Source organism: Podarcis melisellensis, assembly GCF_964234715.1.
Source record: "Podarcis melisellensis genome assembly, chromosome: 8".
Classification (NCBI taxonomy): Eukaryota; Metazoa; Chordata; class Lepidosauria; order Squamata; family Lacertidae; genus Podarcis; species Podarcis melisellensis.
In genome coordinates, this window is record NC_138540.1 from 77,464,397 (window position 1) to 77,536,485 (window position 72,089).

Genomic DNA, 72,089 nt, shown 5'->3' on the forward strand with positions numbered 1-72,089 from the left:
GTTCTCTGGATACTTAGATCACAGTGGGGCAATGAGGGAGCCTCAGTTGGCACCCAACCATCATGTGCATCTCCAGCTTTTTTTGCTGCTGGATCACTCTGTTGACTTATGACAGGTTCACTCAAGGTTCAGACACCAAGGAGGGAGTGTTGTTTTCAGATCTTGCTGTGTGGCCGTAGCATGTGACTTTTACTATGCCCAGGAGATTGGGGGGGATAGAATTCCTCCCATTTTATTGCAACTCACCTGCCCACAAGAATTTGATTTGGTTAATCTTATCAATTAGGCCTGTTTTCAAATTATATCTTATAAGTATAACCTGTTTATTAAAAATCTTTGTGTCTTGAGAGTCCTCTGGGTATAATAGCAATTTTAAATTATATCTGATCTAATTTTTTTACCTGAAGTTCTTTTAAAAAGTAACTTATTAAAATTCTCATTCACCATTACAGGAACCATCTCCTAGTCCCTGAGTAAAGGACTAATGTCAACATTTCTCTCTCCCCCCCCCCCAGTTACATTTCAGCCCCATAGTTTCACTTTCCAAGGTTGTGGAACAACAGATTTTTGTGCCATCGAGAAAAATCAAAGAAAAATAATCGGAGCTGGGAGCTTTGTCCTTTCTGTTACCCAAGAAAGTTGTTACAATGCTTCACGAGTCTCACACCAGCCTGAACATGAAGAGTGAATGGGACAGTGTAGACCTCCAAAATCTATGGCAATGAGGGGGAATTGGAGGCCTAGTGTTGAAATTCAGGACTCAGGATCTCTGTTTCTTTCTTTTTTGCTTTTGGTTGAAGTAAAGGGAAGCAAGGGGCAGAGAAAAAGAGGTCAGAATACGGGAATTGTGGATTCTAACTTCAAAGAATGCTGTTGTGTATCATTAAAAACAGTTAGGTTTTCATTATAACAATTACAATGCAAAATAAATGGTTATGGAGAATGAAATGCTGGTTCTCAGATCTGTTTCTTTCAGATACAAATGCAATTATCATTTATTGGTTTAGTCACACTGATTAAGAAAGACGCAATACATAAAACAGAATAAAAACAAAATGAACACATTGCACAACTAAAATTATTATTAGAATCAGATGATTCCTTAGATAAGAGGTTTCTCCTTTGAAAGATTTAAATTAGGGCATATTTTAAGGCAGAGTTCATTGGAGCTCAGCTCAGGCATCTCTCAGGTTAGTGCCATTGTCATTCTAAGAGAACAAGGAACAAGTTCGTGGTGAACTCTGGCACTGGCAAATCTAGAAAAATAGCGCTGATCCTTACAAACCTTTCTCCTTATAATCGTAACTGTAAAGGCAAAACAGATCAATTTTTCAGAGGAGTAAGGGGATTTGTCCCTTAATAAATAGTTCAGCATATAACCAATCCATGTCTCAATTGGGAGATTTAAATATTTGAACAAAGCTTCTCTTAAGTCCTCATTGATTGAATAAACCAGTAAGTAGTTGGGTGAATATTCAGGCCTCTTACCTTTACATAGGCAAACGACATAGGGGATCTGGCGAGAGCAGCTTTCAACTATGACAGAGTTGTAAAAGCTTTTCCCCGTTTGGTATTTGTGATGTGCTTACATGGTGAGGGACCTGAATGGGTACTTTGGCATACGAAGGTGCAGGACTGTCTCCCCCTCCCCCCCATGAGGCAAGGTGAGGCAACCATCTTAGGTGGCTGGGTCCATAGGGGCAGCAGATATGGTCTTGAAGGAATTCCTTCTCCTGCTGCTGGCACAGTGGCAACAACAGCCGCACTGCGCTTCTTAAAGACCAGATTTGCCCCTCCCCCACAATCAGGTTGCCTCTTCAGTGGCCTCTTGGCCAATAGGAGGCACTTATGGTCTCCTCCTATGCTTGTTTCCTGTGGTGATCTTTATTCCTCACCCTTCGCATTGTTCCGGATGTCGATCTGCACTTATCTCTTCTTCTCTGGAATGGCGAGGTACTATTTGTGGTTTGCTTCAGCTGCCAACATGTCTTGGGACAGACTTTCCAAGGAGCACATTTGACCATGAAATTATGCTTCTAAATATGAAATTTCATATGACAAGGTGTCACCTCAATATCTAACACACTCAGAGTATCTCAAGGAAGATCATAACCATCAATAATTTGTAGTATTATCTTATTCCAAGATGGAGGCTCTCTAATGTTAAAAATCTGAATCTCCTTGAAACTTCCATCCCATTTTTAAATTTTATCAATAAATACCTAAGAGAAAGTATATGAATTCTGACCTTCACTGAACAAACACCAGTTTCACCCGCCTGTGATTTCTTGAGGGTCTCCGCCTTCGCCGTGGCGGCCAGACCCGATTTTCACAGAGCAAATTCCTCTTAGTCAGAGGAATTCTGCCATTAACCGATGGCGCCAACCCGGAAGCCTATTTAAAATAAAATTAATAGCAATGTTGATGCTGCTAGGATGTATAAAAGCTAGAATATCATAAAAGTAGGAAAGGAGGTTAAATAAAGAGGGAAGTATGAGAAACAGTAAAAAGAGAAAGACTGAAGGAAGGGAGGGAGGAGAAAGAAAAGAGAAAAAAGAGAGGAGCGTGTATGTGTGTGTGTGTGTTTAAAATGGACATAATAGCTGTTCAGAAGTCAGATCACTAAAAATAGGTTACAAGAGGAGATGTTATCTACAACCCTTTCAGTCATGGAGCTCCACTATGTCCAACCTGTAGATCGCGATTGACTGTTTGATCGTGAAAAGAATTCTGCTGGACCGTTGTTGCTGAGGCCTCACCCTCCCTATCGTGCTCCCTCTGCCAGAAACAAAGCAAGCAGCCTCATCCCAATCTCCTCTCATGGGAGGGGATGTTCTGATGCTGCACGCGCCCACCCTGCGCCCACCCCTGTCCCATCAGGGAAGCAGCCGGTGAACTACTCTCACAAGATGGTTTTTTTAAAACCTGCCCCTTCCCCTTACCGGAGGAAACCTCGCTTGTTGGATGCTGCCCCTGCAAAGGACGTGCCTGCCCCACCCTGAGGGAGGACAAGCCCCCACCCCAGCAAGGTTTCTCTTTGGATGCCATGCTTGCGTTGCTTGCATCATCATCATCGTCATCATCATCATTGACCAATTAATTAAAATTATTACTTGCTATCTTGCCCAAGGCAGCTCAAAGTGACTAACAAACAACACCCCACAGAGAGGGAGGGGGTATTGGTTTGTGAGAAGGGGTCAATCTGGTTTTCATTATGTGCTTTGTGTATTTCTCTTGTAAACTGTCCTGAAATCAACAGCTGAAGGGCAGTATTCAAATGTTTTAAAAATAAAAAATAAACCAAAGTGTGGGCTGGGGGGTGGGAATTACATTATAAAAACCCCACCCACTCCCAGAATATTAGGATGTCAATGCTCTTGCTAACAATTATTCCTTTCAGGTCCAGGAGACACCTGTGGGTACAAAGTATGTCTGGCCAATTCCAGAAAGCAGGAATTAAATGACCCCTCTCTGTTGCCCAATGTTTCCAGCAAAATATATCACCCAGGATGCCAAAAGAGAGCTGAGCTACTGGTTTGGATCAAGACTGTATCCAAATATCCAATAGAAGTACAGAATACCTATTTCAGAAAAAGACAATAACAGTATTTTTAAAAATACTGATAAGCTACAAAACTGACAGTGTAAACTTGAATGGCCCCATGGATACGAGCAGGTTCCAGGTTCACCTGATGTCTTGGAAGAGCATGTGTGTGACATGCTAATTGTTGATTACTTTGTGCCTCATTAGGATTAGTTTGTTTCCAGCTCAGTTTTACCAAAAAGCCTGAGGGAGGAACACATTTATTAAAAGTACCCATTTACTGACAGTGTAGGTGTGGTTGGACTGGAAGGGGCACCTGGCTGAATCCCACAGAGTTCCTTAAAAAGATGGCATCCAATATGACAAAAGAGATTTGTGTTACAATATAAAAATATAGGATTCACTTCCTATTTCCATAATTTCCTGCTCCTCAATGGACCAGTCCTTCCCTCAAGTCAGCTTCTTCTTCCATAGGTTACTTGCTTGGCTTTTGATCACTCTGGCATTATGAGGGCCTCCCTGAGGATATATGAGGATTTTCACAGTTGGTTTTGATTTGTGCCCAGGCTGAACAAGACAGAGGTCTGGGAGCAGTGCAATGGGTGGGGAAACCCCTGATTTCTGGTCTGAAAGGTGCTTCCAGCAAGAGGCGTGAGGACTCTGACAGGGTCCTAGAGTCCAACTGTCTTCTTCCCAAAGCCTTTTAAGGACTAACTAGGCTTTGGGAAAGGAGTCCTCACGTCTCCTTCCTAATGCCGCTGCCACCCCAGGAGTTGCTTCTGTGACCCATCTCTGCTGGCAGGTAGAAATCAGGACACCCTGGAATCAAGGCACAACATGACAGCTTAATGAATTCTCTAGACATTCCGGCCAAATCGGGACTGTTCAAGGGTATTGTCAGTGGTTCAGGAGCAGAGACACAGGAAGGGGAGCAAATGGAGAGCGAGGAGGAGGAATCCGAGGGGGGAGTAGGCAGTGACAGTGGTCAGAGAGATTCCTCGAGTCTCACCAGCGAATCGGAAGACTCGCAGAAGGGAGCGCCCGTGGCCAGGGCGAGGGGGGTGCCAAAGGGGAAGCCCCAGAAGCAAGGGGCCAGCGGGACTCATTGAGCAGCAGCTGGAAATCAGGACCAGCTTCCCCACCAGAGCACAGTAGGGGGGAGGAGTCCCAGGAATCGGGAACAGTGTTCTCGCCACCAGCGAGAGGAGATGAGTCAGGGTTGACCACGCCCACATTGGAGAGCGGGGGAACGGTCAGGAGGAAGGTTACCGGCTGGGCGCGCGCGCCAAGTTCAAATGTACAGGCGAGCGGCACAGCAGGTAGCCCGGATGAGGAGCCAGGTCCTAAAGCCCGCCGGAAGGAAGGGCAAGACTCAGGAGGGTCAGCGTCAGAAGAGTCCAGGAAGGAGGAAACCCCAGGGGGCAGAAGGACCCAGCGAAGAAAGGAACAGTGCAGGAGGTGGAGCCGGGCTAGGATCTTAAACTGGTGCGGAAGGGGTAGTGAGTCAGAGGGGACTTCGCCGGTCTGAAGTCAAGACGTAGGATTGCACGCTCTGGGGTTTGAAATGGAAACTAAGCTTCTTTTTTTTTTTCATGCATAATCTTTATTGTTTACAAAATCAAAGTAAAGAGCAAATTATTACATTTCTTTACATTATCTTTGAAATGGTGACTTCCTTCAGTCTTACCACAAATCGTCCTTGTTCATAATAAACATTATTTCTGCATTCCTTTGTTTGTAATGCCATTAAACTATCTCATTTATGCATTTCCTTTGAACATTACCCTTTATCTTTTACAGAGCATCTTTAAAACCCACCAGAGTTATCTGATCCTCTGTTAGACTTTCCAGATATCTTGTAAAACTTTCCCAATCTTTGATAAACCTCTGATCTTTGATGTATCTAATTTTTCCTGTCAACCTGTCCAATTCCACATAATCTAGAAGTTTTGATCGCCATTCCTCCCGTGTCGGTATAGCCTCTGATTTCCAGTTTTTCGCTATTAGGACCCTTGCTGCCGTTGTTGCATATTGAAACAGCTTGTGATCTTTCTTCTTAATCTCTCTACCTACCAGACCCAGCAGGAACGCCTCCGGTCTTTTACCAAAAGTATATTTTAGCATTTTCTTCATTTCATTGTAAATGCTTTCCCAAAACCCTTTAACCTTTTGGCATTCCCACCACATGTGGTAGAAAGTCCCCTCCTTTTCTCTGCACTTCCAGCATTTGTTATCGGATCCGTACATTTTAGCTAATTTTACAGGGGTTAAATACCAGCGATAAAACATTTTCATTAAGTTCTCCTTTAATAGTACACAGGCCGTAAATTTGATATGTTGGTTCCAGAGTTTCTCCCACTCTTCAAAATAAATATTACGACCCAGATCTCTGGCCCAATGTGTCATTACTGCCTTAACTTCCTCGTCCACTAGATTCCATTCCAGTAATATTTTGTACATTTTGGACAGAATTTTTGTATTGTTCTCCAAAATCTCGGTTTGGAATTTGGAATTCTTATCCGCATATCCTTTCTCTTTTACATCTTTCCTGAACATTCCGTGTATCTGATGGTAATGCAGCCAATCAAACACATGGGACTTAACCTGGTCATACGGCCTCAATTTCCACTTCCCTTCCTCCTTCGTTAATAGTTGTTCATAGGTTGCCCATTTGGTTCTCTTATCGCTCTTTTTAACCGACATGACTTCTAGTGGCGACAGCCATTGTGGTGTTTTAGGTTCTAAGACATCTTTATACCTTTCCCACACTTCCATCAGAGGGCCCCTAAAAATGTGATTCCCAAAATCTTTATGTACTTTCTTCTTCCCATGCCACAGATAAGCGTGCCACCCGAATCGATTGTCATGGCCTTCCAAGTCTAACACTTCTGCCTCTTCTAATTTTATCCAAGCTTTAACCCAGCACAGGCATGATGCCTCAAAGTATATTTTCAAATCTGGCAGGGCAAAGCCTCCCCTTTCTTTAGAATCCGTTAATAGTTTAAATTTTATTCTCGGTTTCCTCCCCTGCCAGATAAATTTGGAAATCTCCCTGTGCCAGGTTTTGAATATCTTTATGCCTTTAATCACCGGGATGGTCTGGAAGTAAAATAGCAGTCTTGGAAGTACCGACATTTTAATCGTGGCTATTCTCCCCCAGAATGACAGTTTGAGTCTACCCCACGTTTCTATATCCTTTTTAACTCCTTTCCATGCTGTTTCGTAGTTGTTTTTAAATAAGTCTATGTTCTTTGACGTTACCCATATGCCCAAATATTTCACTTTCTTAGTCACTTCTATTTCTGTTTCTCTTTGTAGTTCCTCAATTTTATCTGCTAGCATGTTTTTAGTTATTATTTTTGTTTTCTTTTTATTCAATTTGAAGCCTGCTACTTCCCCATATTGATCGAACTCCGTCAGAACTTCTTTTATTGAATCGAGTGGGTCTTCTATTGTTACGACCAAGTCGTCCGCAAAAGCCTTAGTCTTGTATTCGTGTTGGCCAACTCTGATTCCTTTGATTTCTTTGTTGTCTCTAATAGAGTTTAATAATACCTCTAATATCATTACAAATAATAGTGGGGACAGCGGGCACCCCTGTCTTGTACCTTTGCTTACTATCAGTTCCGTCGACTCCACATTGTTTATTATCAGTCTTGCTCTTTGTTCGGTATAAATTGCTTTTATCCCATTGTAAAATTCGGTGCCCACTTCCATGTATTCTAATTGTTTCAACAAGAATTCCCAGTTTACATTGTCAAACGCTTTCTCGGCGTCGACAAATAACAGTAAACCTTCTTTGTCACATCTGTCTGTTAGGTATTCTATTATATTGATAACACTCCTTATATTGTCTTTCATTTGTCTTCCTGGCAAAAAGCCGGATTGATCTTTGTGAATACTTTCTACCAGAATAGTTTTTAGTCTCCTTGCCAGGACTCCTGAAAAGATCTTGTAATCTATATTTAACAAAGAAATCGGTCTGTAATTTTTGATTTGTTCTGGGTCAGAGTCTTGTTTGGGGATTAGTGTAATCAGTGCCTCTTTCCAAGTCTCTGGTATTTCTCTTTCCTTAAGGATATTATTCATCACTTCTTGTAATGGGTTCAACAGGACCGATTCCAACTCTTTATAATATTTGCCAGTGAACCCATCTGGGCCTGGGGCTTTCCCATTTTTTAAATCTGCTATTATTGCTTTAATTTCTACTGTCTTAATTGGGGCGTTCAACTCCTCTTTTGCTGCTGTGGTGATTTTATTGATATTTTTGGATTTTAGGTATCTCTCTATTTTTCTCGTCATATTCCTTCCTGTATTTTTAAAGAGTCCTCCGTAGAAGTCCGTGAAGGCTCTCCTTATTTCTTTTGGCTTGTTTATCTCTTCTCCTTCCACCACTATCCTATTTATTGTGTTCTGTTCCTTTCTTTTTTTCAGTTGCCACGCTAGAAGCTTCCCAGATTTATTGGCATATTCAAAATTCCTCTGTCTCAATCTTTTGACTTTCCATTCTACCTCTCTGTTTATCAACATTGCGTATTGGGATTGTAATACTTTAATGTTTTCTTTTATTTTCTTGTTTTTTGGATTTTGACTTAATTTCTGTTCGTTCTCCTCTAATTGCTTTGCGATTTCTTTTTTCCCCTTTTCCCTTTTTTTATTCTTAATTGCACTCTGTTGAATAAAGAAGCCGCGCATTACCGCCTTACCAGCATCCCAGACCACCTTTATTTTTGTGCCTTTGCCTACGTTTTCTTCGAAATATTCTTTTAGTCTATTTTGGGCCTTTTCTACTATCTCTTGGTCATCCAACAGATAGTCCTTGAGCTTCCATCTGTTTAATCTGCTTTCTTGCCCTTTCAGTTCCATTTTTACTGGGTTATGGTCTGAAATTGTTCTGACCTGTATCTCTACCTTTGTCGTTCTTAAGACTAATGCTTTCGAAATCCAAATCTGATCGAGTCTCGATAGCGACTCATTAGGTTCTGAGAAGAAAGTGTATTGTTTTTCCAGGGGGTATTTGTATCTCCAAATATCTACTAAATTACAGTTTTGTACCAGGGAAAAAAAAGTTCTAGGTAACTTCCCCTCTTTGCTCTTAGTATTCCTTTGCCTATCTCGCTCTAACGACACCACGCCATTCATATCTCCTAGTAATATAATTTTCTGATCTACGTAGTCCAGCAACTTTTCTTCGAGCCTCCCATAAAACTCTGATTTGTTATCGTTGGGGGCATATATTAAAATGGAAACTAAGCTTCAATAAAGACTTTTGTACATCAAATCAACTGGGCGTTGGTCCTCTGTGAGCTGGGACCTGGAGGCAGTCCTGACAGGTATACATTCAAATCAGCTTTAAAATAATTTTATCTCCAAGGTGAATGGGCTCTTGAACTGTAAGGAGTATATGAGAACATTTACAAAGCAAAATGGTCAGAGCTGGAGGCCCATAGGATTGGTGTAAAAGCCCAATGCCTTTTGAATATGACTTTTTGTATGTTGTTTTTTAACAAGACTAACATCATTAGGCCCAGCCAGTCAGCAGTGAAAGCCACAGTTGGATTGACCTAACAGTGGACTAGTCACATTTATGGAAGAGGATATCAGTGGCAATTAATATGATGGATATACCATTTCCAGTTGCTGGGGGTGAACAGGGGGAGTGGGCGACTGCCCTCCTGTCATGATAGTCCTGTACCAATGGACATCTAATCAGCCACTCCAAAAAGGAAGCTGGTAGACTGCAGGATTCTTCTTGTCTTCTGAAAATGGAGGGTGGGATTTGAAGCAGGGATAAACAACTACGTAGCTGGATTCAGTTCAAGACAAGGTGGCTAAGTCTAGTCATCACTAAACAAATCAGCTGGCTCAAAGTATCCTCTGCCTTTCACAACAATCTGACACAATTAGAACAAGGAGGGGCAAAGTTCAGTAAAATGATTTAATCAGCTCTCAGTAATGATCTTGGTGTCATTGTATTCTATTCAGTGACTACCAGGGTGTCCCTGTCACCTTTCAACAGACCTGAGCTATGTCTAGCTTTGCCAGCTGAGCAGTCACCTGAGCAGTACCTTGAGGCTTACATTGTACTTTGATTAGTGGCCTGGAAGAAGAGAAAAATTATATTGCTCCTTCCAACTCAGTAAGAAAAGGCAAAAACTAAGGCAAAGGCAACGGAATTATTTTTTCTACTTTTAAAGATGAGCATAGTCACATGGCCTCAATTGACTTTGCAGCCTTCTTGCTCATTTGGAGCTGATTGTGGTCCTGCAGTAACATTACCTTACAGTGGTATCTCTGGTTAAGAACTTACCGTATTTTTCGCACCATAGGGCGCACCGGACCATAGGGCGCACCCAGTTTTTTGGGGGGGAAATAAAGGGGAAAAAATTATTTCCCCCCCCCCCCAGGTGCGGGGCTGGGGCGGGGGAAGCTCGAGCTTCCCCCGACCCCAGCCCCCAAACAGGCAGCTCTCCGCAAGCAGCGGGAGCGCTCCCGCTGCTTGCGGAGAGGTCCGCGAAGCCTGGACGCGCTGAGCTCAGCGCGCCCAGGCTTCGGCATGCAGGCAACTCTCCACAAGCAGCGGGAGCCCAGCGCTGGTCTCCCGCTGCTTGCGGAGAGGTCCGCGAAGCCTGGACGCGCTGAGCTCAGCGCGCCCAGGCTTCGGCATGCAGGCACCTCTCCGCAAGCAGCGGGAGCGTTCCCGCTGCTTGCGGAGAGGTCCGCGAAGCCTGGACGCGCTGAGCTCAGCGCGCCCAGGCTTCGGCATGCAGGCAACTCTCCGCAAGCAGCGGGAGCCCAGCGCTGGGCTCCCGCTGCTTGCGGAGAGGTCCGCGAAGCCTGGACGCGCTGAGCTCAGCGCGCCCAGGCTTCGGCATGCAGGCAGCTCTCCGCAAGCAGCGGGAGCGTTCCCGCTGCTTGCGGAGAGGTCCGCGAAGCCTGGACGCGGTGAGCTCAGCGCGCCCAGGCTTCGGCATGCAGGCACCTCTCCGCAAGCAGCGGGAGCGTTCCCGCTGCTTGCGGAGAGGTCCGCGAAGCCTGGACGCGCTGAGCTCAGCGCGCCCAGGCTTCGGCATGCAGGCACCTCTCCGCAAGCAGCGGGAGCGTTCCCGCTGCTTGCGGAGAGGTCCGCGAAGCCTGGACGCGCTGAGCTCAGCGCGCCCAGGCTTCGGCATGCAGGCAACTCTCCGCAAGCAGCGGGAGCCCAGCGCTGGGCTCCCGCTGCTTGCGGAGAGGTCCGCGAAGCCTGGACGCGCTGAGCTCAGCGCGCCCAGGCTTCGGCATGCAGGCAGCTCTCCGCAAGCAGCGGGAGCGTTCCCGCTGCTTGCGGAGAGGTCCGCGAAGCCTGGACGCGGTGAGCTCAGCGCGCCCAGGCTTCAGCATGCAGGCACCTCTCCGCAAGCAGCGGGAGCGTTCCCGCTGCTTGCGGAGAGGTCCGCGAAGCCTGGACGCGCTGAGCTCAGCGCGCCCAGGCTTCGGCATGCAGGCACCTCTCCGCAAGCAGCGGGAGCGTTCCTGCTGCTTGCGGAGAGGTCCGCGAAGCCTGGACACGCTGAGCTCAGCGTGCCCAGGCTTCGGCATGCAGGCAACTCTCCGCAAGCAGCGGGAGCCCAGCGCTGGGCTCCCGCTGCTTGCGGAGAGGTCCGTGAAGCCTGGAGAGCTGAGGGGTCGGTGCGCACCGACCCCTCTCACTCTCCAGGCTTCAGCGAAAGCCTGCATTCGCACCATAGGACGCACACACATTTCCCCTTCATTTTTGGAGGGGAAAAAGTGCGTCCTATGGTGCGAAAAATACGGTAATTCGTCCTGGAGGTTCATTCTTAAGCTGAAACCTTTCTTATTCTGAGGCGTGCTTTCACTAATGGGGCCTCCTGCTGTGCGCGATTTCCATTCGCATCCTGGGGCAAAGTTTGCAACTAGGAGCAGCTACTTCCAGGTTAGCGGAGTTCGTAACCCGAAGCATTTGTAGCCAGAAGTGTTTGTATGAAGAGGTATGACTCTGCTTTCTACCCCAGCCTTACTTGCCTGCACCTGAAGTGATTTCTTTGCTGCCACTGAGTCACCCTCCTTTTTTCTGTGTGGATCAGTTTTACTGGTTGAAACCTCCATTGTAGCCACGTGCGCTGCAATATGAAGTCAACATTTTAACCACAGCTCATCCCATCCTTCACAGCCTTGCTGGGATGGATCTAGTATCCAGGCTTTTTTCTTCTTTAGAAGAGGAATCCTTAGGTGGAGACTGTATTGAGGGGGTTTCTTGTAGGTGGCTTCCATACTTTGCCATTGCCTTTTTTTGTTCTCAGCTCCTTCATTGGGTGTGTCAGAATTTAAATTTAAAATTAACTGTATAGAAGAAGAAATTTGAAAAGTGCCTGTTGACAACTCATGAGATTGTGGTGAAATAATTCAGACAATTTCAACAGTGAGCTTTGAATTTCATCATTTTCTCTTTGTCTTTATGCCAAAGGGGAAAGAAACCCTCCTCTTCCCATAATTCACTGAACATTTGTCCTCAAGTGTTGCCTGCAGCACAAACATGTAGCCTATAAATCCCTCCAAGTAAGCCTCTACGGGCATCAGTTCTCTTTCTAGAATGATGAAGGCACTTCTGAGCACATGCCTCCTCTTGCCCCTGCTTTCTTCAGGTACCGTAAATTTCGCTCCATAACACGCAGATTTTTCCTCCTAGAAAGTAAGGGGAAATGTCTGTGCGTGTTATCGAGCGAATGCCTACAGATGGCGAGGGAATCTGCTGCAGTTGTGAGCAGTCCGTGGCTCGCTTTCAAACAGCAAAGCGGGTGTAAACGACTCCTGTCAGCTAGCGGAGCCGGGGAGGAGGGAGAGAAGCAGAGCGGGGTTGGCTGCTTTAAAACAACCCCGTCCTCTATGTTCCTCTCTCCTCCCCACTGAGCTGCTAAGTAGCAGCAAAGTTTTTCAGCCAGCCTAGCTGGGAGGAGGGAGAGAAGCAGAGCGGGGTTGGCTGCTTTAAAACAACTCCGTGCTCTCTGCCCCTGCCTGCAGTTTTTTGCTGTCCGATTTTGGATTAGCCACTGTAGGGACTGTGTGTGTGTGTGCTTGAGCTATCCTTCTCCTCCTCCTGCTTCCCGTTCACTCTCCCTGCGCCCCTGCGCTCTCCCTCCGACTTTAGAATTGACACTCTGTGTGTGTGTCTGTGTGTGTGTGTGAGGGCTCCTTCTCCTTCTCTTGCTTCCGTTCACTCTCCCTGCGCCCCTCCGACTTTAGAATTGACACTCTGTGTCTCTCTGTGTGTGAGGGCTCCTTCTCCTCCTCCTGCTTCCCGTTCACTCCCCCAGCGCCCCTGCGACTTCCAGCGCCCTTCCGACTTTAGGGCCAGTTCTCTCTCTCTCTCTCTCTCTGTGTGTGTTTTGACCTCACTGTGCTTGTTGGGGGAGAGTGTTGGTCGCAATTTTTCTTGATTTGTCTCAGAGTGGTTACTATCATGGTTTCCTTGCTGCGGAGGAGGGAGAGACGCAGAGCCTGCTTGTTCTAAAGGAGCAAAGCCGGAGAGGAGCCTCTCCTGCATCATTAGCAGCATCCTTCTCCACACCCCCCATGCATGCTCCTTGTCCCTTGAGTGCTTTTCCTTCCCTCCCCACTTAAAACGTGGTTACAAAGCACGGATCCACATGGATCCTCAGGATTTTTGCACTAGGTCACCCCAAATTCACCATCAGATCACATAGCATATCCATGGCTACAGCCTGCACCAAAAAACACACGCACCCACTGTTTCATGGGGCCGCAATGGCGCAAAAACATGGTTACAAAGCATGGATCCACATGGATCCTCAGGATTTTTGCCTTGGGCTACCCCCAAACTCACCGTCAGATCACATGTCTGTGGCCACAGCATGAACCACAAAAATCATACATCCATTGTTTCGTTTAGAATATTTTTTTCTTGTTTTCCTCCTCTAAAAACTACGTGCGTGTTATGGTCAGGTGCGTGTTATAGAGCGAAAAATACGGTAAGTAGGAACCAGTAGGATGGGGAACTTTTACAGAAATAATATTTAGAAGGGCAGAGGAATCCAGAGAGCTGAATTTAAGAGAGCTAGTGTGTTGTAGTCATTAGAGGGTCAGTCAGGGATCCAGGAGACCAGGGTTCAAATCCCCACTCAGCCACGAAGCTTGCTGGGGTATCCTGGACCAGTCACTATACCTCAGGTTAACCTACCTCACAGGGTTCTTGTGAGGATAAAATGGGAAGCGGAGAACCATGTACACAGCCTTGAGCTGTTTGGAGGCAAGTGCAGAAAACAATTTTAAAAAAATAGAAACCAAGAGCAATTGAAATGGATAGAGTTTTAAAATGATATTTGAAATATGCTAGTAACTGAAGGTACTATGTTTAGTAGCCACTGGTAGCCTAATTCTGCATCATTTGTGTAAACCTTCTCTGTAGCTATTCAAATTGGTAGCTTTGTCAGTCTTACGAGACAGGAATCAAAATGTTTGTATTTCCACTTTGACCATATCATGCAGAACAGTATGTGCTTCCAGGAAGTCCCCTCTTTCTCCCCTCTTAACTGTCCTACCCCCCCTTTCAAGTCCAACTCTCTTCACCTACATTTAACCCTGTTCATTTAACTCTGCTTAAAACTGGTTGAAATGCAAAATCTTCTCCCCATTACATTAGAAACACCCCTTCCCCTCAGGTCCAGGAGACACCTGTGGGTACAAAGGATGTCTGGGCGATTCCAGAAAGCAGGAATTAAATGACCCCTCTCTGTTGCCCAATATCTCCAGCAGAATATAACACCCAGGATGCCAAAGGGGAGCTGAGCTACTGGTTTGGATCAAGACTGTATCCAAATATCCACCAGAAGTACAGAATACCTATTTCAGAAAAAGACAATAACAGTATTTTTAAAAATAATGATAAGCTACAAAACTGACAGTGTAAACTTGAATGGCCCCATGGATGTGAGCAGGTTCCAGGTTCACCTGATGTCTTGGAAGAGCATGTGTGTGACATGCTAATTGTTGATTACTTTGTGCCTCATTAGGATTAGTTTGTTTCCAGCTCAGTTTTACCAAAAAGCCTGAGGGAGGAACACATTTATTAAAAGTACCCATTTACTGACAGTGTAGGTGTGGTTGGACTGGAAGGGGCACCTGGCTGAAACCCACAGAGTTCCTTAAAAAGATGGCATCCAATATGACAAAAGAGATTTGTGTTACAATATAAAAATATAGGATGCACTTCCTATTTCCATAATTTCCTGCTCCTCAGTGGACCAGTCCTTCCCAGTTGGAATCCTTGGGCACCTATCCTTGGCCCATATTTCCCTCAAGTCAGCTTCTTCTTCCATAGGTTACCTACTTGGCTTTTGATCACTCTGGCATTATGAGGGCCTCCCTGAGGATATATGAGGATTTTCACAGTTGGTTTTGACTAGTGCCCAGGCTGAACAAGACAGAGGTCTAGGAGCAGTGCAATGGTTGGGGAAACCCCTGATTTCTGGTCTGAAAGGTGCTTCCAGCAGGAGGCGTGAGGACTCTGACAGGGTCCTAGAGTCCAACTGTCTTCTTCCCAAAGCCTTTTAAGGACTAACTAGGCTTTGGGAAAGGAGTCCTCACGTCTCCTTCCCAATGCCGCTGCCACCCCAGGAGTTGCTTCTGTGACCCTTCTCTGCTGGCAGGTAGAAATCAGGACACCCTGGAATCAAGGCACAACCCATGACAGCTTAATGAATTCTCTAGACATTCTGGCCAAATTGGAACTGATCAAGGGTATACATTCAAATCAGCTTTAAAATAATTTTATCTCCAAGGTGAATGGACTCTTGAACTGTAAGGAGAATATGAGAACATTTACAAAGCAAAATGGTCAGAGCTGGAGGCCCATAGGATTGGTGTAAAAGCCCAATGCCTTTTGAATATGACTTTTTGTATGTTGTTTTTTAACAAGACTAAGGTACCTGAAGAAACAAAGATCATTAGGCCCAGCCAGTCTCTTTCACCACCTGTTCTAACACTTTTATCATTTCACTTATTTGAGAGATGTGTCGTCTATATTGGGGTTAGATTATATAACCATGCATTGAAAAACTGTCAAATCTCTGCTTGCCTGCAGTTTTACATTAAAAACAAAACTTTGGTGCTTTATATAAGGAAATACCATACTTCTCCATTCCAAACTAATGATTTGAAGGATACACATTATAGAAGCAACTTTTTTCTTTTCCGCAATCATTAATATTTATCACAATAAGTATAATGATACACAATACAGCACTCTTTTCTCTGTGTGCTGCATCCCATTTCCCTCCATCAACAGCAAAAAAAGAAGAGACAGAAATCTTGATTCCAAGCATTGCCATCAGGCATCCAACCCACTCACACAATTGCTGTGAATTCACAAGGAGAAGGTTTATGATGAACCAAAATTACCCATCAGTGTGAGGCGGGTGTGAGATATGTGAAGCATTATAATAGTTATTTCAATTGGAAAACAGTTTGAGGCAGGGGAGATAAAGGGAAGTGCCAGAGAAACCAAAACTCCAAAATATACTTTGAAGAAGATGCAATGCAAAATTATACAGACTTATCTGGGATCAAGAGCTATTGAAATCAGTGGCACTTACATCTAGGTAGACAGATATAGAATTGCATTGTAATCCCTTTGAAATGAATGGTTACTACTTCCACCAACAGTGCATAGGAGTGTGCTGAAATCCCGGGGAGTTTGCTCCAGTCCATCCAGCCAAATATGTATATTGGTGAGGGATGGGGTGGAAAATTGAGAAACATCTTTCGCTATCAAGCAAACTTCCTTTGAAACTGGAGGTGGAACATATTGTGGGTTATTTTGCCCCGCTGTGCTCTGGAGTCTTTGGGTGAATGGACCTTGAACGCACCTTGTTTTAGAGGGGGAGAACAAGATTTTTTTTGGTTTGTTTTCCTGTTCTCCCCCTCCAATGGTTTTGTGCGTCCTATAGAGCGATTACGGGATTATACAGCACATAGCTTCTGAACTGCACTAATCGTGCTTTATCCCTCCTTTCAACTATCTCAGCTAAAATATTTGTGATATTATTGAGTTAATCATACCTTTCTTTCTTCTTTAACTTACTAAACACAAGCAAAATAATTAAGAAACATTAGGTTACCTTCTCCAGGACATCAGAAAGCGAAGCATAATATGCATCAGCAAAATTCTAGCGTAATTGCCACTGATAGCCTCTTCCATAAATGTGACTAGTCCACTATTAGGTCTATCCAACTGTGGCTTTCACTGCTGATGTGGGTTTTCTATAGCTCAGCCAGTAGAGCATGAAACTCTCAATCTCATGGTCGATTCCCATGGGGGGAATTGCAGTAGTTGGACTAGATCACTCTTGAGGTTAATTCGTTCCGGAGGTCCGTACTTAACCTGAAACTGTTCTTAACCTGAAGCACCACTTTAGCTAATGGGGCCTCCTGCTGCTGCCGCGCCGTTGAAGCCTGATTTCTGTTCTCATCCTGAAACAAAGTTCTTAACCTGAAGCACTATTTCTGGGTTAGCGGAGTCTGCAACCTGAAGCATATGTAACCTGAAGCGTATGTAACCTGAGGTACCACTGTATATCCATCAAACTACCGTAATTAGTTTAATGGATATACTATTTCCAGTTGCTGCAGGAGAACAGGGGGAGTGGGCTACTGCCCTCCTGTTATGATAGTCCTGTACCCATGGACATCTGATCAGCCACTCCAAGTAGGATGCTGCTACACTGCAGGGTTCTTCTTGTCTTCTGAAAATGGAGGGTGGGATTTGCAGCAGGTAGAAACAACTAGCTGGATTCACTTCAAGACAATGTGGCCAAGGACAGTCATCACTAAACAGATCAGCTGACTTAAAGTATCCTCTGCCTTTCACAACAATCTGACACAATTAGAACAAGGAGGGGCACAGTTCAGTAAAATGATTTAATCAGCTCTCAGTAATAATCTTAGAGTCATTGTATTCTATTCAGTGCCTACCAGTGCGTCCCTGGCACCTTTCAACCTTCCTGAGCTATTTCCAGCTTTGCCAGCTGAGCAGTCACCTGAGCAGTACCTTGAGGCTTTCACTGCACTTTGATTAGTGGACTGCTAAAAGAGAAAAAGTATATTACTCCTTCTAACTCAGTAAGACCCCAAATCAAGTAAAGGCAAAAACAGAGGCATTGGCTCGGAATTATTTTTTCTACTTTTAATGATGAGCATAGTCAGATGGCCTCAATTGCCACTACAGCCTTCTTGGAACAAGTTGCTCATTTGGAGTTGTTTGTTGTCCTGTGGTAACATTACCTTACTTTCTACATCAGCCTTACTTGCCTGCACCTGAACGGATTGCTTCACTGCCACTGAGCCACCCTCCTTTTTTCTGTGTGGATGCACTAACAGCTTTTGGGGGTAATTTGCAGCTGAACCAACAATGTGTCTTCCTCAAGTGGCATTTGCACATGGCTTGTTGCCTTCTACTTGACTGGTTGAGAGAATGGCCATGTTTGTGTAGCTTCTGAATGGAGGAAGCTCCATGGCCATTGTTGGCTCCAGTAGAGACCTTCCCCATAGTTGTTTGTGTGGCTGATTCATACTTGGCACTCTCTCAGTCATTGGATGAGGTGAGAATCTTCAGGTCTAATTTCATCCTTTTGAGCCTCAAGGAAGGATAAAGGTAAAGGTAAAGGTACCCCTGCCCGTACGGGCCAGTCTTGACAGACTCGGGGGTTGTCCGCCCATCTCACTTAAGAGGCCAGGGGCCAGCGCTGTCCGGAGACACTTCCGGGTCACATGGCCAGTGTGACATCGCTGCTCTGGCGAGCCAGAGCTGCACACGGAAACGCCGTTTACCTTCCCGCTGGTAAGCGGTCCCTATTTATCTACTTGCACCCGGGGGTGCTTTCGAACTGCTAGGTTGGCAGGCGCTGGGACCGAGCAGCGGGAGTGCACCCCGCAGCAGGGATTCGAACCGCCGACCTTTCGATCAGCAAGTCCTAGGCGCTGAGGCTTTAGCCCACAGCGCCACCTGTGTCCCTTTCAAGGAAGGATAATCGTCTGTAAAACAGGAGGATCAGTTTTACTGGTTGAAGCCTCCATTAAATCCATGTGCGCTGCAATATGAAGTCAACATTTTACCCACAGCTCATTCCATACTTCCCAGCCTTGCTGGATTTTAGAAGAGGAATTCTTTGATAGAGACTGTATTGAGGTGATTTCTTGTAGGTGGCTTCTGGGATTAGCCTTTACCTTTTTGCTCTCAGTTCCTTTATTGGGTGCTGTCAGTATTTTAATAGTGAATTAACTGTATAGAGGAAGAAATCTGAAAAGTGCCTATTGGCAACTAATGAGACTGTGGAGAAATAATTCAGACAATTTCAACAGTGAGCTTTGAATTTCATCATTTTCTCTATGTCTTTATGCCAAAGGGGGAGGGGGGGAACTCCTCTTCCTAGAACTCACTGAACATTTGTCCCCAAGTGTTGCCTGCAGCACAAACACATAGCCTGTAGATCCCTCCAAGTAAGCCTCTATGTGCATCAGTTCTCTTTCTAGAATGATGAAGGCATCTACGGGCATCAGTTCTCTTTCTAGAATGATGAAGGCACTTCTGAGCACATGCCTCCTCTTGCCCCTGCTTTCTTCAGGTAAGTGGGAACCAGTAGGATGGGCAACTTTTAATTATATTTAGAGGACAGAGGAATCTGGAGAGCTGAATTTAAGAGAGCTAGTGTGTTGTAGTCATTAGATAAGGATCCAGGAGACCAGGGTTCAAATCCCCACTCAGCCATGAAGCTCGTTGGAGGATCCTGGACCAGTCACTAAAGCTCAGCTTAACCTACCTCACAGGGAGCAGAGAACCATGTACACAGCAATGAGCTTCTTGGATACAAGTGCAGAAAACATATAAATCAAAAAATTAGAAACTAAGAGCAACTGAAATGGATAGAATAGTTCATCCCTAGTCCAGGATCCTGTTCTCACACCCAAAACCTGAGGACTATGGTATGCATAGGATCAGGACCTCACTGCATCATCATCAGCACTTTCCTCTCTTGTAGTTCCAGCAACTGATATTTGAAATATGATAGTAACTCAAGGTACAATGTTTAGTATCCACTGGTAGCCTAATTCTGCATCATTTGTCAAAGCTTTTTGTGAAGTCATTCAATTGGTAGCTTTGTCAGTCTTAAAGGTTCCAACATTTAGCTTCATTGGATTGTCTAAGCTCTAGTATTATGAGAGAGGGATCAAAATGTTTGTATTTCCACTTTGTCCATATCATGCAGAACAGTATGTGCTTCCAGCTAGTCCCCTCTTTCTCCCCTCTTAACTGTACTAAAAAAACCAAAAAGTTGTCAACTTTTTTCTTAGGTGAGTTGCCTCAACATAGCTAGTAGAACCCTTAAAGTTCAACTCTCTTGACCTGGATCTAACTCTGTTCATTTAACTGTGCTTAAAACTGGTTTAAATGCAAAATCTTCTCCCCAAGAGGTCTAATAAGAGATGGTACAGATTATTCCTGCCTAGGGTTCCCAGTTTCCCTGATGCTTTTTTTATGCCTAAATGATGGGATAAGACCAATTTAGATTTAAAAGTGGACCTGCGGGTGAGGGGGAAAGGATTTGCACACTGTCATAATTTGCCTTCCTGCTGCTCATCATCTGGCCATTGCTCCTTTGTCTTAGCTCACATCTACAATTGTAATCAAACTGTAGAAGAAAAAAAGGCATTGAAGTTGATGGGAGGGGAAATGGGCCATGGTAAAGGGAGGGTTTACCTTCAAACCTCTTGGAAAGAATTAAACCAGTGTTCTGGCCAATGGCTTTTACTCATTTAATTTTTAAAAAATATATTATCAACTTGAACCCCATTTTATTTAAAAGATTTAATTCACTCTCACCTCCTTCTCTGTGTCAAATCAAGCAAACCACAAAACCAAATAATAATAATCCATGAAGTAATCTTTTGTTCCTGTCCTCAGCATTTCCTCTACACTGCATATACGTGTCTAACAGGACTGGAGTGACATATGATGGCTATGCAGAAAACACTTGTAACTTGGAAGACGATGCCTGTGCTTCCAGTGTTCTGCGTACAAATCTAGGTAAGATTTATCTGGCTTTTTGTCTTTTGTTGTTGGAATTACTAAATTAGTGGTAAGGAAGCTGTGGCATATAAGCTGTAGATGAATGAGAACTCCCATCTGCCTCATCTATCCTGGCCACCAGTCAAAGATGATGGGAAATGTAGTCCATCAACATCTGGAGTATCACAGCTTCCCAATTCTGCAATATCGTCATGAATGAGCCAGCTCCCAAGGGAAGTTTGCTGCCAGCTTCCAGTGAAGGAAGGCGCCAAGATGAGAGAGGGTTAACTAAAAGACAGGAGGATTATAGCGGAGATCCAACTCTCCTGCCCTTAGGAATGCCGACTGATAGCAGGTTTGGGGGAAGTTAGCCGGCAGCTTCCCATTGTGCTAGTGAAGGACAAAATGCAGGGCCTAGAAATGAAAGCAGCTTAGAGAGCAGGAAAGACCACAGAAGTACACTCTCAGAGAAAGAGGAAGGGGTTGGAGCTGACTCCCTTAGTTCACGTTTTAGGTGTATGGGGGTGGTCTTCAAGACAGAATACGTCACAAGAGGAATCCAGCTGTTTCTGGTCTCACCGGAAACACCCTCCTTAGAAGGGACATCTTTGATTTATGGATGGATGAACTGTGATCGCCACTCTGATGAACTCCGTTTGTTTTGGCAATAAATATTCCTTTTTATTATCTACACTCATTTGTTATCGACTCCCTGACAAGTAAGGAATGGCTTACATTTGAAAATGGGGAATCTAAAATATCCTGATCACAAGCATCAGGTTTCCAGCTTGGCTTGGAGAACCTGTTTTGCATTAACCAGAAATCTCCATTGACCCAAACCAATGACCTCTTAGTATTGGTTATCAAACCACGGCAATAATCCCGCAAAGTAAGTTGATAATTCCCCTTGCCATAAATGACATTAAAGTGGAGAGTCCTTTCACAAACTCCATAAAGTCTATTCAAAAGCCAAGAAATCAATGGATGGGAGATGAAGGTACTTCACACTTTCATGGCTCCTTATCACATCACAAGTAATTTTGAAAAAAATATCACAAATTATTTCATAATTCTCTGATGAAATGATGAGGAAGGAACCAACATAAAGGATATATTGCTCTTCCTTGTTCTTGATGTACATATTCACCCACCCCTTTTTCCCCGGAGTGTGTGGTTGCCATTTTGTGGTTTGTGGCCGTTCAGGGCCTTAAAGGTCAACGGCAACACTTTCAATTGTGCTCGGAAACGTACTGGGAGCCAATGTAGGTCTTTCAGGGCAGGTGTTATATGGTTTCAGCGGCCTCCCCCAGTCACCTGTCTAGCTGCCGCATTCTGGATTAGTTGTAGTTTCCGGTTCACCTTCAAAGGTAGCCCCACGTAGCCCCACTGCAATGCGTTGCAGTAGACCGAGCGGGAGATTACCAGAGCATGCAATACTCTGGCGAGACAGTCCGCGGGCAAGTAGGGTCTCAGCCTGCATACCAGATGGAGCTGGTAGACAGCTGCCCTGGTTACAGAATTGACCTGCGCCTCCATTGACATCTGTGAGTCCAAGATGACTCACAGGCTGTGCACCTGGTCCTTCAGGGGACCCATTCAGGACGAAGGAGTCCTCCACACCAGCCCATCCCCTGTTCCCCAAGAACAGTATTTCTATCTTGTCAGGATTCAACCTCAATCCATTAGCCGCCATCCATCCTCCAATCGCCTCCAGGCACTCACACAGGACCTTCACTACCTTCACTGGTTCCAATTTAAGAGGTAGAGCTGGGCATCATCCGCTTATTGATGGACACCCAGCCCAAACCTCCTGATGATCTTTCCCAGCAGCTTCGTGTAGATGTTAAAAAGCATGAGGGAGAGGACGGAACCATGAGGCACCCCACAAGTGAGGGCGCAGGGGTCTGAACACTCATTCCCCCCCACCACTTTCTGAACACTGCCTAGGAGGAAGGAGCGGAACCACTGTATAACACTGCCCCCAGCTTCCAGCTCCCCTAGACGGTTCAGAAGGATGTTATGGTTGATTGTATCAAAGGCCGCAGAAAGATCCAGCAGAACTAGGAAACAACTCTCACCTTTGTCCCTAGCCCGCCGGAGATCGTTAACCAGCGCAACCAAGGCAGTTTCCGTCCCATGATGAGGCCTGAATCCCGATTGAAAGGGATCCAACTGGTCCGCATCCTCCAGGCGTACCTGGAGTTGTTCAGCAACCACCTACTCAATCATCTTGCCCAAGAAGTGAAGATTTGAGACTGGGCAATAGTTGGCCATACAGGCCAGGTCTAAAGATTTTTTTTTTTAAGAGGTAGTTTAATGACCACCTCTTTCATCGCGTCTGGGAATGCTTGTTTCACAGAGGGAAGTATTCACCACCCCGCAGAGCCCATCGCCCAGCCCTTCCCGGCTTGCTTTTATTAGCCAGTATGGGCAAGGATCAAGGAGACAGGTGGTTGGCTTCACACATCCAAGCAGCCTGTCCACATCCTCGGGGGTAATGGATTGAAATTGTTTTCACGCAACTTGACCAGACAGGGGTCTAGCACTCTCCCGCCCCGCCCCTGCTCCCACTGTGGTGTCTACCTCCTTCTGAATATGAGCGACTTCATCTGCAAAAAACTTTGCAAAATCATTGCAGGAGATCTTGGGGTTTTACAAGGCCCCGATGGTAAAACAGAAATACAGGGAAAGAATTGGGAGGCGGCCATTTTTTAAATTCTAGAGTAGGGTTACTATTTCTTATTAATTCCGAGAGGAAATTAGCCAAGGCTATCTGACTTACATTGGCTTCTCTAGTCTCACTATTATTCAACCCATACTTGGCAAGCATCTTTTAAATGCCTGCAGAAAAATTGTGTATTGCACCAGGCTCATACAAGCCATTCAGAATACATCTTTCTATTGGTTAATTGATATCTGTTTCTTTACTTTTAATACAGTTTGTATTCTATGATTTATGTATTATGGCTGGAATCATTTGATATTTTTCTTTCTATTATATAGTGGTATTAATATATTTTAATTAATAAAGCCCATCACCTTAGATTGCAGAATTTAATAATATTTTGCATGTTGTTTGTTTGAAAAGGTTCTCATTCAGATATTACCGAAAATTGGAACCATTACAATGAATGTGTCTTAGGAGCAATAAACATCCATATCTAGATATTTCTTTCAAATTCTTTTTCATAGCGAAATTCCAAGGGCAACTTTTGAATCAATGCTCGCGATCCAACATTTGTTATCCAGGCCATTACAGCTTCACTGGAGCGAATGGTGAATTCTTTGAGATGAAGATGCAATGCTGCAAGACTGAACTGTGTAATAATGAAATTCTCAGCCGTAAGTTTCTGCATCAGTTTAGAATCTCTGCCAGAGAAGGAATGGGTTGCCTTCCCAACCAGGCCTCTTCTTCTTCTTGCCCCTCGAAGCATCACCAGGCAGGATCAGATCCTCCTTCTGACAGGTGGGAGGATCTGATCTTGCACAGTGCCACTGCCCAACCATATTTTTACTGTATGTTAAGATATTGTTAGGGACGCGGGTGGCGCTGTAGTCTAAACCACAGAGCCTAGGGCTTGCTGATCAGAAGGTCGGCAGTTTGAATCCCCGCAACAGGGTGAGCTCCTGTTGTTCAGTCCAAACTCCTGCCAACCTAGCATTTTGAAAGCATGTCAAAAGTGCAAGTAGATAAACAGGTACCGCTCGGGCCGGAAGGTAAATGGCATTTCCGTGAGCTGCTCTGGTTCACCAGAAGCGGCTTAGTCATGCTGGCCACATGACCTGGAAGCTGTCTGCAGACAAACGCTGGCTCCCTTGGCCTATAGAGCGAGATGAGCGCACAACCTCAGAGTCCGCGACTGGACCTAACAGTCAGGAGTACCTTTACCTTTACCTTTAAGATATTGTTACACACTGTCCCTTTATCCAAGTGATATGAGATTCCAGGGGTACCAGGCATGGTTTAACCTTTGGGACCATAATACACAGCAGACACTGTAGAGTCTATATGATATATCAGTTATGTATAAATATATACAACCTGAAACCTATGATGAAGGCTTCCACAACAAGAGGTTCTGTCCCTCTCATGGCTGCTTGTGTTTTCCTGAGAACGGTCACATCCCGCATATTCTAATAAATCCTAATCCTGGTTTTATTACAACACAGGTAGCAGCCTCCATACCTTTGATGTGCTGCTGTGCTAATCTGCTATTTTAATGACCCACTTCCCCAAAATGGTCACTTCAGAAGTAGATTGCTTTTGAAATAAGTCATGTTAATTTCCTAGGATTTAGAGACACACCATTTAGGAATTTGGCCTAAGCGGATAAGTAAAAAAATAAAAATCTGGGCCAAGAGTACAAACTTCAAGATGCCTATATCACATTCCCTATGCATGATTAGCCTGTGAATGATCTATTTCAAGCAATATAATTGTATACCTAAGGTCATGAACAGTTAACTTTCTTTAAAAATAAAAAATATTGGTTTTTTCATTAACAATATTTTCCTAACAATTTTCCATATTTCCATATTTCCCCCCTACCCTTCCCTCATATTCCCATTTTGTTTTATTTCCATATTACTCACCCTGCGTGTTGTTTCCCAAAATTTCCCCCATTCATATAATCTTACTTTATGTTAAATACAATTGTGTTTGTTTATTCAAACTCTGCCAGTGAGTCCAATTCTTTATGTTGCTTCTTCATATATGCTGTAAATGGTTCCCATTCTCTTTTAAAGTCTTTGCTATCCTTTTCATGTAATTTTTGCCAGTTCTGCATATTCCATAAGTTTCCCTTGTTCTTTCGTTGCTATTTCTTCTGTCTTCCAAGCTTTTGCTAATATAATTCTTGCCGCTGTTGATGCATACATCAATGATTTCCAATTTCCTTTTTCTTAATCATGATCTAAAATTCCTAAGAGGAATGCTTCTGGTTTCTTAACAAAAGACTTTTAAAGCATTTCGCCCCAATTCATTATATATCATTTCCCAATAATTTCAAACCCTTTTGCACTCCCACTACATACGATAAAATGTACCATCTTTTTCTTTACATTTCCAACAGGTTTTATATCCCTTTTTATACATTTTTGTCACTTTCTCTGGCATAATATACCATCTATACATCATTTTCATATAATTCTCTTTCAATAAGATACAGTCTGTAAATTTGAAATTCAGCTTCCACATCTTTCCCCAATCTCCCAGTTGTATATTACTACTTAAATCCTGAGCCCACTTTATTTGTGCTGACTTTACCATTGCATCCAGCGTTTCCCCATATAACAGGAGATTATACATTTTTAAAGTAATTTCGTATCACTCTCCATTATATCTTTTTGAAAGTTTGGTACTGTGTAGCTGAAACTTTTATTGTCTTCCTTAAACTGTTCATTCAATCGTCTATGATGCAGCCAACTTTGCAATGCGGTCTTTAGTTCCTCATATTCTTTCAGCTTTAACCCTTTTTCAGTCTATTAATAATTCTCTGTATGTAAGCCAATTTCCTCTCTTACTAAGAGATTTTAATACTAATGCTTCCACCAGCGAGAGCCACCGTGGAGTTTTTGGTTCTAAAAAAATCTTTATGTTTATTCCATACTTTTATAAGTTTTTCTTATTATATGGTTATGAAAACCTTTGTGTTTTTTATCTTTTCCATACCATAAATATGAAGGCCAAATAAATCTATTATCATGTCCTTCCAAATCTAAAATTTCATCTCTCTCTAATTTAATCCAGTCCTGAATGCACATGATGCAAGCTGCTTCATAATACAATTTTAGGTCTGGAAGGGAGAGGCCTCCTCTATCTTAAGTATCTATAAGTATTTTGTATTTTATACTAGGCTTTCCTCCATTCCAGACAAACTTAGAAATATCTTTTTGCCAGTTTTTCAAGCAGACAAAGTTACTTATTATCGGTACTGACTGAAATAAAAATAACATTCATCTTTATTGCTGCTATCCTTCCCGTCAGAGAAAGATTCATTCTGTTCCAGATTTCCAAATCTTTCTTAATCTCATTCCAAACTTTCTCATAATTACCCTTATTTAAATTTAAATTTTTGTTGGTAAGCCAGATTCCTAAATATTTGACTTTTTAAAATACATTTCTATCTTTGTAATCTCCTGCAATTCCTTTTTCTCTGATTACTTCTTTTTTTGTGTTAATATTTTTGTCTTTTCTTTATTTACGGTAATTTAAATCCTGCTACTCGCCCAAACTTGTATTTTTTCTAAAACTTCAGGGAGACATAATTTTGGTTCCTCAACTGTAATTACCAAGTCATCTGCAAATGCTTTCAACTTAAATTCATTCCCCCCCCCCCATTCTTATTCCCACAATCTGTTAATCTGCTCTTATATTTCTGTTTAAAACCTGTGGGACCAGGATGAATAATAAAGGTGACAGTGGACATCCTTGTCTCGTGCCTTTTTCTATTTTAAATTGATTTGTTAGCACCTGGTTGATAATTAATGTTGCATTCTGTTCTGTATATACAGCTTGTATCACTTTTACAAACTTTTCTCCATATACCATTTCTTCCATCACTTTCTTAATAAAATCCCAAGATATATTATCAAATACTTTTTCCGCATCTATAAACATCACTGCTGCTTTTTTCTCACTTTTTACTTCTAGATATTCTATTACATTTAAGATATTTCTTATATTATCTTTCATCTGTCTACCTGGATGGAATCCCACTTGATCTGGATGTATATAAACATTTAAGACCTTTTTCAATCTATTAGCTAAAATATTAGCAAATATCTTGTAATCATTATTAAAAAATGGGTCTATAGTTTTTGATCAGAGTCAAATCTGTATCTTCTTTTGGAATTAAAGTAATATAGGCTTCCTTTCATGTCTCTGGAATTTCCCCTTTTGTTAATATTTCCTGCATTATGTCTTTCATTGGGTTTGCAAGCTGTTCTTTAAAAGTTCTTCTAATACTTTGCTGATAATCCATCTAGTCCTGGTGATTTACCCACCTTCATTTGACTTACTGCATCAGGAATTTCTTGGTCCGTTATTTGTGTATTTAAGAATACTGTCTCCTCTTGTTTTATCTTTGTCAGATGACTCTTTTTTATATATTCTTGTATGTTGATTATATTTTCATTTCCTCTTTTATACAAATTCTGAAAATATCTATAAAAAGCTTCCCCTATTTCTTTTGTTTTATCCAAAACTTTCCCATTGGAGTTAATTTTACCTATGTAGTTCATCTGTTGATTTTTCCTTAGTTCCCATGCTAGCAACTTTCCTGGTTTATTTGTATGCTCAAAAAAATTCTTTCTTTTTTAAAATTTTTCCATGCTATTTCATCATTAATTATCATTGAATACTGTGACTGTAATAATTTTATTGCCTGTTTTATTGATAGTTTGTTTGGATTTTTTCCTAATTCGTTTTCCTTCTTTGATATGGCATCCAAAATTTCCTTTTTCTTTGTTTCCCTGGCTCTTTTTTTAACAGCATTTTGTTGTATAAAAAAACCTCTCATGACCGCTTTACTAGCGTTCCATACAGTTTGAATTTTTGTTTCTTCATTTAAATTCAATTTGAAATATTCTTCTAATCTTTCTTGTGTGTTGTCTACTAGTTCTTGGTCGTCCAATAAGTCATCATTAAGTCTCCCACCTATTTTATCCAGGTGTCCTCCTAAATGACCCTTGAGCTGCTTCTGGTCAGTCTTTTAATTGACATAATAAGCACTGTCTAAGCTGGCAGTTATTATTTATTATTATTATTTATTGAATTTATATACAGAACTATAACCAGAGGCCAAAGGGCGGTTCACAGAAAATGACAGATGACTCATTGCTGAAGAGCAGAAAACAGAGAGATTCTCTGTACAAAAATAGGACACTAAGAACGTATAATTTCAGAGAGGCTACACCATAATTGATGGCGTGAAAACCTTCAGAGAGAGTGAGAAGGAAAAGAAAGTTCACACTTGCTCATCCCACTTTTGGTAAAGGTCATTCATCTCAGAGACCAATGGTGACTTTGTCACAAGATCAGTCCTGAAGCCAGATTGTGTCTATGTCATATTATATTCAAGATTATTTGCAGTTGCCCCACTAAAACTGTTAAGTTACAGGGTGGATTCCATTAGAGTCATAAGCTTGTGTTGCATTATGTTCATGTTGCATCTTTTCAGCTTGTGAGCGCGGCAAACCAGGAAGTGTATACTTCCGGGTTTTGTTGTGTGCACATGTGCAGAAATGTCCTGTGCACTTTGTGCATGCACGGAAGCGATCTGCGCGCTTCACACATACACAGAAGCGCTCTGTCACACTCTGCGCTTGCACAGAAGTGTTGCTCTAGTTGCAGACTTTTTGGGGTGCAAATGGCACCACAGAATGGATCATGTCTGCAACTAGAGGTGCCACTGTAATATAACACATGGATACAAAAACAGACAACTAACAAGCTCACTATACTTTTGATATTGGCAGTTCCTGATCGCAACATGATGGCTGAAAATGGTCTGCAGTGCCCATCCTGCTTCTCCAAAGGAAGGAAAAAGTGTAAAAGTGAGACCACCATCAACTGCCTTGAGAATGAGACCAAATGTGTTGAGTTCAAAGGATCTCTTAATGGTAACACTGCTACTCAGACAGGAAAAAAGGCCTAGTCATTGGCTGGGTCACACAAACTTCCTCCTGCTCTCCCTCCCTCCCTTTCCCTTAAATGTTGCTGGATAAGAGAAAGGGATCATATCTCTCACTGACCCCAATCTGCACCCTTTCTTTGTGTTTTGTCTTCCTGGGCTGTGTCATTTAACTCTCATAATGCTACTTGCTTGTCCAGAATGAGGATTCAGAGCCCTTCTGAAAAAAGTAAAGTGCATTCATTGCTTCACCCCAGTTGCAGTTGGATCTCTCCACCACTGGGATGCAGTCCAGGACAAAATCTGTCCTTCTTGCTCAAAAAGCATATTTATTATGTAAAAATAATGTAATATTTTTTCTTAAATTCTGTGACAGTGAACAGTATCTGGCTAACTCAGACCATTGGTGCACGGATTTACAGTGTGCAACAGAATATCTGCTCTCTTTCACCTGTTTGTGCTCTGTCTCCTTCCAATATATGCTCCACAGAATTGGGAAAACTCCCAGAATGGATTTAGGGGATAGACAGGAGGAAGGAAAAAGGGAGGAGATGCTCTTTTCCACAAGCATACATCATTTTGCTGATGTCAGGATTTAGCTACATTTGTAAAGATAAAGCACTTTATAAGTGTTATAACACTGTGAAACCAGATTCAGGTAGGCAGCCATGTTGGTCTGACTCAGTAGAAATATATAGAATTTTTCTAAATAAAATTGTCCAGTAGCATCTTAGAGACCAACTAAGTTTGGACAATACTGGAATATCTATATCTATATCTATATCTGTATCTTCCAGTAGCACCTTAAAGACCAACTAAGTTAGTTCTTGGTATGAGCTTTCGTGTGCATGCACACTTCAGATACACTGTATCTGAAGAAGTGTGCATGCACACGAAAGCTCATACCAAGAACTAACTTAGTTGGTCTTTAAGGTGCTATTGGAAGGAATTTTTTTGTTTTGACTATAGCAGACCAACACGGCTACCTATCTGTAACTATATCTATATCATCTATCTATATCTATATCTATATCTATATCTATATCTATATCATCTATATCTATATCATCTATATCTATATCATCTATATCTATATCTATAGGTAAAGGGACCCCTGACCATTAGGTCCAGTCGCGCATGACTCTGGGGTTGCGGCGCTCATCTCGCTTTAATGGCCAAGGGACCTGGCATTTGTCTATAGACAGATTCCAGGTCATGTGGCCAGCATGACTAAGCCGCTTCTGGTGAACCAGAGCAGCACACGGAAGCGCTGTTTACCTTCCCACCGGAATGGTACCTATTTATCTACTTGCACTTGACGTGCTTTCGAACTGCTAGGTGGGCAGGAGCAGGAACCGAGCAACGGGAGCTCACCCCGTCACGGGGATTCGAACCACCAACCTTCTGTGTGCTGGTCCCAGGGGGGATGAGGTATTATTACCGTAGGCCAAGATCAACAGGGAGCCGGGCAGGTCAGCAGGAACGGAGGTAGGGCAGAAGCAGGAGTCCAGGTGGGGAAGCAGGAACACTGGTAAGGCAGAAGCAGGAATCCAGGCGGGGAAGCAGGAACACTGGTAAGGCAGAAGCAGGAATCCAGGCGGGGAAGCAGGAACACTGGTAAGGCAGAAGCAGGAATCCAGGCGAGGAATAGGCACACTGGGAGTGCCAAACAAGGACTGGGTAAAGCAGATACTTCACAACGACGTTGCTCCCGCAACCTGAGACCGGGCTGCCTGACCTTTATCTTCTTCTAAGGCCGGGGGCGGTCCCGGCCCCCAGAAGCCCCGCCTCTCTTGGCCTTAAGGCGAGCACTCCTCCTGGGAGACACCAGTTCCCTTCGCCTCTCTGCTCTAAGCCTCTGCAGATCAGGAGAGGCCGAAGGGTTACTGGGTCCTGGAGGAGGCTCACCTGTAGCCACTGAGTCTTCCAGCACCTCTGGGGCCTGAATGATTTCACCTGGTGCCTGCTCTTGAGTTTCCTCAGCAACTAGGCCTTGCCCCAGTTCAGCCGGCCCTGGAGGCGGGGACTCCTGTGCCGGCTGGGGTTCCTCCGGATCGCTCTCAGACTCGGAATCCCAGGCCATCACATTCTGATTGGCAAGTCCTAGGCTCTGTGGTTTAACCCACAGAGCCACCTGTGTATATGTATATGTATATGTATATGTACACACTGTGAAACCAGATGGCGTTGCGGAGTCCTGTGTTTCGCCAATGGGTTTTACAACACATTTTTTTAATGAATCACTTTTTGATGTGTCTAAATCTTGCCTTTGAGGAATAATGCTGTTTGGAGGAGGGCAAATTTGCCAAATCTTTCCTTCCCAAAAAGAGGTGATTTGGAATGAACAGGGGAGGGGCATGTGGCTGATCTGCCCCAGGAAGGAAGAGGCAGAGTCCAGGCCATTTGAGCTGCCATTGCTCTCATTTCTTCCTGATCATCCATCTCCTGCCCTTTACAGCTTGTGATTTGCTAGTGTCTCTCTTGAGGGCTGAATAAGAATTCTGATGGGAGTTCCTGATTGGCTCTTGGGATTCCCCCTTTTCACCTACTTCATGTTAGATGTAGTTAAGATGAAAATAGAAATGGTAAAATAAAAAGAGTATTCTCTGGATGCTTAGATCACAGTGTGGGGCAATGAGGGAGCCTGAGTTAGCATCCAACTGTTTGAGAGACAATGGAAAAATGAAAGACAACTCCAGCTGTTGTGATCTGCTAATCAGACCTTAATTGTCCCAGGCACTGGTTTTAAAACAGCATCTCCCCCCCCCCATCTCCCCCTTTGTCCCTCCTCTAATTCCTATTGGTTCCTTTTGACACCTAGTTCATACCTTACTCCTTGGCATGTTAATATGGGTGTGCCCAGGGTGTGCTTTGATATCCATGAGGATCTTTAATGAGGCTCCAGAACATGCCCAGAGCTTTTTATAACTATCCTAGTCCTTTTAAGTTACCCAGCCCCTGTACCGCAGAGCCTAGGGCTTGCCGATCAGAAGGACAGTGGTTCAAATCTCCGTGATGGGGTGAGTGCCCGTTGTTCAGTCCCTGCTTGCTCCTGCCAACCTAGCAGTTCGAAAGCACGTCAAGTGCAAGTAGATAAATAGGTACCACTCTGGCGGGAAGGTAAATGGCATTTCCATGCACTCCTCTGGTATGCCAGAAGCGGCTTAGTCATGCTGGTCACATGATCTGGAAGCTGTCTGCAGACAGATGCCGGTTCCCTCGACCTATAGGGTGAGATGAGCGCCACAACCCCAGAGTCGTCCGTGACTGGAACTAATGGTCAGGGGTACCTTTAACTTTATAAAACTCTCACCTTTAGGGTCACTCTAAATCCTTATCAGACACAAAATATCTTGTTCACACTATCCTAACAGAAAACACTTCCCTTTGTTTATTGATCCTTTCATATGCAGGACCTGGGCCATTCATCTCTCAGCAGGCAAAGCAATAGTAAATTCAAAGACAGCACTTAATTGGATTACAAGTTTACACTCCTCTACATGATACAAAGCAGGGACAAACTTTCAAAGATACTACAGTGTTAATACACAGCTATTTCAGAAGCACATTGCAAGTATTAAGTTAAAGGAAACATAGCATTTATAAACATAATTAAATTAACATAACATAATAAAAAGGACACTTTTGCATTACTTTTAGGAATCTCACACAGCTTTTTTAGCTGCTGCATCACACTGTTGACACATGCTAGGTTCACACACTCAAGGCTCACACACCAGAGAGGGAGTGTTGTTTTCAAATTTTGCTGTGTGGCCACAGCATGTGGCTTTTCACATGTCCAGGAGATGGCAGGGATAGAATTCCTCCCATTTTATTGCAACTCACCTGCCCACAAGAATTTGATTTGGTTAATCTAATCTCATTTGGATCCTCTAATCTCATTATATTTTAGAACTATAACCCGTTTATTAATAATCTTGATGTCTTGAGAGTCCTTTGGGTATGATAGCGATTTTAAATTACATTTGAGTTACTTTTTTACCTGAACTTCTAATGTTCAAAATTTTGTATATTCATGTTCTGATGAAATTATGATATTTTTCAAATTTCTTAAATATACACATTTTAAAACTAACTTATTAAAATTCTCATTTACCATCACAGACACAATCTCCTAGTTCCTGGGCAAAGGACTAATGTCAACATTTCTTTCCTTTTATCCAGTTATCCACAAGCTCTACAATGCCAGTTTCCAAGTTTTCCAAGGTTGTGCAACAACAGATTTTTGTGCCATTAAGGGAAAAAGATCTTATATCGGAACTGGGATATATATCCTTAAGGTTGTCAAAAAAAGATGCTATAATGCTTCACGAATCTCACACCAGCTTGAAAATGAAGGGTGAATGGGACAGTGTAAACCTCCTCCTTGTGTATTCCAAAATCCATGGCAATGAGGAGGATTGGAGGCCTAGTGGTGAAATCCAGGACTGAGGATCTCTGTTTCTTCCTTTTTTTGCATTTGGAGGAATAAAGGAAAGCAAGGGGCAGAGAAAAAGGGTTCGTGATGTGGGGATTGTGGATTCTACCTGCAAAGAACCTCGTAGTGTATCATTAAAAAACAGTTAAGTTTTCATTATGATCATTACAATGGAAAATAACATCTCAGATGTTGTAAACAAAATAAGTCTTTTTTTCCTTATGTGGTATCCAAGAGCCCATATAGAGTCCTTACATAGGTTCCCTACTGGTAGGAGAAAATAACAGAGGCCAACCAGCGAATAATGAGAAGCAAAGCAGCTAGTAAGCCTGATCTTTATTGTTCTGTTGCAACAGGGTGCTCCCTCACACGCAGGAAAGGAGGAAGACCCAGAATGCAGGTGTGTCCGTCCTTATATAGACATTTTAAATTGCCCGCCCTGGAGTTTAAGACCACCCCCAGAAACATCATACATACATCACAGAAGGGGCGTAGCTCAAGACCACCCCCCCCCAGGCACATCATACCTACATTACAGAAAGGGCGGTCTACAGCAGAAATCTGAGTGCGTTGTTTATCTCCTGTCATTGTTTATCTCCTGTCTGGCAGGTTACCTGTTTAATGGTCACTTGATTGGATTGCCTGGGGAGCCTGGCCACTCTTTTGTAATGATAAATACTTAGTTCCTGAGCCAGGTCATAGGCTCACACCCTATTCATATCTTAAATGTGCCCTAAAGACAGGATTTGTGAGGAAAGAGACAATGGGGAGGTTTCCCACTTTGACCTTGCAGAGAAAGATCAATTTGTTCGGGACTTTTTTCTGTGGGGTTTCAGACATGTGGTTTATATATTTATGTACCTGTTTGCTTGGTACATTTATGAACATATCTAAGACCTTAAAATTCTTATCACACAGATCTGTTTCTTTCAGATACAAATGCAATTATTATTTATTGGTTTAGCTGAAGAGATCACAAAGGATAAAATACCTTTCAGACATGTTACGGGAAAAATCTGGGTGTGAGGCTGCTCAGCCACCCAGCTCGTCGGGCAGAGCCCGTGGATCCCTGTGAAACAAAGAAGGGGTCCAGCCACCAACCGGAGCAAATAGCTGTAGGTCAAAGTTTATTGCGCAACAGGTTCAAAGAGGAATTGAACCCCGAGAATGGGGTGACAAGGACTTTTAAAAGTTCCTATCTTATCCCAGCATACAGTTCGCTACACATCATCACTACATCATTACTACATCATCACTACATCACCAAAGGGAAGGGTTATATATGATTAGCATAGGAGGAATGTTGGGTTAACATGCAAATACAGGATATGTATTGGGAAGTAAATTCTAAGCACAAGAGAACAATAGAACTTTAGTTTGCATAGTTTGGCACCTGGGCAAGTCCGGAGGAGAGCTTTTGGCCAGCGATTTTCACCTAAGAGTATCTTCCTGTGAGTAGGTGACCTCCCGCTTGAGGGATTATGGTGGGGACTGAGTGGTTTCCAAGCCCTTGACCAATGCATGCATTCTCCATTTCCATAATTTCCTGCTCCTCACTGGACCAGTCCTTCCCAGTTGGAATCCTTGTTCACCCTTCCTTGGCCCATGAATCCCTCCAAGTCAACTTCTTCTTCCAGAGGTCATCTGTTGGTTCATTCCTCATTGGCTTCTAATCACTCTGGCATTATGAGGGCCTTCTTGAGTATATGCTTCTTCCTTGAACAGTTGGTTTTGACTACTGCTCAGGCTAAACAATACAGAGGTGTGGGAGCAGTGCAATGGTTGGGTAAGCCCCTTCCTTCTGGTCTGAAAGAAGCAGCAAAAGGAGGTGCTTCTGGCAGGAGGTGTGAGGACAGGATCCTAGAGTCAAACAGCCTTTTCCCCAAAGCCCTTTAAGCACTAACTAGGCTTTGGGAAGCAGCCCTCCTCTATCTTTCCCAATGCTGCTGCCCCCCCCAGGAGCTACATCTGTGGCCCTTCTCTGCTGGCTGGGAGAAATCAGGACACCCTGGAATCAAGGCACAACCCAGGACAGCTTAAGGAATTCCGTAGCCATTCCGGCCAAATCAGGACTGCTGAGGTGTATGCATTTAAATCAGCTTTAAAATAAATTTGCCTCCAAGGTGAATGGACTCTTGAAGTGTAAGGAGAATATGAGAACATTTACAAAGCAAAATGGTCAGAGTTAGAGGCCCATAGGATTGGCGTAGGATTCATTGTCTTATGAATATGACTTTTTTGTATGTCGTGTTTTAAAAAGGTTAAGGTACCTGAAGAAACAAAAATCATTAGGCCTAGCCATTCTCTTTCACCACCTGTTCTAACTCTTTTATCATTTCACTTATTTGAGAGACCTGTCCTTTTGCATTGGGTTAGATGACATAACCATGCATTCAAAAACTGTCAAATCTCTGCTTGCCTGTAGTTTTACATTAAAAACAAAACTTTGATGCTTTATATCAGGAAATACCATACTTCCCCATTCCAAACTATTGATTTGAAGGATACACATTTTAGAACCAAGTTTTTATTTCCACAATCATTAATATTTATCACAATAAGAATAATGATACACAATACATCACTCTTTTCTCTGTGTGCTGCATCCCAATTCTCTCCAACAACAGCAAAAAAAAGAAAACAAAGGAAGAGACACGGATCCTGATGCCTGACTCTCGCCACTAAGCATCACCCACACATTGCTACGAATTATTAAATTCACAAGGAGGAGATTTATGATGAACCATAATTACCCATCAATGTGAGGTTGGGGTGAGATATGTGAAGCATTTTAATAGTTATTTCAATTGGTAAAGAGTTTGGGGCAGGGGAGATAAAGGGAAGTGCCAGAGAAACCAAAACTCCAAAGTATATTTTGAAGAAGTTGCAATACAAAATTATACAGACTTATCTGGGATCAAGAGCCATTGAAATCAGTGGCACTTACATCTAGGTAGACAGATATAGAATTGCATTGTAATCCCTTTGAAATAAATGGTTACTACTTCCACCAACAGTGCATAGGAGTGTGCTGAAATCCCGGGGAGTTTGCTCCAGTCCATCCAGCCAAATATATTTATTGGTGAGGGATGGGGTGGAAAATTGAGAAACATCTTTCAATATCAAGGAAGGAAGCAAACATCCTTCAAAACTGGAGGTGGAAGATAGACATTGTGGATTATTTTGCCCTGCCTGAATTTGTCTAATCCTCTTTTTAAGTCATCTAAGCTGGTGGCCATCACTGCTTCCTATGGAAGTGAGTTCCATGATTGAACTATGAACTGCATAAAATATTATACAGCATATAGCTTCTGAACGGCACTAATCGTGCTTTACCCCTCCTTTCAACTATCTCAGCTAAGATATTTGTGATATGTAATGGGTGTGAGGGGTTACTTGTGCGTAACCTTACTTCAGTTCAGTTATTTTGCTTGCCCAACCATGCTTAGGGTCGGAGCTCGCCCTCCGTGACCTGTTAGTCACTTGCAGAATCCGAGAGTGGGCATCTCTTGAATCTCTTCCAGCATAGAAGCTGTTTGACCCCGAGTCTCCGCCTATGTTCTCTGCGCGGAACGTGTCTGCGCAAGTAAGGGGAAGGCAGGGGCATCCCAGCGCTCTCTCCACTAGATTCGGGGGAAGGGTCTTGGAGCCCTGTCACCAATTCCTCCATCTCCCTCTCTGCTCTATGGGTGTTACGTTGAAATCCTTCCCCCCTGCTCGTCCCCTCTCCAGCATCGCTCGGAAGCCCTGCCTCCGTTTCTTGCTCTGATGGCAATTCCCTGACATGATATTATGTTAATCATTAAATAGAAAAGAATACTTTTCTTTCTTCTTTAACTTACTAAACACAAGCAAAATAATTAAGAAACATTAGATTACATTCTCCAGGACATCAGAAATTCTGCTGAAGTGAAGCATAATCTGCATCAGCAAAATTCTTCAGTTTAATCATAGAATTGAAGGGTTGGAAGGGACCTCAAGATTGATTCTAGTCCAACCACTGCAATTCCCCCCATGGGACTCGACCATGAAATTGAGAGTTTCGTGATCTACTGACTGAGCTATAGATAACCCACATCAGCAGTGAAAGCCACAGTTGGATAGACCTAATAGTGGACTAGTCACATTTATGGAAGAGGCTATCGGTGGCAATTACGGTAGTTTGATGGATATACAGTGGTACCTCAGGTTACATACGCTTCAGGTTACATACGCTTCAGGTTACAGACTCCGCTAACCCAGAAATAGTGCTTCAGGTTAAGAACTTTGTTTCAGGATGAGAACAGAAATCAGGCTTCTGCGGCGCGGCAGCAGCAGGAGGCCCCTTAGCTAAAGTGGTGCTTCAGGTTAAGAACAGTTTCAGGTTACGTACGGACCTCCGGAACGAATTAAGTACTTAACCTGAGGTAAGGTAAAGGTAAAGGTACCCCCGCCCGTATGGGCCAGTCGTGTCTGACTCTAGGGTTGTGCGCCCATCTCACATAAGAGGCCGGGGGCCAGCGCTGTCCAGAGACACTTCCGGGTCACGTGGCCAGCGTGACGAAGCTGCTTTGGTGAGCACGCAACCAGCGCAGCACACAGAAACACTGTTTACCTTCCCGCTATAAAGCGGTACCTATTTATCTACTTGCACTTAAGGGTGCTTTCGAACTGCTAGGTGGGCAGGAGCTGGGACCGAAAGACGGGAGCTCACCCCGCTGTGGGGATTTGAACTGCCGACCATGCGATTGGCAAGTCCTAGGCATTGAGGTTTTACCCACAGCGCCACCCGCGTCCCTGGTGTTTCTGCCCGGTTGAACCTGAGGTACCACTGTACTATTTCCAGTTGCTGGGGGTGAACAGGGGGAATGCCCTCCTGTTATGATAATCCTGTACCCTGTTATGATAATCCTGTACCCAGGATCAGCCACTCCAAGAAGGATGCTGCTAGCCTGCAGGGTTCTTCTTGTCTTCTGAAAATGGAAGGTGGGATTTGAAGCAGGTATAAGCAACTACGTAGCTGGATTCAGTTCAAGACAATGTGGCTAAGGATAGCCAGATCAGCTGGTTGAAAGTATCCTCTGCCACAATTAGAACAAGGAGGGGCAAAGTTCAGTAAAATGATATAATAAGATCTCAGAGTCACTGTATTCTATTCAGTGCCTACCAGTGTGTCCCTGGCACCCTTCAATAGCCCTGAGCTGTGTCTAGCTTTGCCAGCTGAGCAGTCACCTGAGCAGTACCTTGAGGCTTTCATTGCACTTTGATTAGTGGCCAGGAAGAAGAGAAAAGGTATATTGCTCCTTCCAACTCAGTAAGAAAAGGCAAAAACAGAGGCATTGGCTCGGAATTATTTTTTCACAACCAGGAGCAGCTACTTCCAGGTTAGCGGAGTTCATAACCTGAAGCATTCATAGCCAGAAGGGTTCGTATCCAGAGGTATCACTCTGCTTTCTACCTCAGCCTTACTTGCTTGCACCTGAAGTGATTTATTTGCTGCCACTGAGTCACGCTCCTTTTTTCTGTGTTGATCAGTTTTACTGGTTGAAACCTCCATTGCAGCCACGTGTGCTGCAATATGAAGTCAACATTTTAACCACAGCTCATCCCATCCTTCCCAGATGGGATGAGATGAATCTAGTGTCCTGGCTTTTCTCTTCTTTAGATGAGGAATCCTTAGGTGGAGAATGTATTGAGGGGGTTTCTTGTAGGTGGCTTCTGGGCTTTGCCATTGCCTTTTTTGGTTCTCTGCTCTTTTATTGGGTGCCGTCAGAATTTAAATTTTAAATTAACTGTATAGAGGAAGAAATTTGAAAAGTGCCTGTTGACAACTAATGAGATTGAGGAGAAATAATTCAGACAATTTCAACAGTGAGCTTTGAATTTCATCATTTTCTCTATGTCTTTATGCCAAAGGGGGTGGGAAAAACTCCTCTTCCCAGAATTCGCTGAACATTTGTCCCCAAGTGTTCCCTGCAGAACAAACACATAGCCTATAGATCCCTCCAAGTAAGCCTCTATGTGCATCAGTTCTCTTTCTAGAATGATGAAGGCACTCCTGGGTACATGCCTCCTCTTGGCCCTGCTTTCTCCAGGTAAGTAGGAACCAGTAGGATGGAGAACTTTTTATCACATTTAGATGACAGAGGAATCTGGAGAGCTGAATTTAAGAGAGCTAGTGTGCTGTAGTCATTAGATGTCAAGCAAGGATCCAGGAGACCAGGGTTCAAATCTCCACTCAGCCATGGAGCTCACTGTGGGATCCTGGAGAAATCACTATACTTCAGGTTAACTTACCTCACAGGGTTCTTGTGAGGATAAAATGGGGAGCGGAGAACCATGTACACAGCCTTGAGCTGCTTGGAGGCAAGTGCAGAAATCAAATAAAAAAAAAATAGAAACCAAGAGCAACTAAAATGGATAGAAATTTTAAAGGATATTTGAAATATGCTAGTAGCTGAAGGTACTATGTTTAGTAGCCACTTGTAGCCTAATTCTGCAACATTTGTCTAAACCTTTTTGTGAAGCTTTTGTGAAGCCATTCAAGTTGGTAGCTTCGTCAGTCTTACGAGAGAGGGATCAAAATATTTGTATTTCCACTTTGTCCATGTCATGCAGAACAGTATGTGCTTCCAGGAAGTCCCCTCTTTCTCCCCTCTTAACTGTCCTAACCCCCAAACTGTCCTAACCCCGCCCCTTAAAGTCCAAGTCTCTTAACATGGATCTAACCCTGTTTATTTAACTCTGCTTAAAACTGGTTGAAATGCAAAATCTTCTCCTCAACAAGTCTAGTAAGTGATGGTACAGAGTATTCCTGCAGAGGGTTCCCAGTTTCCCCAATGCTTTTTTTCATGCCTAAATGATGGGATAAGACCAATTTAGATTTAAAAGCTGACTTGCAGGTGAGGATGATAGGAGCTGCATACTGTCAAAATTTGCCTTCCTGCTCTTCATCATCTGGCCATTGGTCCTTTAGCTAAGGTCACATCTAAGATTGTAATCAAACAGTAGAAGAAAAAAGGTATTGAAGTGATAGATTGGATGGGAGGAAAAATGGGCCAGGGGAAAGGGAGGGTTTACCTTGAAACCACTTGAAAATAATTAAACCAGTGTTCTGACCAATGGATTTTACTCATTTTATTTTATTGAAAGATCTTATTATCTTGAACCCCATTTTATTTAAAAGATTTTATTCACTCCCACCTCCTTCTCTGTGCCAAATTAAGCAAACCACAAAACCAAATAATAATAATGATAATGATAATAACAATCCATGAACTAATCTTTTGCTCCTGTCCTCAGCATTACCTCTGAACTGCAGATCGGGGTTAAACAGGACTGGACTGACATACCATGACTATTTAACAACAAACTGTAACTTTGGTCAAGATTTCTGTGTTGCCAGTGTTCTGCGTACAAATATAAGTAAGATTTATCTGGGTTTTTTTGTCTTTTGTTGTTGGAATTCCTAAATTAGTGGTAAGGAAGCTGTGGCACTTCAGCTGTAGATGAATTAGAATTCCCACCTGCCTCATTTAGCCTGGCCACCAGTCAAAGATGATGGGAGAAGTAGTCCAGCAGCATCTGGAGGATCACAGTTTCCCAATCCTGCCTTGAGACCGTCTTTAAACCTCTGCCAAGTATCTTGGGTTGGGCAACAGGAGTTCAGGGAAGTATTTTCTCACCCTGTAAACGGTTATGATCGACCAACAGAGAGATTGCAGTGTATGGCACATGTATTGTAAGAAGTATAGAAGAAGTCATGATTCTTCATGCTGCAGATTGGACCTGAAATGAAGTTCTACATTCATTCCAAATTTAATGTCTTTTACTCTGGTCTATGATCATAATAAAGCTTTGAAAGCTGCAGTTATATTTTACAAACTACAGTTGCAATCGAAATTATTCACACCCCATTGCAAATTGGGTTGATTATCAAAATTTATAGACTTCTAGCTGTTTGCCTTGAGCAAATCAAACAAAAGCCATTGAAATAGCTCTGCAAAATGGCTGCTTCAAGTGTTTCCCCCAAATTCAGCTGAAAATGCAACTGATACTGCCAAGAAGAACAACATTATTTATTTCAGTCGAAAGACCTACAAAATCATTTTCAAAAACAAGGTAAAAGAGAAATACAGGGAAGATTAAAAGGAGGTCACTTTGTTTTATCCAGAGTATGTAGGTTCTATTTCTTATTACTTCTGAGAGGAACTTAGCCAAGGCCAGGGTAGTATCATCTGACTTATATTGGCTTCTCTAGTCTCACTATTATTCAACCCATCGTTGGCAAGCATCTTTTAAATGCCTTCAGAAAAATTGTGTATTCCACCAGGCTCATACAAGCCATTCAGAATACATCTTTCCATTGGTTAATTGATATCTGTTTCTTTACTTTTAATAGCTTTTATTGTATGGTTTAAATATTATGGCTGGAAGACATTTTGATATTTTTTCTTTCTATGATATAGTAGTGTGTACATATTTTAATTCATAAAGCTCATCACTTTATATTGCCGAATTTAATAATACTTTCCATGTTATTTGTTTGAGAAGGTTCTCATTCAGACAATACAGAAAATTGGAACCATTACAATGAACGTGTCTTAGGAGCAACAAACCTCCATATCAAGATGATTCTTTCTAATTCTTTTTCATAGTGAAATTCCAAGTGCAACTTTTGAGTCAATGCTCGTCATCCAGATTCTGTTCCTCAGGCAATTACAGCTTCACTGCAGGCGATGGTAAATTCTTTCAGATGAAGAAGCACTGCTGCAAGACTGAACTGTGTAACAATGCAATTCTCAGCCGTACGTATCTGCATCAATTTAGAATCATTAACATGTTAGGGTTTTGCACTGAATTTGGCCATGGCCTGGATCCTTAGTCAATCAGCAGTACTTAGAGAATCTGTGCCTCATTCAAATGGGGTGAGACAGCCCCAGGTGGCTACAGGTTGGGTTGAGCAGCTCAGGACTATTAGGGGCTCTGAAGGGCTCCGAAGGGATGGCGAGTCAGGCAGGACGGGGAGGCAGTCATGAGGAGAAACTGTGAAAAAGAGGGACCTACTTGGTAGCTACGGACGCGGGTGGTGCTGTGGCTTAAACGACAGAGCCTAGGGCTTGCCGATCAGAAGGTTGGCGGATCAAATCCCCATGACAGGCTGAGCTCCCATTGCTCGGTCCCTGCTCCTGCCAACCTAGAAGTTTGAAAGCACTGAGTGTAAGTAGATAAATAGGTACCGCTTGGGTAGGAAGGTAAACGGTGTTTCCGTGCACTCCTCTGGTTTGCCAGAAGTGGTTTAGTCATGCCCTTTATCTTTTATTTGGTACCTACGTCTGCCAGAGAAGGGATGGGTTGCCTTTCCAACCAGGCCTCTCCTTCTTCCTGCCCCTCAAAGCAGCACCATGCAGGATCAGATCATCCTTCTGATAGGTGGGAGGATCTGATTCTTGTCCCAACCATATTTTTACTGTATATTAAGATATGGTTACACATCGCCCCGGTATCCAAGTGATGTGAGATTCCATGGGTACCAGGCATGATGTAACCCAGGCTCTGTGTTTCCTGCGGGAACATAATGCACTGTGGTGTCTTTATGATATATGGTCATGCATAAATATATACAACCTGAGGCCTACAATGAAGACATCCACCAGAACATGTCCTGCCCCTCTCATAGACACAGCAGCATTCTTGCCTTGGCAGTTTGTCTTTTCCTGGGAATGGTCACATCCCTCCTATTCTAATCAAACGTAATCCTGGTTTTCTTACTACACAGGGAGCAGCCTCCATTCCTTTGATGTGCTGCAGTGCTAATCTGCTATTTTAATGACCCACTTCCCCAAAATGGTTACCTCAGAAGTAGATTGCTTCTGACAAAAGTCATGTTTATTTCCTGGGATTTAGAAGTGTCTAAAGAAGTGTCAGTTATGTCAGTTTAGGAACTTTACCTATGTATCGGTAAAGTTATAGAGTTACTTGAAGAGTTTGGAAAGGTGTCTGGCTTCAGATTAAATAAAGTTAAAACTAAGATGTTGACAAAGAATTTAACTGAAGAGCTAAGAAAGCAGCTAGAGCTGAAAACAGGAATTAAGGTGGTGAAAAAGGTGAAATATCTGGGCATCTGGATTACCACGAAAAATATAAATTTGGTAGAAGACAACTATACAAGGACCTGGAAAGAGATTAAAAAAGACCTGGATACCTGGAGTAGGTTAAAACTTTCTTGGTCGGGTAGGATGGCTGCAGTAAAAATGAGTATCCTCCCAAGGTTATTGTTCTTATTTCAGAACATCCTGGTGATCAGGGGCACGACATCATTTAAAGATTGGCAGAAAACCCTGTCCAGATTTATTAAGAGCAAGAATTAAATTTAAACTACTTACTGACCGCAGAGACAGGGGAGGGTTCGCCGTCCCAAACCTGAAACTATATTATGAAGCCACGTGTCTGTGTTGGATTAAGGACTGGATTGTCCTGAAAAATACAGATTTGTTGGATTTGGAGGGCTTCGACGCCAGATTTGGTTGGCATGCGTATCTATGGCAGGATAAGGAGAGGGCCCATAAAGGATTCTCCAAACATATAATTAGAGGAGCGTTACTTGAGGTTTGGAATAGGAATAAGAGGCTTTTAGAAAAAGACACCCCATGGTGGTTATCACCAGTCGACATCCTTACAATTAAAAAACTTAATATGGAAGGTCAAAGATGGACCTATGAGGAACTACAGTGGTGCCTCGCAAGACGAAATAAATTCGTTCCGCAAGTCTTTTCGTCTTGCAAGTTTTTCGTCTTGCGAAGCACAGTTTCCCATAGGAATGCATTAAAAATCAATTAATGCGTTCCTATGGAAACCGAACCGCCTTCAGACCAGGTCTGGGGACAGTCTGTCCCCCGACCTCTTCTGAAGGCTGGCGGGGGCGAAAGTCTTTGCTTCCCCCCCCCTGCCTGCCTTCCCGGGACAGCGGAGACTTTTCCGCTGTCCCTGGGCGATCTTAAAATGCTGGCGGGTGACAGCGAAGGCTTCGCTGCCGCCCGCCAGCATTTTAAAAGCCCCCGGGACAGCTGAGACTTTTCCGCTGTCCCTGGGCGATCTTAAAATGCTGGCGGGTGACAGCGAAGGCTTCGCTGCCGCCCGCCAGCATTTTAAAATCGCCCCGGGACAGCGGAGGAATTCTTGCGAATTCTTGCGAATTCTCCGCTGTCCCGGGGCGATTTAAAAGCCCCCGGGAAGGCAGGCAGGGGGACAAAGACTTTTGCCCCCCGCCCACCTTTGGAAGAGGTCCTGGACCTCTTCCGAAGGTGGGCGGGGGACAAAAGTCTTTGCTCCCCCCTGCCTGCCTTTCCGGGAGAGCGGGAAGGCAGCGCTGCCTTTTCCGCTCTCCCGGAAAGGCAGGCAGGGGGGAGCAAAGACTTTTGCCCCCCGCCCGCCTTCGGAAGAGGTCCAGGACCTCTTCCGAAGGCGGGCAGGGGGCAAAAGTCTTTGCTCTCCCCCGCCTGCCTTCAAAAGCCGTCCGGGATAGCGGGAAGCGCTTCCCTGCTATCCCGGACCGCTTTTAAAATGCTGGCGGTGGGGAGCAAAGCCTTTCGCCCCCGCCGGCCTTCCTGGACCTCTTCTGAAGTCTGGAGGGGGGGAAAAGGCTTTGCTCCCCACCGCCAGCATTTAAAAGAGGTCCCCAAGATTTCCCTATGGGCTTTCGTCTTGCGATGCAAGCCCATAGGGAAAATCGTCTAGCGAAGCGTCGCAAAAACCGAAAAACCCTTTCGTCTTGCGGGTTTCTCGCCTTGCGAGGCATTCGTCTTGCGGGGCACCACTGTACTGGTAAAATCAGACAAAGGGTGGAAGCTCAGTCCTTACGATGAACTGGAAGATAAATTAACAAATTGGTTACAATTCTATCAAATTAATTCCTTATGGAACGAGCATAAAAAAATAGGGATGAGTGAGAAAAAGTCCAGATTTCAGGTGGAGATAATAGAGGGAAACTCCAAACTCCTATCTAAAATGTATAACCAACTATTAGACTGGGAAACCAAGGATGAGGAGGTAAAGGAGGTAATGATTAAATGGGCCATCGACCTCGGTTATAATCTAGACTACGACAGATGGGCGAAACTTTGGAACAAGGACATGAAATTCACGGCATGTGTTGACCTCCGAGAAAATTTACAAAAAATGATGTACAGGTGGTATACCTCACCCCTGTGAAATTAGAAAAAATGTACAAGACGGGGGATAAAACTTGCTGGAAGTGTAAGTCCAAAGAGGGTGATTTCCATCACATGTGGTGGGCCTGTGAAAAAGTGAAAAGGTTCTGGGGACTTATTTATGACGAATTAAAAAAAAATTGAAATATACTTTCCCTAAAAAACCTGAAGCCTTCCTTTTAGGGATGGTCGGGAAGGAGATTAGGCCAGAAGATCAAACTATGTTCCAATACGCAACGGCAGCTGCCAGGATACTGCTAGCGCAAAACTGGAAAACCTCCAATATTCCTACTATCAGAGATTGGCAATCCAAGTTATTTGAGTATATAGAGCTAGCAAGGATGACACAGAAGATCAGGCATCAAAAAAACGTAAAATTTATTAATGATTGGAGCAAATTTATTACATACATAGAAACAAATTTAAAAAATATTAAAATTACAGTAGGTGATATATAAAGTCTGAGAGGTGTAGATTAAGGTGACAAAAAGACACCGCAGGAAGATAATGTGGGAATGAAGCTCAAACCGTGCTGGAGGGAAGTCAAACACTGTTATGTTATGTTATGTTTTATGTTATGTTATGTTATGTTATGTTATGTTATGTTATGTTATGTTATGAATGTCTGTGTTTTTGTTTTGTGTTTGTTGGTTTTGTTTGTTGTTGTTTATGTTAGTAGGCTTGTATTTTTGTTCTATGTTATTCTTCTGCTTGTTTTCTTTTTCTTTTTTATTTTTTGAAAAAGCTTAATAATAAAAAAGGAACTTTACCTATGTTAATTAACCCAGTGGATAAGTTTTTTTTGGGGGGGGGGGAGAATCGGAGCCAAGAATACAATCTTCAAGATGCCTTTATAACATTCCCTATGCATAATTAGCCATGAATGATATTTAAAGCAACATAATTGGATACTTAAGCGCATGAACAGCTCATAAATAGGTTATGGTCCCTTAAAGATAAAGTTCAATTAGATGCTCCAAATTTGGGCCTTACAACTCACCTATCTTATCCAGACCCTTGAACTGCTTCTGGTCAGTCTTTTAATTGACAAAACAAGCACTGTCTAAGCTGGCAGTTATTTCTATTATTGTTATTTATTTATTTAATTTATATACTGCCCTGTACCTGGAGGTCTCAGGGAATTCACAGAAAGTGACGGTTAGTTCATTGCTGAAGTGCAGAAGACAGACAGAATCTCTGTACAAAGATAAGGGACTAAGAGCATACGCTTTCATACAGCCTACACCATAATCAATGGCAGGAAAACCTTCTGAGAGATTGAGAAGGGAAGAAAGTTCACACTCCCCCAGCTCCCTTTATGTAAATGTCATTCATCTCAGAGAACAATGGTGACTTTGTCCCATGCTCAGTCCTGAACCCAGATTGTGTCTAGATTATATTTTATCCAAGAGTACTTGCAGCTGCCCCACCAAAACTGGAAGGCCCTAGGGTGGATTGCATTAATATAACACAGAGATACAAAAACAGAGAAAAACATTAACATGCTCACTATACTTTTGATTTTGGCAGTTCCTGATCGCAACATGCTGGCTGAAAATGGTTTGCAGTGCCCATCCTGCTTCTCCAAAGGAACCATAATGTGTAAAAACAAGAAGCACATCAACTGCGTTGAGAATGAGACCCAGTGTACTCAATTTAAAGTACATCTTCTTACCGGTAACATTGCTACTCAGACAAGGGACAAAGGCCTAGTAATTCTTGGTCATGCAGACTCTCTCCTTGTCTTCTTCTCTCCCTTCCTTCCTTTCCCTCGCATGTTGCTGGAACAATGAGAGGGATCATATCTCTCACTGGCCCCACTCTGCACCCTTCCGTATTGTTTTGCCTGCCTGGTCTGTGTCCTTTAACTCTCATAATGCCACTTGCTTGTCCAGAAGGAGGATTCAAAGTGAGATGTGTATATAAAATACCCTTCTAAACAAAAGTAAAAAAGTGTGAGTATGCTTATAGCCCCGGGGGAAGATGGCTCAACCGCAAGCACGTGAGTCTTTCAATGTGTCCTTTGAGAGGCTAAATGGCAGCAACTGGGAGGACTGGTCGTGCCAAATGTATTACTGGCTGGAGGGAAAGCAGCTCTGTGAGTAAGTATGAAGAGAAGTGTGAGTATGCGTACTCACAAAAAGTGCATTGATTGCTTCACCCCAGTTGCATCCGAATCTCTCCACCATTGGGATGTTTCTGTCTTGCTCAAAAAACATATTTATTATGTAAAAGGAATGTAATACATTTCCTTTAATTCTGTGACAATGAGCAGTATCTGTCTAACGCATAACCATAGTGCAAGTATTTACAGTTGCGCAACAGAAATTCCGTTCTCTGTATTTTCTCTTTAGCCTCCTAAAATCTTCTCCACAGAATTGGAAAAAACCTCAGAATTCATTTACGGGATACACAGAAGGAGGAAGGGAGGGGGGATATGTTCCATTCTACAACCATACATTGTTTTGCTGATGTCATGATTTAGCTACATCCGTAAAGTGCTTTATATACATTATAACAATTTGACACCAGATGGCGCTGTGGAGTCCCATCTTTCTTCAACAGGATTTCCTAGTACGAAGTTTGCAACGCAATTGACTACAGTGGTAACTCTGGTTACGAACTTAATTCATTCCGGAGGTCTGTTCTTAACTTGAAACCGTTCTTAACCGGAGATATCATTCTAGCTAATGGGGCCTCCTGCTGCCGCCACACTATTTCTGTTCTTATCCTGAGGTAAAGTTGTTTACCCGAGGTACTACCTACGGCTTAGCGGAGATTGTAACCCGAAGTGTTTGTAACCCGAGGTGTTGTAAGCTGAGGTACCACTGTACCCTAACCCGAGATCCAGACATAGATGAATACCTCCCTATCAGCATATTTTTCAGGAATAATGCTACATTGAGAGGGAATTTGATAGGGAATAATGCTACATTGAGAGGGAATTTGGGATGAATGTGGGAGGGGCATATGGTTGGTTTGCCTCAGGAGGCCATTTGAGCTGCGTTTGCCCTACATTCTTCCTTCTCATTCTTTTCCTGCCATTTACAGCCTTGGCTTTCCTAGTTTCTCTTTTTAGGGTTGAGTAAGAATTCTGAGGTGAGTACCTCATTGGCTCTTGTGATTCCCCCTTTTCACCTGCTTTATGTTTGATGTGTGTAACATGAAAATAGCTATGGGAAATAAAAGGAGGATTCTCTGGATACTTAGATCACAGTAGGGCAATGAGGGAGCCTCAGTTGGCCCCCAACCATCCTGAGAGACAATGAAGTGCACCTCCTGACTTATGACAGGTTCACTCAAGGTTCAGACACCAAGGAGGGATTGTTTGTTTTCAGATCTTGCTGTGTGGCCGTAGCATGTGACTTTTACTACGCCCAGGAGATGGGGGGGGGGTAGAATTCCTCCCATTTTATTGCAACTCACCTGCCCACAAGTATTTGATTTGGTTAATCTTATTAATTAGGCCTGTTTTCAAATCCTCTGATTTCATTATATTTTATAAATATGACTTGTTTATTAATATTCTTTGTGTGTATTTTGAGAGTCCTTTGGGTATGATAGTAATTTTAAAACATATCTGAGTTAATTTTTTTTACCTGAACTTCTAATGTTGACAATTTTGTATAATCATGTTCTGGTGAAATTATGATATTTCTCAGATATCTTAAATATACTCATTTTAAAACTAACTTATTAAAATTCTCGTTCACCATCGCAGGCACCATCTCCTAGTCCCTGAGTAAAGGACTAATGTCAACATTTCTCTCCCCATCCCTCCCAGCTTCATTTAAGGGCCCCAAGTTCACTTTCCAAGGTTGTGGAACAACAGATTTTTGTGGCATCACGAAAAATGGAAGAGCTGCAGTTGGAGGTGGGAGCTTTGTCCTTTTTGTTACCCAAGAAAGATGTTACAATGCTCCACAAATCTCACACCAGCCGGAACGTGAAGAGTGAATGGGACACTGTAGACCTCCTCCTTGTGTATTCCAAAATCTATGGCAAAGAGGAGGAATTGGAGGCCTAGTGGTGAAATTCAGGACTCAGGATCTCTGTTTCTTTCTTTTTTGCTTTTGTTGGAAGTAAAGGGAAACAAGGGACAGAAAAAGAGGTCAGAATATGGGAATTCTGGATTCTAACTACAAAGAATCCTGTCGTGTCTCATTAAAAAAAAGTTTTTGTGCTTGCTTCGGCAGCACATACACTAAAGAAGAAAAAATAGTTAAGTTTTCAGTATGATGATTACAATGCAGAAATAAATGGTTATGGAGAATGAAATGCTGGTTCTCAGATCTGTTTCTTTCAGATACAAATGCAATTATTATTTATTGGTTTAGCCACACCGATTACGAAAGACGCAATACATAAAACAGAATAAAAGCAAAATAAAATACATTGCACAGTTAAATCATTAATAGAATCAGATGGTTCATTAGATAAGAGGTTTCTCCTTTGAAAGATTTAAATTAGGGCACATTTTAAGGCAGAGTTCAGTGGAGCTCAGCTCTGGCACCTCTCATGTTAGTGTCATTTTCATTCTAAGAGAACAAGGAACAAGCTCGTGGTGAACTCTGGCACCTGCAAATCTAGAAAAATAGCACTGATCCCTACAATTTTTTCTCCTTACAATCTTAACTGTAAAGGCAAAACAGATCAATTTCTCATAGGGGTAGGGGGATTTGTCCCTTAATAAATAGTTAATCATATAACCAATCCATCTCTCAATAGGGAGATTTAAATATTTGAACAAAGCTTCTCTTAAGTCCTCTTAGATGGAACAAACCAGTAAGTAGTTGGGTGAATATTCAGGCCCCTTACCTTTATGTAGGCAAACTACATGGGGGATCCAGAGAGAGCAGCCTTCAATTATGATAGAGTTGTAAAAACTTTTCCCCATTTGGTATTTGTGATGTGCTTACATAGTGAGGGGGCTGAATGGCTAGTTTGGCATAGCAAGTTGCAGGCTGTTGGCATTTCAGTTCCCACCAGCTGCGAGCAAGCAGCTACATTGTTGATATCATGTGATGTCTCTGAGCGTGAGACAGGAAGTCTCAGCCAGTTTTCAGTGTACTCGGGTGGAGCTACTGAGAGTTGTCTTTTGCTTCTGTGTAGAAGCAGAGTCGAGTCAAATACTCTCGTGCTGTACTGCTCAGGAGAGCAGACATGTTTAGTACAGTCTTAATAAAGTAGCAGTAGACTACAGACTGCCTCTTTCTTCTGTGATGCGATGCCAGGAGAAAGTGAGTGTGCTCCTCTCAGAAGGGAGGGGTCGCTTATCATCGGTCTCTCTGGACTGAGGGAGGATTCCAGCCAGAGAGTGACCACTGGAGAGAAGCCCCGGCGTCCCGGGCGGGCGTTTTTCCAGCACAGGCTGGTCCCCGTGAGGCAAGGTGAGGCAACCATCTTAGGAGGATAGATCCATAGGGGCAGCAGATCTGACCTCCAGGGAATTCCTTGCCCCTGCTGCTGACACAGTGGCAACAACAGCCGCAGTGCGCTTCTTAAAGACCAGATTTGCCCCTCCCCCACAATCAGGTTGCCTCTTCAGTGGCCTCTTGGCCAATAGTAGGCACTTCTGGTCTCCTCCTATGCTTGTTTCCTGTGGGGATCTTTATTCCTCACCCTTCACATTCTTCTGGATGTCGATATGCACTCATCTCTTCTTCCCTGGAATGGGGAGGAACTATTTTGTGGTTTGCCTCAGCTGCCAACATGTCTTGGGACAGACTTGCCAAGGAGCACATTTGACCATGAAATCATTCTTTAAAATATGAAATTTCATATGACAAGGTGTCACCTCAACTTTGTTTTTTTTTATAATTTTTTTTATTGATTTTCCAAACAGATAATAAAAGACATACACATTACAAAACAAAGACATACCCAACATTAAACATATACCGACTTCCCCATACCTCCCTTTCGCTGCATCCTTATTCCAAAGTTCTTTAGCAACCGTTTAATCAGTTTATCTACTGTTTCCCTTTCATTAAATTTCTTTAAACTTAATAATTACCGCTGTATTTCTCTACTTCTTACCCCTTGACATCTCAACACTCCTCTATTTTACAACAATTTTTAAGATATAATTTAAACTTCTTCCAGTCCTCTTCCACTGTCTCTTTCCCCTGGTCTCGGATTCTGCTGGTCATTTCTGCTAGTCCCATGAAGTCTGTCACCTTTGTCTGCCATTCTTCCAGAGTAGGTAGTTCTTGCATCTTCCAATACTTTGCCAGAAGAATTCTTGCTGCTGTGGTAGCGTACATAAAGAAAGTCCTATCCTTCTTTAGCACCAGTTGGCCAACCATGCTCAGGAGAAAAGCCTCAGGTTTCTTAGGAAAAGTCCATTTAAGGACCTTCTTAATTTCATTATAGATCATTTCCCAGAAGGATTTAATCTTTGGGCAGGTCCACCAAAGGTGGTAGAAGGTACCTTCCGTCTCATTACATTTCCAACATTTATTATTGGGCAAATGGTAAATTTTTGCAAGCTTGACTGGGGTCATGTACCACCTGTAAATCATTTTCATTATGTTCTCTTTTAAGGCATTACATGCCGTGAATTTAACACCAGTGGTCCATAACTGTTCCCAGTCAGCAAACATAATGTCATGACCGATATCCTGTGCCCATTTAATCATAGCTGATTTCACCGTTTCATCTTGTGTATTCCATTTCAACAGCAAGTTATACATTCTAGACAAATTCTTAGTATTGGGTTCTAACAGTTCTGTTTCTAACTTTGACCTCTCCTTCTGAAATCCTATTTTCCTGTCCTGCTTAAATGTCTCATTTATCTGACGGTAATGTAGCCAATCTCGAACTTTGAACTTTAGTTTCTCATAACTCTGAAGTTTAACCTTCTCACCATCTTGTTCTAGGATTTCACAATATTTTGGCCAATTAGTATCCATGTTAAGTTTTTTCACCGCCTTAGCTTCCATTGGTGACAACCACCTGGGAGTTTTACTTTCCAGCAAATCTTTATATCGAGTCCAAACATTGTATAATGCTTTCCTAACAATATGGTTTTTGAAACTTTTATACACCTTTACCTTGTCATACCATAAATATGCATGCCAACCGAAGTTATTGTCATACCCTTCCAAATCCAAAATGTCTGTATCTTCAAGAAGCAGCCAATGTTTCAACCAGCAAAAAGCTGCTGATTCATAGTAGAGTCTTAAGTCCGGCAGGGCAAAGCCCCCTCTATCTTTTGCATCAGTTAAAATCTTAAATTTTATTCTGGGCTTTTTGCCCTGCCAGACAAATTTGGATATGTCTTTCTGCCACTTCTTGAAGCAGTCCATCTTGTCTAAGATCTGTAGCGTCTGAAACAAAAATAACATTCTAGGCAATACATTCATCTTAATAACAGCAATTCGGCCTAACAAGGAATGTCTCAATCTTGACCATATTTCTAAATCTTTCTTTACTTCTGTCCAACACTTTTCATAATTGTCTTTAAATAAATTCACATTCTTAGATGTTAAGTTCACCCCCAGATATTTCACTTTTTTTGTTATTTCCAACCCTGTTTCACTCTGAAATCTCTCTCTTTCTTCCATTGTTAAGTTTTTTTCCAGCACTTTCGTTTTCTGTTTATTCAATTTAAATCCTGCTACTTGACCAAATATCTCAATTAGTTCTAATACTCTTTTGGTACTAGTATCTGGCTGTTGCAAAGTTAACACTAGGTCATCTGCAAATGCCCTTAACTTGTAATTTTTGGCTCCGACCTGAATACTTTTAACCAACTGGTCCCTTCTGATCATATTTAACAAAACCTCCAGGACTGATATGAAAAGCAAAGGGGATATTGGGCATCCCTGTCGTGTCCCTTTTTCTATTGGTATTTCTTCCGTAACCACATTGTTTACTATTAACTTAGCTTTTTGTTTAGAATATATTGCACCTATACCGTTTTCAAAACCTTGGCCTACCCCCATCCCTTGGAGATTCTTCTTCATAAAACTCCAGCAAATGTTGTCAAAGGCTTTCTCCGCGTCCACAAAAATCAAAACAGCTTTCCTATTAATATCCACCTCTAATAACTCCAAAATGTCTATAATGTTCCTCACATTTTCTGACATCTGTCTCCCAGGAAGAAAGCCTGTCTGGTCCTTGTGAATCTCCCCTATCAGCACTCTTTTAAGTCTTTTTGCCAGAATGTCTGCAAAAATTTCGTAATCCACGTTCAGTAAAGATATAGGGCGGTAGTTCCTGACCTGGTTCTTTTCAGTCTCTGTTTTTGGTATAAGTGAGATAAATGCCTCTTCCCATGATTCGGGAGCCTTTTTCCCCTCCATAATTTCATTGCATACTTCTTTCAATGGTTGTATTAACCATTCCTTCAACGCTTTGTAGTATCTTGCAGTCAAACCATCTGGTCCTGGAGATTTCCCCAATTGCATGTTCTGAATGGCACCCTCTATTTCTTGTACTGTAATTTTCTCATTCAGGATCATTTTGCTTTGCTCTGAAATTTTTGGTAGTCCATATTTTTTGATAAATTCATCTATTTCTTGTTCATTTACAGGCCCTTGTGCGTATAATTTCCTAAAGAAGCTTTGAAAACAATTACTTATCTCATTTGGCTTGTGGATGATTTTCCCATCTACTTCAAGGCATGTCACAGTGTTCAGTTTTTGCCTCTTTTTCAGTTGCCATGACAGAAGTTTCCCACATTTGTCTGCTGATTCAAAAGTCTTTTGTCTCATTTGCTTTATTTTCCATTCTATTTCTTGATTCATCAGTTCCATATATTGCATCTGATAGTATTTTATTTCTCTCAAAATCTCTTGGGACTTTGGTTTAGATCTCAGTTTCTTTTCTCCTTCTTTCATTTTCTCCAAAAAAAATTCTTTCTTCTCATTTTGTTTTTTCCTCTTTATGGAGTTCTGCTGAATTAGGAAACAACGCATCACGGCCTTGCTAGCGTCCCAAATTGTTCTTTTCTCCACATCTGTTCTCAGGTTTATCTCAAAGTAATCTTTCAATGTTTTTTGGGCCTTCTTATAAATCTCTTCATCTCTAAATAGGGTGTCATTCATTTTCCATCTAAAGGATCCAGTTGTTGTTAGTTTCATCTCCATCTTTACCGCATTACGGTCGGAGCAGGTTTTTGGGCAGATTTCTGTTTTTTTCACTCTTGGCGCCAGGCTACTAGTTACCCAAATTTGGTCAATTCTTGTCCATGTCATTTTTGCTTCAGAGAAAAAAGTTCCCTCTCTCTCAAGAGGGTTCCTTGTTCTCCAAATGTCAATAAAGTCCATAGTTTCAGTCATTTCAAAAAATGTCTTTGGTAATCTCCCTGCTATAGGTCTTACAGGAAAAAGCAAGGGTTGAGAAGGTGAATTTCAGAAATAGACTGGAAAGAGAAACTGCTGAATTGCAACTTATCACCAAACTTAAAACCATGGAGAGACCTGGTCTGAACAAAGGCCTTGGATTCTTATTTCATTATACATGACAAAGCCATTTTTCACCTTCTCACCCCTTGCTTTTTCCTGTAAGACCTATTGCAGTCGTTAAGAGTCGTCAACAGGCTCATCACAGCTGTCTGCCAATCACCCATTCCCACCACCCTTCTGAGTAATACCCCTCCCCACCTTCTCACTATATAGAAGGGTCTGGAAACTTCTGTTTCAGTGTATCTGAAGACGTGTGCATGCACACGAAAGCTCATACCAAGAACTAACTTAGTTGGTCTTTAAGGTGCTACTGGAAGGAATTTTTTTTTTGTTTTGACTAGGGCAGACCAACACGGCTACCTATCTGTAATTGGAAAGTGAAGTTACTCCTATGAACAAAATCTGGAAGAAAAAAAAAATGTTCACATTAGTCTTTTACTAGGGTCTAGGAGTTTATGGTTCTGGGGGTCGATGAGAATCTTAATGACTTAATTTTATACGTGTGTGTGTGTGTGTGTGTGTGTGTGTGTCTACTATATCAGTGTTTCCCAACCTTTTTTGGGCAAAGGCACACTTGTTTCATGAAAAAAATCTCGAGGCACACCACCATTAGAAAATGTTTAAAAAATTAATTCTGTGCCTATATTGACTATATATAAAGTAACTCTCTTTAATAGGAATCAAATAAACACAAAGAAAGTATTTTATAATTACTTTATTATGAAATAGTAAGTAAACAGAAATATGAAAAATTATAAAATACTTTATTCAGTGCGCAACCTGGGCCTGTTTGGCTGAACACAAAGCTGATATTCTGGCTGGAATCGAAGAAAGACACACACGTAGCTCTTCGTCAATAGCTCTCAGTCTCTCTCTGTATTTAGTTTTTATAGCAATCATGCTTGAAAAGCTAAACACACCAATTTAGGGCTTGTTCACGTGTATAGCAGCGAGCTTTGGGGGAATGAGTTGGTGTCAAACTCTAGAAACTTCCTGCCATGCAACTGCAGCTGGTCACATGAATGTCAGCCCCCTATACTGAACACAGCACACATCAGCTTTTAACACAAAACGCAGTGGCTGTGTGCAGTGTTGTAAACTAGCCTTTAGTCTGTGAATGTCAATGATTCTCAGCTATGAAGGTCCCACAAATGTGGGGGGAAATGCTCTCAGGACCAAACCAAATGAGGCAGAGGAGGCCATTGATCAGCTTCTGCCACATTTTAAAGCCTCAAAGCAGTCCTGAGGTTGCTCATTTGATTTGGGGAAAGTGTAGAGTCCACCCATTCCTTTTGTATCCTTTCTCAATCTGTCCTGCTTCACTATACCTATGCACCAGTCCCTCTCGTCCTTACACAACTACCTGGCCATTCTGCACTCTCACTTCTACAGGTGTGGCTCTCTCTCTCCTCCTCTCCACATATGAGCTGCATCACACCACACCAACACAAACAAACACACTCCAGCTTCTTAATGCTGCCTGCTTCCTCAGAGAGAGGTGGCTGGGCTCAACCCTCCTTCTGAGCAACGTTGTTGACCCACGCTGAAAAACTGCTGCCTGCTGCTGCCGTATCTTACGTGGCTGTCAACGAAACGCACTCTGCACATGTTCAGAGGCGCCGACTGTGAGAGTTCTGGGGCGCCGAGGCGAGGCCAAGGCTGACGCTGCCTCAGGTGCGTCTCCCTCCCTGCACCTGCGTCAAGCTCCAGCCTGCGTCCCTCACCTGCCTGTCTCTCCTCAGAGCACGGAGGCGGCTCACCCCCGCCGCCCCGCCCACCAAAGCCTCGATTGGCTGCGGGAGGTGGCACTCTTATCTCCCTTTCAGACAGCAGACAGCCTCTTCTGACAGCTCCTCTGCCATTCGCGCAGCGACCCCAGCCTCTATTTTCTAAGTGGTTTACAGGGCTGCCAATTGCGGCGCAGCAGCCAACCCTGCCCCCACCCCCCTGTGGCCATTGGCTACCTCCTAACACCAGCCTCCTCCTCCTAATTCTCTAGCTGGGCAGCATCACCCCACTTTGGAGAGCACCTTGCCCATTGGCTAGCTGCCTACCAGCGTTTCCCCTTACAGCTCCTAGGAGTAATCTTAGCCTCCTCGCTGCAGTGCTCCGATTGGTTAGAAGAGGGTGGCACTAAGGCTTTTTTTTTTTAATTGGCGGAAATTCGATGCTGCTTTCGTCCTAGGGATTCTTGGAGTGGCTCGGAGCGTTTGGGATGGAGATTTGGGAAGCAAGCGGCGATGGGATGTGGGAGGGAGCTCGCTCGCCGCCCCGCGTGTGCTCGCCGCCGCCGCCCCGCCTCTCGCCGCCTCCCTCCCACGGCACACCAGGCAACGTCTCGCGGCACACTAGTGTGCCGCGGAACACCGGTTGGGAAACACTGTACTATATTATAACTGATTTTTATCTTGTCCAGATCAAGGGAACAAATAGTTCAGCTCTGTTCTGACTTCGACACACCACAGCTGGAATACTGTGTCCAGTTTTGGGACCTGCAATCTTAGGAAGGATATTTACAAGCTAGACTGTGTGCAGAGGAGGGCAACCAAAATGATAAAGGGTCAAGAAACTAAGCCTTATGTGGAATGGATGAGGGAGTTGGGTATATTTAACCTGGAAAGGAGGCAACTGAGAGGACTCCTTTTCAAAGCCTTAGCCACTGGACTGGAAGCGATTATCATTTGTTAGTTTTCCTCAGGGATGCGGGTGGCACTGTGGTCTAAACCACTGAGCCTAGGGCTTGCCGATCGGAAGGTTGGCAGTTCAAATCCATGTGACGGGGTGAACTCCCATTGTTTGGTCCCTGCTCCTGCCTACCTAGAAGTTCAAAAGCACGTCAAAGTGCAAGTAGATAAATAGGTACTGCTCCGGCGGGAAGGTAAACAGCGTTTCCGTGCACTCCTCTGGTTCTCCAGAAGCGGCTTAGTCATGCTGGCCACATGACCCGGAAGCTGTCTGTGGACAAATGCCAGCTCCCTCGGCCTATAGAGAGAGATGAGCGCACAACCTCAGAGTCATTTGCAACTGGAACACATGAATCAGGGGTACCTTTACCTTTTTACTTCCACCAACAGTGCATAGGAGTTTGCTGAAATCCCTATGCCACCTCTAATCCTTCCAACCACATATATTTATTGGTGAGGGATCGGGTGGAAACTTGAGAAGCACCTTTGGCTATCAAGGAAGGAGTTGCTTTGCTAAGAAGGGCTAACAAAAATAATGAAGCAAAGGGAAGGACACCCCAACATAGACAGCTTAGTGCAAAATGTCCTCTGTGCCTTCTGTACTATGTGGCTAAAAAATACCTTGGGTGGTGATATAAGTGGGAAATGAGGGTATTGTTCTGTGTCCAAAGCAATGAAAAGAGAGGAAGATAGGCCAAAAGCTGTCCCTCACCAGTTTAAACATCAGTTGCAGATGCTGGATCAAGACAATCACCCATCAATACCAGCATCCCAACAGATCCCTGTGGGAAGACTGAAAGGTGGACAAGACTGCGACAATATTCTGTCCATCAGCTATTCCCAGCACCAAGTATTTAGAGGCAAACTTCCTTTGACTGTAGAGGTAGAACATGGCCATTGTGGGTAACATTGCCCTGTCTGAATTTGTCTAATCCTCTTTTTAAGTCATTTAAGTTGGTGGCCATCACTGCTGCCTTTTAGTGTTGCCATATCTTGAAGAGCAAAAGAGCACAGCCAGAGCCTCTGCTAGCCTGCCAGCCAGGGAAAGAGGCATAAGGGCCCAGTGGGAGTGGCCTGCCGCCCTCCTGTCATGATAGTCCTGTACCCATGGACATCTGAACAGCCACTCCAAGAAGGATGCTGCTGTATTTCAGGGCTCTTCTTATCTTTTGAAAATGGAGAATGGGATTTGAAGCAGGTATAAACAACTAGCTGGGTTCAATTCAAGACAATGTGGCTAAGGACAGTCATCAGCAAACAGATCAGCTGAGTCAAAGTAACTCTCCCTGTCCCAACAATCTGACAGAATTAGAACAAGGAGGGGGGAAATGATTTAATTAGCTCTCATAATTAACTTGGAGTCATTCAGTGCATAGCAGTGTGTCCCTGGCACCTTTCAACAGTCGTGAGCTATGTTCAGCTTTGCCAACTGAGCAGTCACCTGAGCAGTACCTTGAGGCTTTTATTGTACTTTGATCCGTATTTTGCTCCTTCCAACTCAGTAAGACCCTCACATCAAGTAAGAGCGAAGACTGAGGAACAGGCTCAGAATATGCCTTTATCCATCAAGGACCAAACAACTTCCCATCGACCTAGGATGTGATAGTACTAGCAGTTTGTGCACATCTCTGTAGCAAAGGAGGGCTGTAGTCAGGCACTGAAGAATATGGTTGGTCGTCTTAGCCATTGTGAGAAGAGATTTAGAAATATAATCACAAGCCCTTCAAGCACTCAGTGCTTGCAGCAGAACAACCAAAGCACTAAATGAGTTTTTCTGCTTTAATGATGGGCATAGTCAGATGGTCTCAATTGACTTTGCAGCCTTCATGGAATACGTTGCTCACTTGGAGCAGTCGGTGGTCCTGCAGTATCTCCACTAGGGGGAAATGACACCTTCCTTCCACCAATATATGTGGCATCTGCCTCATTTGCTAATAGATAATTATCTGTATTCTCACTATCCAAAACCTTTTAGGATTCTTTAAGGAGTTTCTGGTTTAAAATTTCTATGTAGATACAGTCTTATAAAACTTATAAAACTGAATGGCAGCTATGCTTTTAAAATAATAATAATAATTCAAAAACCAAGATTACTAAAAGAAATTGAAGAGCTGTAGTAGCTGTAGGAGTCTGGCTGCATAAAACAACAAAGTTTCAGAGGAGCAAATTGTAGGACAGGAAAATAATTGTGGAAAGTTAGGCAAATTCAAAAAATATGGGCAGGTGAGGATTTTGTGTAACTCTTGTGTGGAAGCAGTACCCCCCCCCCCAAGACTGCCACGTGTATGCTGTAGCCTCCAACTATGGGTTCCTGAGAAAGGGCAGAGAAAAATGGACTCACCTGTTAGGTGAGCTTTGGGTATCAGGTAAAGGTAAAGGACCCCTGGACGGTTAACTCCAGTTGAATTCGACTTTGGGATGTCTCATGCCAAGGGTGCTGGTGTCTGCCCACAGATAGCTTTATGGGTCATGTGGCCAGCATGACTAAATTGCTTCTGGTCCATAGAGGAGCATGACAAGTGTCAGAGTGCATGGAAACACCATTTACCTTCCCACCACAGCGGTACCTATTAATCTACTTTCATTGGTATGCTTTCCAACTGCTAGGTTGGAGGATGTGGGACAGAGCAACAGAAACTTACCCCGTAGTGAGGATTCAAACTGCAGACCGTGTGATCGGCAAGTCCGAGAGGCTTGGTGGTTTAGGCCACAGCACCACCTGCATCCTTTGACTATCAATCCAACACACACACACCTAGGTCCCATTACTCCGTTTTTACTCATTTTGACCATGTTTGTGTAGCTGCCTAATGGAGGAAGTTCCATGGCCATTGCTGACTCCCATCGAGACCTTCCTCATACTTGTGTGAGTGGCTGATTCATACCTGGCACTCTCTCAGTCATTGGCACATTCGACTCCTGAGGTCTCACTTTATCCATTTTACCCTTTGGAAACCTTTGCCAAGACAGGCGGATCAGTTTTACTTGTTAAAGCCTACAGTGCATCCATGTGCACCCGGAGCACATTGCATATGGATCCAATATTCAGGATTTTTCTGAAGGAGCATCTCAACCCCCGTCATTCACCCCAGACACTGAGATCTAGTTCTGAGGGCCTTCTGGCAGTTCTCTCAATGTGAGAAGTGAGCCTAGAGGGAACCAGGCAGAGGGCCTTCATAGTTGTGGTGCCCACACTGTGGAATGACCTCCCATCAGATGTCAAAGAGACAAGAAACTTTCTTTTTTATTAAGAGGAAGAAAATTCCAACAGTGAGCTTTGAATTTCAAAATGTCTCTCTTTTTCTTTGTAGTGAACAAACAACTCTCATTCCCAGACCTCACAGAAGTATTTGTCCAGCTTTTTTTGCTGCTGCATCACCCTGTTGACTTATGGCAGGTTCACACACTCAAGGTTGAGACACCAAGGAGGGAGTGTTGTTTTCAAATCTTGCTGTGTGGCCACAGCATGCGTCTTTTCACATGCTCAGGAGATGGGGGGATAGAATTCCTCCCATTTTATTGCAGCTCACCCTCACCCTCAAGAATATGATTTGGTTAATCTTGTTAATTAGGCCTGTTTTCAAAAGCTTTGATTTCATTATATCTTATAAATATAACTTGTTTATTAATATGCTTTGTGTCTTGAGAGTCCTTTGGGTATGATAGCAATTTTAAATTATATCTGAGTTAATTTTTACCTGAACTTCTAATGTTGAAAATTTTGTATATTCATGTTCTGATGAAATTATGATATTTCTCAGATTTCTTAAATATACACTTTTTAAAACTAACTTATTTAAATTCTCATTCACCATTACAGGCACCGTCTCCTAGCCCCTGGGTAAAGGAATAATGTCAACATTTGTTTTCTTTTCCCTCAGTTCTCTTAGTGCACCAGCATTTCACTTTCCAAGGTTGTGCAACAACAGATTTTTGTGCCATCCCGAAAAACAGAAGAATACTTGGAGCTGGGAGATTTCTGCTTTTTATTACCCAAAAAAGATGTTATTATGCTCCACGAATCTCACACCAGCCTGAGCATGAAGGATAAATGGGAGGGTGTAAACCTCCTCCTTGTGTATTCCAAAATCAATGGCAATGAGGGGGAATTGGAGGCTTGGTGGTCAAATTCAGGACTCAGGATCTGTGGTTCTTTCTTTTATGCTTTTGGTGGAGGTAAAGGGAAGCAAGGGGCAGAGAAGGACTAATGTCAACATTTGTTTTCTTTTCCCTCAGTTTTCTTAATACACCAGTATTTCGCTTTCCAAGGTTGTGCAACAACAGATTTTTGTGCCATCCCAAAAAAAACAACAGAAGAATACTTGGAGCTGGGAGATTTATGCTTTTTATTACCCAAAAAAGATGTTATAATGCTTCACGAATTTCACACCAGCCTGAACGTGAAGGGTAAACCTCCTCCTTGTGTATTCCAAAATCCACGGCAATGAGGGGGAATTGGAGGTTTAGTAGTGAAATTCAGGGCTCAGGATCTGTGGCTCTTTTTTATGCTTTTGGTGACGGTAAAGGAAAGCAAGGGGCAGAGAAAAAGTTCTAAATACAAAAAAAACTCTGTAGTGTATCATTAAAAAATAGTCAAGTTTTCATTATGATCATTACAATGAAAAATAAATGGTTATGAAAAATAAAATGCTGGTTCTCGGAATTGTTTCTTTCAGATACAAATGCAATTATTATTTATTGATTTAGCCAAGCACATTACTAAATATAAAATACATAAAACAGGATGAAAACAAAATAATATACATTGCACAGGAAAAAAATCATTATTAAAATCAGAGGTTTTGTTAGATAATAGGTTTCTCCTCTGAAGAATTTAACTCAGAGCATTGTTTCAGCCAGAGTTCACTGGAGCTCAGCTTTGACACCTTTTTTTTTGGGGGGGGGGAGGTGTTATTCTATTGCCATTCTCAGAGAACAAGGAAGTTCATGGTGAGCTCCGGCATTTGTAAATCTAGGAAAACAGCACTGATCCCTACAACCTCCTCCCCCCCCCTTATCATCGTCTTTTCTTTTTATAATTAAGTTTTAGTTTTTCTTGCATTACTAAGTCTTCTTTCAGATGAATATTTCAGAATGGGGAAGCATATATAGCAGACAGGAAGCCTGAAAGTTACAGGACCCTTGTGGCAGTCATGGTGGAGCGTCAGTATCAAGATTCAAGCTCAGTTTTGCAGTCCATGGTTTATCATTCCTGGACTCAGCCAGCTCATCTCTCTCCTGACACTGAATTACAGGCCACGGGTATGGCAGCTGGTCGGTCTGTCTCTCCTAGTTGCCTTCAGACAGGATGCCATAGATACTGCCCCCCATTCCACTGAATGAGCAGCCTTGCAAGATACATTGGTCATGCATACAACAGGCATCAGTAGTATTACAATATGACCTCCTGTCAATTAGTTATGCCCCACCCCTCTAGAGTTTGATTGAAGATGTCATATGACACTCCACCCCAAAAATCCCATCCCAGAAGTCCCACCTCCAAGGGCCACCATGAAATAACTTGGGGGGGGGTACACATAACCCATCTGTGTTGATGGCTCACCACTACTGTCTTCAGATAGGCAGGGACCACACCCTCTTGTAAGGAGGCATTAATCACATTTTGAGCCAGCCAGCTGTCCCCTCCCTGCTCCTTTTCCTAAGATAAGAGGGACAAGAGGCAATATCCTTGAATGTTACCAACTGAAACACTTCCAACACAACAGGGCTGGACTCTGGACACCCCTTGAGTTTCATCTGCTGGAACAGCTGAGACAGGTTCCCAGTGGATGCAAGCAATTTCATCCTCAAAATGCTTTGCAAACAAGTCACAGCATTGACAAGTCACAACCACATTCCCCGGCTCCCAATGACAGGCCCTCCCCATTTTCACCTTGGACCTTCCTTTTTCTCACCCAACCTCTCACCCTGGGAGATGCCCACTTCTACACCACTCCACCTGGTAACTGGCACCAGATTTCCCACCCCCACCACTTGCAGCACATTAAGCATTTTATTTTATTTTATTTTATTTTATTTTTAAAGCCACAGTGGGTACAAGGGACATCTGGGTGATTCCAGAAAGCAAGAGCTTTTTTCAGATGTCTCCAGCAGAACATAACAGCCAGGATTCCCGAAAGGATCTGAGGTACTGGTTTGGATCAAGACTGCATCCAAATATCCACAAAAAGTACAGAATACATATTTATTTAAGAAAAAAAAGACAACAGTGGAGTAAGAATCCAGTTACCAAATAGGAATAAAAAATGTCAGAAGAAGGTCACTTAAGATTTTGGGAACATTTGGGGAAATATGTAAACAGAAATTAACAAATCTGACGTAGTCTAAACTAGTATATTTTCACACCACTTTCTAAACCTCAAAGAGATGTGGCAGCCATGTTAAAGTTTGTGGGTTGTAAATCCTTTGGCCCACGGAGTTTGATTTATTGTCACTCCGACAAACTTCAACGGCGCCCACACGCTGCCACTCGAGTGCTGCCACTCTTCTCAGTTGCCGGATGTTAGCAGAGTTCACACGCAGTGTAAAAAGGCTTTGTCTGTGTCTGCGTGGTGTCCTCAATAACTCAGCTTGACACCAGTGCTTCTATTCTATCATTCTTTATTTAGAACCATACAAAAACAGAAAAGAAAAACCTACAGAATCTAGCTGCATGCTGGCAGGTTTCTGTCTCTAACAAAACGAAACTACCTTGCTCACATTCTCAGACAGACTGCTCTCAGCAGCCCCCAGAGAGCATAGATCAATGGAAAATGCCCGGGCCATGTGGGCAGTGCACCCAGCTGATAAAAACGCTCCTGGAGTGTTAACTCTTAACTGTCCGACAACTGAGAAGAGTGGCAGCGCGGGAGTGGAAGCGTGTGGGCATCGTTGAAGTTTGTCGGAGTGGCAATAAAACAATTTTATTGCAGTGCTGTTGCAGCAGACTCCGTGGGTCAAAGGATTTATGACCCACAAACTTTAACAGGTTATGGGCGGCAGTAACACGCTAATGGCTGAGTGTCCTGAGGTGATTGATGTCCCTGGAATCAAGGCACAGCCCATGACAGCTTAATGAATTACGTGTCCATTCTGGCCAAATTGGGACTGTTGAGGGGTATACATTCAAATCAGCTTGAAAATAACTTTGCCTCCAGGGTGAATGTACTCTTCAACTGTAAGGAGAATATTAGAACATTTACAACTCAGAATGGTCAGAGTAGAAGGCCCATAGGATTGGCGTAAATGTCCATTGCCTTTTAAATATGACTTTTTGTATGCTGTGTTTTAAAAAGGTTAAGGTACCTGAACATACAAAGATTGTTAGGCCCAGCCAGTCTCTTCCACCACCTGTTCTAACTTTTTTCTCATTTCACTTAGTTGAGAGATGTGTCCTCTTGTATTGGGGTTAGACAATATAACCATGCATTCAAAAACTGTCAAACCTCTGTTTGCCTTCTGTTTTACATTAAAAACAAAACTCTGATGCTTTATATCAGCATATACCATACTTCCCCATTCCAAACTAATGATTTGAAAGATGCACATTTTAGAACCAACTTTTTATTTCACACAACCCTTTATATTTATCATAATAAGTATAATGACACACTATAATACAGCAAACTTTTATCTGTGTGCTGCATCCCATCTCCCTCCATCTACAGCAAAAAAGGAAGAGACACGGATCCTGGGGGCTGACTCTCACCACTAGGCTTCCAACTCCCCAACTGCCCCATTGCTGTGAATTCTTGAATTCACAAGGAGGAGATTTATGCTGAACCATAATTACCCATCAGCGTGAGGCTGGTATAGCGGGAAATGAGGATATTGCTCTGTGTCCAAGAGCAGTGGGAAGAGAAGAAGGAAATAGGCAAAAAGCTGTCCCTCACCCATTTAAACACAAGGTGAAGATGCTGGATCAGGACAATCACTCATCTAGTCCAGCATCCCAACCGATCCCTGTCGAAAGCCTACAAGTTGGACAAGACTGCAACAATATTCTGTCCATCAAAAATCCCCAGCACCAATTATTCAAAGGCAAAACTTCTTTTGACAGTGGAAGTAGAACATAGGCACTGTGGGAAAACATGCCCTCTCTGAATTTATCTAATCCTCGTTTAAAGTCATCTGAGTTGGCGACCATCACTGCAGCCTATTAGAGTTGCCATATCTTGAAGAGCAAAACGAGCACAGCCAGAGCTGCTGTTGGCCTTCCAGACAGCGAAAGAGGCATAAGGGCCCAGATTCACGGGGCCGCTACTGCCACCCGCACAGTGGGATTGTCCTACCACCCTCCTGTCATGATAGTCCTGTACCCATGGACATCTGAACAGCCACTCCAAGAAGGATTCTTCTGTACTTCAGGGCTCTTCTTATCTTTTGGAAATGAAGAATGGGATTTGAAGCAGGTATAAGCAACTAGCTGGGTTCTATTCAAGACAATGTGGCTAAGGACAGTCATCAGCAAACAGATGAGCTGAGTCAAAGTATTCCACCACCCCAATGATCTGACACAATTAGAACAAGGAGGGGCAAAGTTCCATAATATGATTTAATTAGTTCTCAGTAATTATCTTGGAGTCATTCAGTGCATAGCAGTGTGTCCCTGCCACCTTTCAACAGTCCTGAGCTATGCAAGCTGAGCAGTCACCTGAGCTGTACCTTACCTTGAGGCTTTTATTGCACTTTGATCAGTATTTTGCTCCTTCCAACTCAGTAAGATTCCCACATCAAGTAAGAGCAAAGACCAAGGAACAGGCTCAGAATATACTTTTATTCATCAAGGACCCAGCAACTTCTCATAGACCTTGGATGTGATAGTATTATCAGTTTGTGCACATGGCTTTAGCAAATGAGGGCTACAATCAGGCACTGAAAAATATGGTTGGCGGTCACAGCCATTGCGGGAAGATATTTAAAAATATTATCACAAGCACTTCGTGTTTGCAGCAGAACAACCAAAGAAACAAATTACAGTATTTGTTCTGCTTTAATGATGGACATAGTTATATGGCCTCAATGGACTTTTCAGCCTCCTTACAACACGTTGCTTGCTTGGAGCTGTCCATTGTCCTGCAGTATCCCTACCAGGGGGAATCAACACCTTCCCTGCTGCCCTGCACCGATACATATGGCAGCTGCCTCTTTTGCTAAGAGACAATGGCCTGTATTCTCACTATCCAAAACCTTTTAGGATTCTTTAAGGAGTTTCTGCTTTAAAATTGCGATATAGATACAGGTTTCTAAAACTGAGTGGCATGCTGTTAAAATAATAATAATTTTAGAATCCAGATTACTAAAAAAAAACAAAAAACCCGAAGAGCTGTAGTTGCCTGACTGCATAAAACAACAATGTCTCAGAGGAGCCGATTGCAGGACAGAGAAATAATTGTGTATGGTACAAGTGGATTTTATAGAGTCCACTTCTACACCCATTGCGTTAGGAGACTGGGCATAAAGAGAGGAGACAAAAACATACTGTATCGGATGAAAAACTCTGAACCACACAGGTAGGAAAGACCACATGTGCACAGTATGCAAATCATCTCTTAGGCTCCAATGCTTTTTGGGAAGCCTGCCCTGCAAGGAGGACAGGTAAGTTAATCTTCTGGATGAACTGCAAACCAAATTTGGACCAATTCAGAAAATGTGGGCAGGTGAGGATTTTGTCTAACTCTTGTATGGAAGCAGCCTCCCCCCCCCCCCGACTGCCAGCCACCAAATGTGGCTTCCTGAGAAAGGATGGGGAGAAAAGGACTCACTTCTTGTTAGGTGAGCTTTGTGTATCAGGTAAAGGTAAAGGACCCATAAATGGTTAAGTCTAGTTTAATTTCCTTTGGGGTGTGGCACTCATCTAACTGGGTCACCCCAGTCAATCTTTGCCTATTTGGCTCTCAGTTGCTTTCTTGAGTGCCTTCACCATTTAAATTGTAAAGGATATCAAAAAAGTAATCAGAAGCGTCTATTAGCAACTAATGAGATCATAACTAATGAGCATTGCATTTCAGTACCTCCCTCTTTATCTTTGTAGTGGGGAAAAAACCTCCCATTCCCAGACCTCCCAGAACTATTTGTTCCCAAGTGTTCCCTGTGACACGAGTCCATGGCCTTTAAATTCCTCCAAGTAAGCCTCTACCTGCATCAATTCCCTTGTTGATCCATCCCTGCTCTGAGTCTCCTATTCTTTCTAGAATGCTGAAGGCACTCCTAAGCGCATGCCTCCTCTTGGCCCCACTTTTTGCAGGTAAGATGGGGAACATCTGATGATTTTTAGAGGACACAGAAGAGAACTTGCTTCTTGGGAGGAAAGGGGAATTAGGAGTGTAGAGCAACACCATGAACAGAAAGGACTGCTGGGTTACCAAGAGAAAGCAGGGGAGAGTCAAGTCAAGAGATTATTTCTTGTGATGTCATACAGATAAACTATGTCATGTAGCAAAATAATGAAATATCCCACTCTAACATGGAAGCTGCATCTCAGCAATACACACAAAATGTGGAGAGATCTCTCTCTCTTTCTCTCTCTCTCTGTGGGTGTGGGTGAGGGTGGGTGAGGGTAGGGGGGATTTGCAAAGGCAAGAGATTGCCAGATGAAAATGTTGGACATGATTTCAAAGTGCAGGGAAAGTGCTAAGAAGGTGAATAAGCTTTTCTTTACTGGGAGAGGTAGAGAAAACATGCCTTAAAAATAGGATAGAATAATAAATTCCATTGGAATGGAGAGAAAAAGTTGCTTAGGAAAGGAAGGGGAAGAAAACAAAGTATGGCCATTGCAGGAAGAAATTAAATAAATTTTACAAAGAAAGACACCTTCAAGTCTACCCCTTGGAACAGAGCACATCAACCCACTGGTGAGGATCCAGATTCACTACTGCTACTCATTGATTGTGGAAATTTGGGGAGCTGAATGTGATTTGAGTATCAGACAAGGATGCAGGAGGCTAGGCTTCACTCAGCCACAAAGCTCACTGGGGATCCCTCAGCTTAACCTACCTCATAGGAATCTTCTGAGGATAAAATGGGGAGGAGAAAACCATGTACACTACCTTGCACTTCTTAGAGGAAGTGGCTGCAGATAAATAAATGAATTAGAAAAATAAGAAATTGACAGCAAGTGAAATTGATAGATAGGTTCATCCCTAGTCGACGATCCTGTCCTAACACTGGCCAACCCAGTGACTAAGGGAAGTACACAATCAGGACCATACCACAGCAACACTCTGGCTTAAAGTGGGTTCCAGCAACTGTTATTTGAAATATGCTACTTTTGATATTGGAGGTAATACATAGCCGTCATGCTTAGTAGCCTTAGTAGTCTTATTCTCCATCAATTTATCCAATCCTCTTTAAATGTCATTGAAATTGGGGGCATTCAGTGCCTCTTGTAGAAAATGCCATAGTTTAATTGGGGTCAGATCTACACTTGTGACAAAACAATGGGGGAGAAATGTATTTAAGTGAGAGTCTGGATGGGAGGAAAAGTTGGCTGTGAGAAAAGGAGGGTACACCTCCCCACGTCTTGGAAATAAATAAACCAGTGTTCTGAACAATGGCTACAAGAGTTTTAATTAATGAGTGTTTTACTTATTTCATTTCATCCTCTTCTATTAAAATGCTTATTAAATTGAACACTTTTTAATTTAAAAGTTTAATTCACGAACACCTCCTCCTCTGTACCTCATTAAGCAAACAGCAAAACAAAACAATGATGATGATGATGATTCATGAATCTTTTCCTCCTGTCCTCAGCCGGACGTCTGAACTGCAAACATAAGTTTAACAAGACTGGAATGACATCTAAAAGCAATGCAGATACAGCTTGTAATAATAATGTTATGTATACCTGTACTGCCAGTGTTCTGCGTACAAATATAGGTAAGATCTGCTTGTCTTTTTGTCTTTTGCTGTTGGATTTGACCCAGGTTAAGATATAGGTGAACTTTAAGGGTACTACTAGCATATTGAAGTCTATGCTAGAACAACTCACCTATGAAAAAAGTGAGGTGAGGAAGCTGTGACACTTCAGCTGTAGATGAATTAGAACTCCCATCAGCCTCAGCTAGCCACCCACCAGTCAGGGATGATGGGAGATGCAGTAGTCCAACAACATCTGATGTAAGGAATGTATGGCTTGCATATGAAAATGGGGAATCTAACATCACCTGATCACAAGCAGTGGCTGAATTTGGTGCTGATCACCAAGCTTGGAGAACTTGATTTGCATCAACCAGAAATCCCTATTGAGCCAAACCAATGAACTCCAGTTTGGTTTTGGTTATCAAACTAGGACAATAAGCCTGGAATATAAGCTGAATATCCCCTTTGCCGTAAATGACATTAAAATTGACAATCCTTTCACAGATGTATAAAAACTATCCAAAAGCTGAGCAACCAGAATGGGAGATGATGGTGCTTCACACTTTTATGGCTCCTTGAGGGGGGCCTTAAGTAATTTTGAAATAATTCTCAGTGATGAAATGATGAGGAAGCAACCAACATGAAGGAAGTATTCCTGTAGTTCACCTCTTTAAAAGGGTTTCAGTTACACAGCTTGATTCAGAGTGGGTCTCTCCACCTTGATGGTTTTTGGTTTCTACTTCAACCATTAGTTAAGGTTGATTTGATCCCTTTGCTTGTTCCTGGTTAACCCACTCCTTTTTACCCAGGAGGGAGTGGGTACCATTTGGCACCTCAGTGGGGGGATCCTGGGTGGGATGGTGCTTGCTTGACCATCTGTTCCAACATCACTGCTACATTCTTGGAGGGAGAGGCGTAAGGGGGTAGTAAGGTTGGTGCAATGCAAGTGTCTTGCTAAGTGTCTTGTGTTCAACAACAGGAGTTCAGGGAAGCATGCCCTGAACCGGCAAGCTGTTAGGATCGACTAGAAGAGAGAGTGCAGTGTATGGCAGATGTATTGTCAGATGTATACAAAAAGGCATGATTCTTTATGCAACAAATTTGACCTAAAATGAAGTTCTGCAGAAATTCCAAATTTAATGCATTTTGCAAATTAATTGTGAACATAAAAAGAATGTCTGGTTCTATGGATTAAGGAGGAAAGAGACTACTGCTTGTGATTGAGAGATGAACTCTTAAATGCCTGCAGAAAACCTTTCTTTTCCACCAGGCCTGTGCAGACCATTAAGAATACACTGGTTTATTGAAATCTATTTAATTTTAATATGGTTCTTATTGTATCTTTTATGTATTATAACTAAAAAACATTTTGATATCTCTTTCCTTTTACGATATAGCAGTGTGCACACATTTAAATAAATAAACGGCACCTCACTTTAGATTGCCAAATTGAATAATACCTTCCATATTGTATTTTTCAAAAGGTCCTGATTCGGGTAACACAGAAAATTGGAATCATTATAATGAATGTGCTTTAGTAGCAATAGACCACATTTCCACCTAGATCCTGATAGTTCTTTCAAATTCTTTTTCATAGAAAAACCGGAAGTGCAAATTGAGAATACATGTGAATCATCCAGTGCTTGTTTCTTAGGCGATTACAGCTTTACTGCAGGGGATGGTAAATTCTTTGAGATGAAGACAGAATGCTGCAACACTGACTATTGTAACAATAAAACTCTCAGCCGTAAGTTTCTGCATCAATGTGGAATCATTAACATGTTAGGGCTGTGCACTGGATTTGGCCAAGGCTTGGATCCTTAGTCAATAAGCAGTACTTAGAGAATCTGTGCCTCGTTCAGATGGGGTGAGACAGCCCCAGATGGTTGTAGGTTGGGTTGGGCAGCTCAGGTTTATTAGGGGCTCTCAATGGGTGGGAATTCAGATTGGACAGAAAGTCAGGCATGACGAGATACTGTGAAAAAGAGGGACCTAATAGGCAGCAGGGAGGGACCTACTAGGGATGGATTGCCTTTCCAGCCAGGCCTCTCCTTCTTCCTGTCCCTTGAAGTAGCACCATGAAGGATCAGATATACCGTATTTTTCGCCCTATAGGACGCACATTTTCACCTCCAAAAATGATGGGGAAATCTGTGTGCGTCCTATGGGGCTAATACAGGCTTTCACTGGCGCACCGACCCCTCTCGCTCTCCAGGCTTCAGGAAGCTATCAGCAAGCCTGGGGAGCCCACGG